This window comes from Nelumbo nucifera, chromosome 3 (genome assembly GCF_055504915.1).
Source record: "Nelumbo nucifera cultivar China Antique chromosome 3, China Antique-T2T, whole genome shotgun sequence".
Lineage (NCBI taxonomy): Eukaryota > Viridiplantae > Streptophyta > Magnoliopsida > Proteales > Nelumbonaceae > Nelumbo > Nelumbo nucifera.
In genome coordinates this window covers 503,175-575,263 of record NC_142651.1, presented here as the reverse complement: position 1 = coordinate 575,263, position 72,089 = coordinate 503,175, and the positions used below count along the sequence as shown (strand labels likewise).

General features: G+C 42.2%; 2 protein-coding genes and 1 pseudogene across 8 annotated transcripts; 2 read left to right on the top strand and 1 right to left on the bottom strand.

Moving 5' to 3' along the window:
- The first annotated feature begins 16,949 nt into the window (after window positions 1–16,949).
- LOC104592681 (forkhead-associated domain-containing protein / FHA domain-containing protein) lies at window positions 16,950–58,306 on the top strand. Of its 6 annotated transcripts, none has more exons than XM_019196937.2 (12): window positions 16,951–18,959; window positions 29,968–30,102; window positions 30,212–30,359; window positions 37,398–37,565; window positions 37,980–38,241; window positions 38,498–38,664; window positions 39,540–39,650; window positions 39,918–39,969; window positions 40,056–40,165; window positions 40,271–40,399; window positions 57,041–57,130; window positions 57,547–58,306. In XM_019196937.2, the coding sequence occupies exons 1-12, from the start codon at window positions 17,581–17,583 to the stop codon at window positions 58,087–58,089; spliced, it is 3,294 nt and encodes a 1,097-aa protein (XP_019052482.1). In that variant the 5' UTR covers window positions 16,951–17,580; the 3' UTR covers window positions 58,090–58,306. The 6 variants fall into 6 exon arrangements, with proteins under 6 accessions (XP_019052481.1, XP_019052482.1, XP_019052480.1 ...); XM_019196935.2 differs by having other exon boundaries at window positions 37,266–37,565; XM_010252123.3 differs by having other exon boundaries at window positions 16,952–18,959; window positions 37,266–37,565; window positions 37,983–38,241.
- A 147-nt stretch (window positions 58,307–58,453) lies between these two features.
- Window positions 58,454–61,713, top strand: LOC104592680 (pentatricopeptide repeat-containing protein At3g12770 pseudogene; annotated as a pseudogene). The gene has a single exon (XR_016084063.1). The product of XR_016084063.1 is annotated as a pentatricopeptide repeat-containing protein At3g12770 pseudogene (transcript).
- A 5,141-nt stretch (window positions 61,714–66,854) lies between these two features.
- On the bottom strand, window positions 66,855–68,289 carry LOC104592679 (WD repeat-containing protein LWD1). The gene has a single exon (XM_010252121.3). It carries the CDS (start codon window positions 68,062–68,064, stop codon window positions 67,030–67,032), a length of 1,035 nt encoding a protein of 344 aa, XP_010250423.1. The 5' UTR covers window positions 68,065–68,289; the 3' UTR covers window positions 66,855–67,029.
- Window positions 68,290–72,089: the final 3,800 nt, after the last annotated feature.

The following is a 72,089-nucleotide window of genomic DNA, read 5'->3' as shown; positions in this document are numbered from 1 at the left end:
TTTTAGAAGCAAAACATAATATGATTTCAGTAGTCAGTACCAATATTCTTGACCCAAATTCACTGATGATTGACATTGTTGTAGTTCTGTAGATTGCATTGAACCCCATACCATACTACTTTCATATATCACATTGTGTCGTTTGAATAACAAATCAAAAGTTATTATGCCCTTCGAAGTTTTAAGTCATTCTTTTAATTGCAGCCCATCTTGAGCTTTGACTAGCTAGTTTTTCTTTTTCTTTTTAAGTTCACTAGCTATGATCTTTGTAACCTTGAAGACCTGCGTGGCCAATAAACCTCCCGAAATGCTAGAAAAAATAAGAGCTTGAACTTCACTAATTATCAATGATTAAAAGGTACTATAGAGGTTGTTCAGAAAGATGAAATTATTGATGATGAAAATGAAATACATAGTCTAAAACTAACCAAAAATGAAATTATTTTTCTATTTTGGCCAAAGATCAATAGTTCAACTTTTGGGTCAAATGTATCAATTTTTAATGTCATAATTAAATAATAAAAATATAAACATATAAAAATACAAAAATAAAAAATACATGAATTTTACCAAAAAATATTTGAGAACATGTATAATATCATATATTTGTCATATCAAACAAAAAAATAAGAATACATAACAGAATTATTTTTACAGACATACAAATAAAAAAAAATTATAGAAAATTTAAGAATATTTATAATTTCATATTAACACTACCATTAAAAATATGAATAAGATTGTGGAACTTTCTTTTGACTAAAATACATATTTTTTTAATTTAATCTTTATCTAATTGTGAGGTTTAAAATGTAATTTGCACTACTACTTTTTACATCATTCAAGTCCCTCTCTTTAAATATATCTTGCATTTTTTATAAGTGAACAAAAAAAAATATAGTAAGAAGATAAATTATTATGTCATTACCAAAAGAAGAGCCCAGTTAAGTAGGTAAGCCTATCAATGATACCCAAAATTTTGTAGCCCAATATGAGATGTTTAAATAATCAAAATTGGATTTTGCAATGTATATCTGGTTAATATTGAAAAACAAAAATATAAAAAAAAAACATGAATTTTATAGAAAATTTTGGATACATTATTACTATTATTATCATCATCTAAAACTGCCATGTGTAAAGCACGTACCCATTTACTAGTTTTTAATACAAATCTTTTTTATTAAGGCTTAGTTTGTAAAGCACAAATATAAATATCTAGAGTGCAAAATCTTGTAATTTGTGTTATTTTGTATGTATTTACACCGTACATATTTTAAATATTTTTAAAAATTTTAAATCAATTCCCATTTGACGTTTGTATATTTAAGTCGAGTAGGGCCACCCTACAAGGACAAGGTACGTTTAAGTTGATTTGAAAATTTCATGGTATAATTAAGTCTTTTTTTACCCTATGAAATATTGTTTAGCTGCATCGATGTTAACACATGGTGTAATATTTGTCGTGGGTTACATATTGCAAAAGTGCAAGTTTCATTCAAAATTATAACACTAAGATTTCCTCAAATTGTTCATGTAGTTTTTGTTTCGTCTTTAAGAGAGTAATCAAGCATAGCATGCCATCTAAAGGGAAGCTAGGTTCCAAGTGTAGCTAGCTGATGTGTAGCAATATGAATGGAAGAGCATACTAGCGTGCACCAAGATGAGTGTAGGAGATTTAGGTGCCTCCAATACACGACACGCATTGTAATCACACTACTAGTAATAGTAAGGTAAATTTAGTATATATTAACTTGTTCAAAGAAAACAAAGATTTTGATTGTACTTGAAGAGGATAAAAACAAATATATTTAGATTTTATAATGCTAATTCGGTATTTTTAAAGACAAAAAATTTACATGACCAAGCTTCAAAATATTAGAATGTATCAAGCTGCATGGTTGATATATATCGTTCCAGCAAGATCCCATTATATGGAATGCATCGAAAAAGGTGAGTTTCAAATTTTTTTTCTTTCTTGTTTCGGACATGTATCGTGCTCTATCAGTCCTATGTCGACAGTATCTATATCGTATCGGTGTTGTATTGATTGATATAGTACGAATAATAGGAAAACAGAAAATTGATTGATGAAGGATGATATGACCCGACTTATGAAATGGCGACACGTAGACACTGATTCAGCGTAAGCGACAACTCAACATTGTGTTCCGGTACGGTTAAGTGATAAGCTCATAAAGCAGCCCACTACGCTGTCATAAGTAACTCCTTCGTCGCGCCATCAAGCACCTACAGTAAACCATCCGAGTGCCAACCGCGTGCCTTCATGGTGTCAACATGTGTGTCATGGGTGGGCTTTGCTTGTATTTTGTAAGAGGGACCGCTAATGGCGTTATTGTAATTACTTAGTATGCTTTTCCATCATTTTGATGTTTCCTATTGTCACTCCCCCAAAAGCTTAACGTACTCTTTGAGGGGAGGTAGGTAGTCGAGTGAGCTCATAAGCATGTAAAGGTTAAGCACGAGATCCCCTCGACACTGTACCGTGTGCTTGTGCTTACCACTGATTAATGCAATACAAATAGCCTTTTGCTAATTCGTGTGCCATCTTGTTGCCTTTGTGTGTATGTTTGCTTTGTTTTGTAGGCTTACTCGCCCATTTCGAGTGCCGCACGGGGCCCCAACGATTACCCCCGTGACAGTTGGTATCAGAGCAGGTGCTCCTACAAACAGTCTGGACCTTGTCTTCGTCCCTACATCAACCCAATGAAGAACAATCAGGGCATTTCCGATGACACACCACATGGGCGGATTCAAGCCCACGACACTAATGAAGCTCCACTTGACGAACCTACCAAGACACAAGCCCCAAAGGGGCGTACAACCAAAGCTAGCAAGCACGACAAATCAGTCGACCAACTAGCTACCGTGGACATGCGCCTCCTACGTTGCGAGCTGACAGTGGGAGAAACCCGAGATCGGGTTGATGAACTCCACCTCAACCTAGAGACGGTTGAGAATGCAGTGGTGGAACTAGAAGGACGTTTCAATGGCGCCTTCAGAGACATGCACACCACCATACAGAATTCGGGAGTTGGGCCTTCCCAAAGCAGCCTACAGGGCTTGCTAGACAGATTCCAAGCGCAATTGGATGAGATGAGAGATGAGATGACTCTCCTAAAGAGGGCAGTGGCCAACACACCAATCACTCCCTCCACCCTAGCTTCCATGAACATCAAGATCCGAGAGCCAACACCTTACTCGGGTGCTCGGGATGCTAGGGAGCTTGACAACTTCTTGTGGCAATTGGAGCAATATTTCTCTGCCACTGGCATCATTGACAACCAAACTCAGGTACGTACAGCTGCTATGTATTTGACTGATATCGCAATGTTATGGTGGCGTAGGTGTTGCCAAGACATTGAACGTGGAACCCGTACCATCGACACTTGGGTTGGATTCAAGCGTGAGATCAAGCGGTAGTTCTACCCAGAAAATGTGGAGTACTTGGCGCGCCGAAGAATGAAGAATCTCAGACATCAAGAATCACTACATGACTATGTCAAGGAGTTTTCGGCCTTGACGCTGGAAATCACTGACATATCAGACAAGGATCTTCTATTCAATTTTATGGACGATCTTAGGCCATGGGCTGAGCTCGAACTCCAGTGACGTGGGGTTGAGGACCTCGCCACCGCCATGGCCATAGCTGAACAGCTTGTTGATCTGAGAATACCTAAGGAAGATGTGCAAAGACCATCCAGCCCAGGTACCATGAGTTTGAGTGGGGGAGATCCACAATCAACCCCTACAAAGGAGAAGCCAGTGCCCGCGGACAAGCCCTACAATTACCAACAAGGGAAAAAGCCACAAGGAGGCCCAAGCTACCAGGGCCACCAATCCACTAGGAGACCTCCTCCTGCGCCGTGTTACCTTTGCAACGGGAAGCATTGGACGAGTGACTGTCCAACCCGAAAGAAAATAACTGCCCTCATCGTCAAACTCAGCGATAATGAAGAGAGCGATGAGGAGAAACCCACAGCGACGCCAAGAGTAGGCGCCCTCCAACTCATCAATGCCATGGTCAAGAAAGAGGCCACATCAAAGCGGCCCACCAAAGCCCACAAGGGGCTGAGTTATGTAGACATCACCCTCGACGGGAGGCCGACCCAAGCCTTGGTGGACACTGGGGCCACCCACAACTTCATTTTGCTTGCGGAGGCAAAGCGACTCGGCTTGACCACCACCAAACAAACTGGGTGGGTCAAGGCTGTCAACTTCGGGGCCAAAGCAGTAGAGGGCACGGCCCGTGGAGTAGAACTCCGAGTTGGACCATGGAAAGGACCCATCAATCTATCTGTGGTTCCCTTGGATGATTTTCAGGTGGTTCTTGGAGTGGAGTTCCTAAAGCAGGCGGAAGCAGCACTTATGCCACACATCAACAGTTTGCTTATTCTGGACGAACACTCCCCTTGCATGGTTCATGTCTCATCAGCCTTGCAGATACTTGGGAAGCAGCTTTCAGCTTTGCAGTTGTACCAAGAAACTATCAACCATGAAGACAGCTCTGCGTCAACAAGGAAGAACCCCTGTCAAGTACCTCACATCGACACTGGAACTGGTTGGGAAGTCGTCACCAGGAAGAAGTTACCCCCAAGACAGTTCCATTTTCAGCGCCAACACCAATGCCAGCGCCCAAGTCAACACCAGCAGCAGCATCAGCTTCAACGCCAACTACATCAGTAGAAGTCGACTTCGCAGCAGAAGCCGCAAGTGCCCGCAACTGGTGGGCCCAACAGAAGAAGACCCAAGGCCGTGCCAAACTTTGCCCACATCTACTACCACAACCACCGGGGAGAGCGAGTGCCACCCAAGCCATCTAGGGACCACATTCACATCATCCCTAAGGCTAGTTCCCGTAGTAGCCCTGTGAGTTACCCTTGGGGAAAAATGCATGGGAATCCACACCTTAATAATCCAAAACACCATTTTGATCCTTACCTGGCCCAAACCTACCCCTTAGCCAAACAGAACCAGCCACTAACATACCTTGAGGCTGCCAGGAAAGGACTTAGCCATAGGAAACCCCAACAGAATGAGCCAACCCGACCATGCCACCAAAATATACACCTTGGCCTTGGACGACAGCTGGTTTGAGGAGCAGCAGAAGAACCCTCCTTCCGCAACAGTGACTCTAAGGGACCAGCCGAAGCCGATCTCCGAGGACGTAGATTGAATTGAGTGGGGGAGAATGTCACAAGTGACTCCTTCGTCGCGCCATCAAGCACCTACAGTGAGCCATCCGAGTGCCAACCGCATGCCTTCATGGTGTCAACATGTGTGTCATGGGTGGGCTTTGTTTGTATTTTGTAAGGGGGACCGCCAATGGCGTTATTGTAATTACTTAGTATGCTTTTCCATCATTTTGATGTTTCCTATTGTCACTCCCCCAAAAGCTTAACGTACTCTTTGAGGGGAGGTAGGTAGTCGAGTGAGCTCATAAGCGTGTAAAGGTTAAGCACGAGATCCCCTCGACACTGTACTATGTGCTTGTGCTTACCACTGATTAATGCAATACAAATAGCCTTTTGCAAATTTGTGTGCCATCTTGTTGCCTTTGTGTGTGTGTTTGCTTTGTTTCGTAGGCTTACTCGTCCATTTCGAGTGCCGCACGGGGCCCCAACGATTACCCCCGTGACAACGCGGTGGCAAGGTAAAGGAGAGGCTCGCTACAACGCGAGCTCCAGGTTCCCCGAGCTACCAATAAAGGAATACTCCAAGAATATTTCAGCTCGCGAGCTAGGGAAACCAGCTCGCTCTAGCACCTGGGCGGAGGACGGCCCCAAAGACCAACCTTGATGTGGGTCACCTCGAAATACCCCAAAGAGCTTACTACAAAGTAGCTCGCACCAAGGATAGCTCGCTACAAGGTAACTTGCGACTGAGTGATGTGACGCTCTCAGGAAACTTCCATCTGACAAGACCGTACCTAACAGACTGTGCTACGTCTCTCGACTGGCGACGCAGTCCTTGTTCTTTCAACAGTCTGTACCCACGTATCTCGACAGATGGAGGCGTGCCTGCCCCTTTGGGACGTGTCACTCAACCAAACGGATAGTACACTGTAACGATCACCTACGCAGACCTGGCAGGTAACGGCTGCGGCAGGAGCCCAGTGACGGTTACGCCCAATCTCGCAAGAACGCTCCTATAAAAGCCCCCAGGGTAGAGGAGAAAGTCTTTTTTGAGACCTCCAACCTCTCGAATATAGTGATAAGCGCGACCTCCACTCTTAGCTTTCATTTTGCCCTCTTTACTTCCATACACAGTACTAACTTAATCATCAGAGTATTCCCACTGGGCAAACCCCCGAGAATCTTTCCTTTCATCTTCTCAGGTGCTGCTCGTTGCCAGCAAGGAGCCTGTCTGCTGCCAGCTAGGAGTGCCTGGATCGCACCACATCATTTGGCGCCGTCTGTGGGAATCGCTTCAAAAAGCCTTTCCCTCCAAACCCTATCAGTTCCTTCTTCTTCCTTGAAACAATCCAACGCTCATGGCTTCTTCTAGCAACGTCGGACGAAGCACGGAAATTGATAACTCCAGGGAACAGCCCCAGTCTCCTATTGTCTGTATCGGACAGTTCACCGTCCCCCTCTCAGCGGACGAAATCCCCAGCTTGAACGTGCCTCTCACAATGGCACCTGTCATCGCCCCACTCCCCGCTACAGTCGAAACGATGTTCACCGAACCCTCGGTCGTGCCCCCAGCAGCCAGCCCGAACCAGCTGGAGGATCTAATGCAGTGCTTGAAGGCCATGCAGGCCCAAATGCAACAGTTCCAACAACTTCAGCTCTATCAACAAAACATGCTGCACCAGGTCTCACAGTACCAGTATCAGCAGCAGTTCCCTCAGCTGCCCCAACCCCAGCTTCAACAGCCTCAACACCTGGCCTCGCAGCAAGCCAAATCTCGCCGCCAGAGCGAGCACTCCGGCCGAGGAGTGGCCCCCCAAAATCTCCCAAAAAACCAGGCCTCCCCCCACGACAGATGGGAGAGACCGGCTACCCCGATCTCGCCGCGGGTGGACACGTCGGGAGGGCCCCGGCCCGGCAGGTCAACGTCGCCTCGACAGTCAAAGTTCGGAACCCCGATCCTTGAAAACCGGTTTGATATCCTGGCAACAAACTCCAAGCAGGTCCCTCCTGTTCGCAACCATCACCAGCAGACTGGGATATTCTCGGCCCTAACCATTCTAGACAGCGCGGAGGTGAGCAGCACGAACGCCGAGCCCACCAAGAAGCAGAGACGTCGCCGTCGAGCTCGCTGATCTGTCACCCGCGATTTGCCCGAGCCCATGGGAAAAGAAGAGGTAGGCTCGGCCGAAGCTAAGGCTCCCCTCCTCTCAGTTCCGTCCCCCCTGTCTTCCGAACTCTTGGCAGTCCCGATGCCCAAGGATTTCAAGCTTCCCCCTCTTGACAAGTATGACGGGTCATTCGATCCGAATGATCATGTAGATGCCTTTCAGTCATAGATGCACCTGGCGCAAGCCAGTGAGTCATGCATGTGTGTGGCCTTCTCCACTACTTTCAGGGGAGCGATCCGCACGTGGTACCGGAACTTGGCACCCGGGTCAATAAGAAGTTGGGCGCAGTTCGCGCAAGCCTCCATGTCCCACTTTGTCACCAGCAAACGGTGCCCACGAACCGAAAAAAGCATCTTCAACGTGGCATAAAGAGAGGGAGAGTCCATCCGGAGCTATATCAAGCGGTTCAACGACGCTTGTATGCAGATACCACGCCTGGACCCTGTCGTACGCCTAGCAGTAGCCAAGAAGGGTGTAAAGCACAAAGAGTTCAAGTGGCACATGGTCGTCAACCAACCCGCGACCATAACCGAGTTTCTAAAGCTCGTGGATAAGTTCATAGCCACTGAAGAGGAGATCAACCAGAGGGGTGAGGGCGCACCCGAAAAAAGAAAGAGAGAAGGGGAACCTTCCAGTCAAGAGAACACCCAAAGAAAAACGGAGATAGTTCGGGGAGCAAAGCCGGGTCAGTTGTTCCGAGGTCCCGCACCAGACCGAGCTGACTACACCCCACTGAACGCAAAGCGGGCCGAAATCCTAATGGCAATCAAGGACGCCCCGTACGTGAAGTGGTCGCCCCGTCTGAGGGGGAATCCCAGTGAAAGAAATAAGAGTATGTATTGCAATTTTCATAAAGACCACGGGCACAACACCGAGAGTTGTAAAAACCTCCGCGACGAGAAGGAAGAGCTCATCCGTCACGGATATTTGAGAAACTTTGTACAAAATAATAATAGTAATAGAACAGGTCGGCAAGGGGAGCACAACAAAGATGCTCCCGAGTCCAGCAGTAGGCTGGCTGAACAACCGCAGAGGCAGCCTCTAGAGGAGAGGCCAGTTCACGGAACCATCCACATGATAGTGGGAGGTTCGATCGTTGCAGGGTGCACCTCAGCAGTAGCTTGGACGTCGATTCGCGAGGTTGCCCGAGAGGAGCAGAACCCCCCCCCCCACAGAAGAAACTGTCGCGGTCCCGACCTCGACAGCAGACCCAGCTCGGATGCTCCAGATTGGCGCCTTCGTCCAGGAGCCCCTACGATCCGAATTGGTAAGTTTTTTACTTCAAAATTTAGATATTTTTGCATGGTCCACGGCAGAAATGCCCGGTATAGACCCCAAACTCATAACTCACAAGTTGAATATTGATCCTGTAGTTAGGCCCGTTAGACAGAAGAAACGCAACCTAGCTCGGAACGGTGGAAAGCGGTCGATGAGGAAGTCGAGAAGCTCCTCGCGGCGGACTTCATAAGAGAAGTCCACTACCCAAGCTGGGTAGCCAACCCCGTCCTGGTAAAGAAAGCCAATGGCAAGTGGCGCATGTGCGTCGACTACACCGACTTGAACCGGGCTTGCTCAAAAGACTGCTTCCCACTCCCCAGAATCGACCGTTTGGTTGACGCGACCTCAGGGCATGAGTTGCTAAGTTTCTTGGACGCCTATTCGAGCTATAACCAGATCAAGATGGACCCGGCGGATGAAGAAAAGACTGCCTTCATCACTGAATTCGGTTTGTACTGTTACAAGGTTATGCCCTTCGGGTTGAAAAACGCAGGGACAACCTTTCAAAGGCTTGTAAATAAATTGTTTGCGCCGTTAATTGGCAAAAAAGTAGAATGCTATGTACATGATATGGTCGTCAAAACCCAATTCTCACATGAATTAATACAAGACTTGCATTCTGTTTTTGGAATTTTGCGTAAGTTCAATATGAAGTTGAATCCAAACAAGTGTGTATTCGGTGTAACCTCGGGTAAGTTCCTAGGATACATCATTAACCGGCGAGGCATTGAAGCCAACCCGGATAAGGTTAAGACCATCTTAGACATGAAACTTCCCCGGAAGCCGAAGGAGGTTCAGAGGTTGAATGGTCGCATAGCCGCCCTAAGCCGTTTCATGTCTAAGTCGGCAGTCTGCTATTTGCCGTTCTTTAAGGCAATAAAGAGCAAAGGGTTCGAATGGACCCAAGATTGCCAGCTCATGTTCGATGAGCTCAAGGAATACCTTACTAGCATGCCGACCCTAACCCGGCCCGATGAGGGTGATGTTTTAGAACTCTACCTCTTGGCAAGCGATGAGGTGGTCAGTTTGGTACTAATAAAGGAAATAGATCGGGTCCAACGACCCATCTGTTATGTTAGTAAAGTATTGCAAGGAGCATAAACGAGATACCCAGAGATGGAAAAGCTGGCATACGCATTGATAATTGCAGCTCGGAAGCTCCGCCCGTACTTCCAAGCTCATACTGTTATCGTTCTTACCGACAAACCTCTAAGGCAAGTATTGCTTAAGCCCGAGGTCTCCGATCGGTTGACGAAGTGGGCCATTGAGCTCAGCGAGTACGACCTCCAGTACAAGCCACGAACTGCCATTAAGACCTAAGCCTTAGCAGATTTCATAGCCGAATGCACATTCAGCTCTGAAGTTTCCAGTCCAGTTGAGCGTGAGGCTCCCACCTCAGGTGAGCCTGATGCTCCTAGGTCGGTCGAGTCCGAACCCCGTGAAGTTGTAGCCAGTGTGGCACCTCTCCTAGCTCGGCCAGTCGCGAGCTGGGATGAGGAGCCCTGGATCCTTCATGTAGATGGCTCCTCGAACCAACAAGGCAGCGGTGCTGGAATAGTTCTGCACGGCCCGAGCGGCATGAAATTGGAATACGCACTACGCTTTGAGTTCGAGGTGTCTAACAATGAAGCAGAATACGAGGCATTGATAGCCGAACTAGCCTTAGCCAGAGAAGTAAAAGCCAAGCACATCGTTATCTGCAGCGACTCCCAGCTCGTGGTCAACCAAGTCACGGGCGAGTATGAAGCTCGCAAGCCGACCACGGTCGCCTATTTAGCCAAAGTCAAAGAGGCCCTGCTCAACTTCCAGTCACACTTCATCAGACAGATCCCTAGGTCGGAGAACGCCGAGGCCGATGCCTTGTCCAAGTTAGCCAGCACTAGCGACATCACCATGAGAACCGTGTACATAGAGGACCTATCTCGGCCTAGCATTCTCGGGGGGGCAGAGGAGGTCGCTCCCGTCGTTCAAGCAGAGCCGAGCTGGATTGACCCACTAATGAGCTTTTTGTTACACGGGACCCTCCCTACAGAGCGCAATGCAGCCAGAAGGGTGCAACGTCAAGCAGCTAAATACGTCATGATAGACGAGCGGCTATACAGGAGATCCTACACACTCCCCTACTTGCATTGCTTGTGACCTTCCGAAGTCGAACTTGTACTCCGCGACACCCATGAGGGTTTGTGTGGCGAACTCTTGGGGGGCAGGGCCCTTGGCCAGAAAAGCGCTTCGACAAGGGTACTATTGGCCAACGATGAAGGCAGATGCCATCGAACTCGTTAGAAAATGTGATAAATGCCAGAGACATGCCAATGTTCACCACCAACCCGCTACCGACCTCAAATATCTCACCAGTCCGTGACCCTTTGCATAGTGGGGCATTGATCTACTCGGACCATTCCCACCAGCAACGGGTGGAAGGAAGTTCTTAGTGGTAGCAGTGGACTATTTTACCAAGTGGGTAGAAGTCGAACCCCTCGTAACAATAACAGCCCGAAATGTCCAAAACTTCTTTTGGAAGAGCATCGTATGCCACTTCGGATTACCTCAAGTATTGATCTCTGACAACGGCAAACAGTTCGAGGACATCAAATTTCAAGACTGGTGCCGAGACATGGGGATCCAACAAAACTTTACTTCAGTTGCGCACCCTCAAGCAAATGGCCATGCAGAAGTCACGAACAGAGCCATCCTTCGCGGACTAAAGGCACGGCTGGATCGAGTTAAAGAATTGTGGACAGATGAACTACCCAGAGTCCTATGGGCCTACCAGACCACGGAGAAAACTGCCACGGGAGAATCACCCTTCAATCTCACCTACGGCACCGAAGCAGTGATCCCTGCAGAGATCGAAGTACCTACGTTGCGCCTAGAAACATACAGTGATCAAACAAACGAGGATGAGCTACGCACCAACCTCGACCTACTCGACGAAGTAAGGGATCTCGCGTACATTAGGACTGTAGCCTACCAGCAGAGAGTAGCTCGGTACTACAACGCCAGGGTCAAGAAGCGGAACTTCCGCGTTGGTGACTTGGCCCTTCGTAAAGTTATGGTACCTGAACCCGGCACTGGCAAACTCGGGTCCAATTGGGAAGGTCCTTACCGAGTGAAACGAGTGCTCAGGGAAGGAACATACGAGCTCGAGACCCTCGAAGGGAAACAAGTACCTCGAGCATGGAATATTGTCAATTTGAGGCAATATTATCTGTAAGAAGCGAGTAGGCCATGAGCTACTCCCAAAGCCTAAGGGCCAGAATACCGAGCTAACATGACCTCGGCGCAAGAAGACCCCAATCGCCACTTTGGCTTGGGAGAATCCAAGAGTGGACTACGGGTCCCTCTCGAAGCCTAAGGGCCAGAATACCGAGCTAACATGACTTCGGCGCAAGAAGACCCCAATCGCCACTTCGGCTTGGGAGAATCCAAGAGCGGACTATGGGTCCTCCCTAAGCCTAAGGGCCAAAACACCAAGCTAACAAAGACCCCGGCGTGAAGAAAGACAGCTACCTTAATAGCGAAGGCAAAGTATGAAATATTAAAGGCGTAAGCAGCTCGGGTTTAAACCCCCCGAAGCATAGCTCGTCTCGATACGTCGGTCGACCTAAGGGATAACCAACCAATGCTTAGCTCGGGCGTATGTAGTAATCACTTTGTGGTATACCACAGGGGCCTTAAACGTGACAAATCGGGATAACGCCTACCGAAGAGCCCTACTTCGAGTATGTAACTTTAACAGCTCAAATGATGAGATTGCTTTAGTAAAAATAAAAGGAGTTCATCATACTCAAAAGAAGGAAGAAACTTTCATCGTCGAAAAAAAAACAATAAAGAAAATAACAAGTGCAGTAACCGAGCTAAACAGCTCGGGAAAGGTTTGATCATCATAGGGCACAACCGCTCAACCGAAAACTTGTGAAAGACCGGGTTTACGTCACCCGGAAGCCACAGAAGCCCAGAGAAACGCCACCTCAAGGATCCGCCTCCTCATCCTCCAGAGAATCAGGCTCCTCCTCATCTGCTTGGTCTGCTGTCTCAGGGGACAGACCCTTCATAGTAATGCCGTCGAGGTTGAGCCCGGAGAACTTCTTCCGAACCAGCCATTGACAGAGCTTAAACCCTGAGCGGTACAAACCCGAACCATACTCCGCCTGGAGGTCATGAAATTCCTGGGAGTCCTTAAAATCCCAGACGGCTCTCTCTCGCTCAGCCTCCACCATCTGGTCAAAGTTTCGGGTCCGGTTCAGAAGAGTGGACTCCAGGTCCCGCACCTGTTGCCTGAGGAGCTCCCTCTCCCCCGCCATCCTCGACGATTCCTCCCTATAGCGTGCGCTCTCTTCAGTACGCCGAGCGATTTGAGCCTCCTGATTGTGGACGAGCAGCTCCTGAGACTCGCTCCCCTTGCAGGTGTGATGGAGCTCGACCTGGAGCTTCTGGTTGGCAGCACGCTGATCGAGGGCGTCAACGTGATGGATGCACGTCTAGAGAGCCATGACATGGATGGCAGAATTTACCTATCGGCGAAAAAGAAAGATCAGAAGACAGCGGAAAAGGGCAAAACAAGAGAGGAAGAGGGAAAAGGGTCACTCACCACCATGCAGTGGGCAGAAGTGAATGCAAAGAGATCCCCGGGCTCCATGTTTCCCCACTGGGCTATCTTGTCATTACTGATCACCTTCCAACTCCTCCGGTGAGCTACCAGATAATCGTTTACCCCTTCCCAGTTTCCCACTGGGAACCGGGGGTAAGAACGGGGCTGAAGGGGGTTAAAGGGGGCCTCCCCCAGCAGAGAGGGCTCGCTTCCCCCAGGGTTGACCCCATTAGTCCCCTCAGAAGGGGGTATCGGAACCTCAGGCAGAGGAGGGGGCATCGGAACCTCGGGCGGAGGAGAGGGCAGGACCGACTCGGCAGACCCGAACTTAGTGCTTCCCGAAGGAGGGGTCAGGTCGGGGCGCGTCCTCTTCACCTGGCGTCTTTGGCTACCCGAAAGAAGGCGGCGCGAATCGGCACTAGACATGATGGCTGCCAAAAGACCACAAGATATCAGTCCAACAGGAAGCAAAATGCATGTGTACACAAGTCACAAGACACTACACGACCTAAAAGGCCAACCTACCCGGGCTCAAGCCTGCTTACACGAGCTTCTCCTTGGCCAAGTAGTCCGAGCAAAGGAAGCCTACCGATGCCCAGGACAACATCGTTTTCCGAGTCTCAGGGTCCAGCTTGGCCCCGGGGTCCTGGATGGCGCCCTCCAAGCGGTGGGAAAGGGCCACCCCTCAGGGTTACAGACCACAAAGTAGTCCCGCTTCCAGGCAGGGATCCTATTCGACAGCTTGTACAAGAGCTTGTAGCCGCGACGGGGAGAGAGGTAGTAAAAGAGCCTCTCCGGAGGAACCCCAGGAGCAGCATTCTTTATACAAAGGATAGAGGCGAAAATGTCAAGGTCTAAAGGGAGGCAGTACTCGTGACATAAGGATATAGTCCCAACCATGTTTCGAACAGCGTTGGGGTGAAGCTGGTCTATAGTAACGTTGAAGTGGTTCAACACCTCCACTATCAAGGGGTGCAGGGGAAGACGCAGGCCAGCCTCGAGCTGTTCTTGAAAGATCACTATGTCATTGGGACCATGCTCCCAAGGGAAGTTGTCAGTAAGGAGGTTGTAAACCAAGTCCCCAAGAAGGCGAAAGTAGCGGATCAGAGACCTGAGCCTCTCCGCTGTCATCAAGGAAGGGCCAAAGGTATCAGGCTCCCTCCCCTAGAAGTGGACGCCATGTCACTAGAGGCCTCCCGAGCCTCCGGGATATGCTCCCAGGCTCCCCTCGAGCTCAAGGGAGCATCATCATCATCCTGACCATCGCCCCTGTGGTAGGTATGGCGTGGGTACCCAGACATGGCTGACGACGATTGGGACTCACCAGAGTAGACGAAACGGGGCGGACTGAGAAACTCAAGTAGACCAGGTGAAGTACACAACCACAGAATTCAAAGCAAGATGGCGTGGATGGAGGTAGGGCCGAGGGGGGCTCCCCATTTATAGCCCTCGCCCTCTCAAACTGACGGCCCGGATCGAAGCAGATCCAATGGCCCGCGGGCGCCCTGACCGCACGCCTTCTGAAAACCGAAGGCGATTGGCGGCACATCTTCCACGATTAAGGTAGTCACAGTCGCACGACATTCGGAATTAAAGGCCACCTCAGCACATTTTCGGAATCCGAGAAGTTGGAGAAGTCAGAAGATCTCTTGATTCCCGCCAATGCATTTATTATGGTCAATCAAGTTTGAATTTCGGTCAAATCAGTCCATCGCGCTTCATAAACTCCCCACGCTAAGGCGGCACTCTTAGCCCGAGGAGTGGGGGGCAATTGATGAAGGATGATTTGACCCAACCTATGAAACGACGACACGTAGACATTGACTCAGTGTAAGCGACAGCTCAACATTGTGTCCCAGCACGGCTAAGTGATAGGCTCATAAAGTAGCCCACTACGCGGTGGCAAGGTAAAGGAGAGGCTCGCTACAACGCGAGCTCCAGGTTCCCCGAGTTACCAATAAGGGAATACTCCAAGAATATTTCAGCTCGCGAGCTAGGGAAACCAGCTCGCTCTAGCACCTGGGCAGAGGACTGCCCCAAAGACCAACCTTGATGTGGATCACCTCGAAGTACCCCAAAGAGCTTACTACAAAGTAGCTCGCTACAAGGTAACTTGCGACTGAGTGATGTGATGCTCTGAGGAAGCTTCCATCTGACAAGACCGTACCGAACAGACTACGCTACGTCTCGACTGGCGGCACAGTCCTTGTTCTTTCGACAGTCTGTACCCACGTCTCTCGACAGATGGAGGCGTGCCTGCCCCTTTGGGACGTGTCACTCAACCAAACGGATAGTACACTGTAACAATCACCTGCGCAGACCTGGCAGGTAACAGCTGCAGCAGGAGCCCAGTGACAGTTACGCCCGATCTCGCAAGAACGCTCCTATAAAAGCCCCCAGGGCAGAGGAGAAAGTCTTTTTTGAGACCTCCAACCTCTTGAATATAGTGATAAGCGCGACCTCCACTCTTAGCTTTCATTTTGCCCTCTTTACTTTCATACACAGTACTAACTTAATCATCGGAGTATTCCCACCGGGCAAACCCCCGGGAATCCTTCGTTTCATCTTCTCAGGTGCCGCTCATTGCCTGCAAGGAGCCTGTCAGTCGCCAGCTAGGAGTGCCCGGATCGCGCCACATCAGATATGTATCGTGCTCTATCAGTCTTATGTCGACTATATCTATATCGTACCGGTGTTGTATTGATTGATATAGTACGAATAATAGGAAACAGAAAATTGATTTTTAAGATTTAGTGAAATATGACTTATACCCCTCTTTAGAAGCTTTCAACCAAAACTCAAAAATGTTTTCAACATAAACTTGCATTGTGCAAAAATTGTAAAAAATAGATATGTTTTTTTTTTTTTTTTCTAGTTCATCCATAATATGTACATTTTGTTTTTTTTTTTCTTTTTTACTTGAATGCATGAAATTGCTTAAATATATGTTGATTTTTTTGTATTGAAAATTCAATAATTTTTGTGCTATAAGTAAATCCATGTAGTGTTGTGGAAAAAATTGGGGAAAATATAAAATAATAGAAAAATTATATTTTTGGTATGATCTAATAATAAAGAATGATTATATTGTGAATATATGGATAAACAATCATATCCATACATCCATTAAAGTTTCTTGTTAAAAATTCATCTTTTTTTGAATTTTTATAATTTTTTGAATAAAAATATAGAAATAATCATTTTAAATAACAAAAATTATACATATCCACTTAAAAGTTGTATCAATGTGCCTTGGATGGTTGGATAGGATTATTGGACTCTTCTCCCTTGCAAGTTATTCATTTTCGAATATTTTATTATTTTAAAATTAAAATAAATACAAATTAATTACTTTAATACCAAAAGAATTACCAAATTGAAAGCTTAAGTTACAAGTTTGATGAATAATTTATCAACTTATAATTTTTTAGTTATATCTTTGTTAGAAAATATTCATTTGTTCCCATATATTAATTATGATATATTTTTTCATGAGACCATTAAAGTATATATACATCATTTAGTACTTATATTTAGTATTTTTGATGTGTTTTTATAATGTTTTTATGTGTATCCAAATATTCGGGGGGTGTGGGTTTGAAAGTTATCCCTTTTATCTTTTCGGGAGTAAAATAGTTTGTTTGTGCTACAGTTAGAGTTATAGGCCTTATGACTCGGTTTGGAAAGAGTATAAATGCAAATACATACAAAATAATAAAAAACATAAGGTTTTGCACTCTATATATTTGCATTTGTACTTCTTCCAAACTGAGCCTATGAAAATAGAAATGCAAATGTATACGGTTAGAGTTATAGGCCATTGCACTGTGCATATTTGCATGTGTACTCTTTCTAACCTGAGCTATAGAAATACAAATGCAAATGTGTAAAGTGATTTTGTATGTATTTGCACTGGACATAGTTTCAGCTCAAGAACGACAGTCTTGGTCTCTTCGGAGACATCCGATAAAAAAGGAGGACAGTCTTCAATATGTGGATTGTGGACCAAAGGAGGAAAACGTTGTGACCGGTGAGTGGTGACTTTTGCGAAAAGCAAATGGCGGGAGAGTTATACTCTTAAGTTTTAATAAAGCATTTCAGCATTTGCACACACACAGTAGCCAAGCAGTTCCAGTTCATACTCGCCAGGAATTTAGTTCAAAGTCTTCAAGAGAGGGATAGATACTGAGGAAATGGAGGGAGATGGGATTTTAGTTGGACAGATCCTTCCTGCCTTGCGCATTCGTCTCCCGTCTACGACCACTGAGGTCTGGTCTTATCATCCCAGCCTCGTTAAATTATTTCTCTCTCACACCTTCTATCGAATAGCTTAAGAATGTATTATTTATGGTCTCTCATTGAATGTCTATTGGATTAATTTCGATTCATGGAGGTTGACGATTGTAATAAGAGGGGAAGAGGGGATATGGTTCTTCGTCCCTCTCATTCTTTTCACAAGAAACAGAGAATCGTTGCAAATGCGGGCTTTTGCTATTTGAAATCCTTTGATGTTTCTCCAATTTTATCGAGCACAAGTTTTATTTATAATTCAATTTGTCTAAGGTCGGATTGGCTTTATACCATTGGTCGGAATAATCGATGCTGTGAAATTGTGTTTGAGGATGCTCGAATAAGCAAGCGGCATTGCCAGATTTTCTTTGATGGGTTGCTGCAAAAGATTTTTATTGTGGACGGTTTCTTCATGCCTTGTAGTCGTGATTTGGATGATATAAGGAGAAGATTTCGATGTTGTCTTGAAGGGAGAGAGACAAAGGAGGGGTTTAGTGTTAGGGGTTCTTTAAATGGGGTTTTCGTTAATGGCTTTAGGCTTGGCAAAGGATCTGTCATGGAGTTATCTGTTGGGGATGAAGTTTCCTTTGCTTGTAGAAACGAATTCAATTGCAGTCCGGGAATTAGGATTCGTTTTGTCGTTGAAAGGGTTATTTTCACAGAGGAGGTTCCCAGGTTAAATGGGATTACAGTAGATAGGCAGTTAATTGGGGAAGCAGAAACTATTGCAGGATGTTCTGTGGGACAAGCAGTACATGGAGAAGGAAGCGAAAATGTACTTGGTTTAGGGGAAAATGATGTAAGCAAGCACTTAGCTCTTTGTAGATCAGGATATGATGACGTTACTGGCAGAGCTGTTTTTCTTTTAAGTCAATGTAGGCAGATGTTAGACAGTCTGGATCCCATAAATTACATTCAAGGTTCTGTGTTTTTGAATAGTATACATAAAAATGGGAATCAGGCTATCAGTAGAGAAAAAAAATCTCAAGGTGTGACTTCAAATGACATTGTGAAAGTTAAATTGGTGAAAAATGGTAGGCCTGGTTTTGTGCGTGAACCAAGTCCTTGTTGTGTCTTGGATGCTGGAAGGCTTAGTGTGGTGAAGAGGAGCTTAGTTGGGGAGGCTGTGTTTGCTTCAGAAACAAACCCCTCTCCTGCATCTAACTGTGCTTTCGATGACAAAGAGAAACATGCTAATGAAACTTCTGTTGTAAAAGCTGTTTCCAGTGGTGAATTCAAGAGTCTGGTACCAAATTCTACCAGAAAAGGCCATCAAGATAACAGTGGTTTCAAATTAAAGAACAACAGGACATTTGATTGCTCATCATCAGGGGGGACATTCTGCCTGAACCGTCTTGAGTTTATGGAACACCGTTCACTAGCTCAGCATTCTGTGATTTCCTTGCCGGAGCTTCTTTATCCTATAGAAAGCCTTTTGCGCATATTTATTGCAACCTTTACTAGCGATATTTCATGGTACATCTAAGTTTTTTTCTTTTTTCTTTTTTTTTTTAAACTTGTGATATTATCATATCAATTGTGATTCTTCTATGCACTGCCATAGCTAGAAGACATGTACCTGTACATGCATAGAATTGGCATAACATTTATAGCAATACTTCTAGGTACTAGTGAATGCCCAATGATTCTTTCAAGATTTTATTTAACTGATATCCTATATTGTTATGATAGTTACTGTTAAATATGCCATCATGCTGCAGAATAATGGTTCTATATTTTCTGGTGGCCAATGATAAGATGGCATCATGAATGATGGAGTCAATGATGTTGCAAATGGCTTCATTGGGGAAATTCCAAATACAGCTTTAGTATTTTTTACAAAGCTTCTCGAGCACTGTTAACAGAATGCGATAAGCAAAAATGACCTGAGATATTCTGGCTCTAAATGATGGCAGAAAAGGTCAAAAGGAAAAAGAAAAGCAGTAGATACTTTGATGAATTAATAAAAAGTGTTTAACTACACTTTGGCTCAAAAATATATTCTGAATAAGACATCATTATGTACTCAGAGATATGTCTTTATTACGTCAAAACCATAAAAAGTTGATTATATCTCCATAAATATCTGAACAATTCTAAACAAAATATGCTAAAGTTAGTTTCTATTTTTTTTTCATTTTCCATGAAACAACCTTTACTAATCTGTTTGTTCTTCTAGGAAAGAGTGGATTGGGGTGGAAGAAAGCTAGTATTACATGTTAAAGAAAACCACTAAAGCAGGTTTATTTATAGACAAGAATGTCAACAATTCTTCTCTTTTTGTTGTTTGTCTAAAATTTTTAAATAAATTTCAAAAAGTTTTGGATTCAAATCATCTTTTGCTTTCTGAAAGAAAAGAAAACCAATAGTTTTAAAGACAGTTTTGAGAATTATAATTTATGAAACAATTCAGACTTACATTTTTTCCCCTGATGAGGACTCTGATAATGATAAGATCTTAGGGTCCGTTTGGTTCACAGAATCGGAATCAGAATCCTTCAGAATTGGAATCGGAATGGTCTATTCCCCTTGCCTGTTTGGTTCAAACTGGAATTGGAACTGGAATCAGTATTAGCTGGAATGGATTCTCATTCCCAAGGGAGGGGGAGGGAATGGCCATTCCCTCAAATGGGGGATGCCATTCAACCAGTGAATGAGAATGGGATTCTGGTTCTGCCCAACCAAACAGTTGGAATCAGAATGGACCATTCTGGTTCAGATTCTGGAACCCTATTCCTGCAAACCAAATGGACCCTTAGTGAACATGTAACTGTGAACAACTCATGGAATTCGTGAGTTTGTGAGGACTGGGCGATGGATGAGACTAGTGAAAATCAAAGCCAAAAGTTTGTTGTTTGAGAGATTCAGAACTCAAGGAAGGCTGCGCTGAAGGTGAGAGAGTTAAAAATGGTGACAGTGTTGCTGGTGGGTACTGGTGTAATAGAATGGTTTTGGAACTTTATAGAAGGTGCCATAAAATCGAGAAGAGATGCTATGTGGAAGAGCTCAAAATATGAGGAAGCCTGAGAAAAGCAGGTGGTTTGTTCCCAGAAGGCAGGAAAAGTGAAGGGTGGAAGGAGATACTTACAGTGTTACAAAATTTCTTGAATGAGAAAGAAGAAGAAGTTCAGGGTCTTCAGGCCACAATTCAGGAAGGAGAAGCTCAAGTAGCAGTAGTAAACAAACCACAAGATTGGAAGAAAAAGGTTTGAGCATAAAGAAATCAATTATGATCACCCCATTTGAAATGTGCAAGGCTTTAGTTGAAATGGTGGAAGATGAAATAGATGTATGATGTATCAGCATTGAATATCCAAACGGATTCTGCAGGTATAACAGTTTCAAAGTGGTGTCCTCTATCTAATGAAAAAGCAATTGGTGTTGAGAATGAAGTTATTGTTAGGATCCTTGGGTTTCCCTTTCATCTCTGGAAGGAAGGACTGTTTGAATCACTGGCATCACTACGCAGCACTCAATTTGATGGAATTCATCTTGGATCTGCACTCAGCAGCCATAATCTTGAGGGGGGTTAAACCAGAGGAAATCCCAGAAAAGTGGAAGTTTTTGAAGATGGGATGTCCTACTCTATGTGGTTGACAGCCTCCATGGAAGCTTCCCTGTGGAAGGATGCAAGAAGGGAGGAAGATGAAGTGGCAGAAAGAGAATGCTTACATGGAAGGCATTGGTTTGTTTGCCCAAAAGGGATGGGAAGTTGATAGCTTGAGACATGTGCAGGAAGTTTGTATTTTTGAATGGGAATTTGAACAACTTAGAAGAGGGACAAGGAGTGAACCAGACCATGGTGTTGATTTGGGTGACTCAAGCGAGTAAACAAAGTGGGCTAGTAATCAAATCCAAGCCCAATGATGGGGAGGCATGTGACAACTTAAGTCTTCCTCAGTTAAGGCATGATTCTTTGGCTTTGGAAGAGGAATTTCAACATTGAAATTGTTCCTCCTAGAAGGTAGTAGAGGATTCCTATGAGGAGGGCTCACAGGTGGTGGCTGCAAGTAATATTGGAGTGAAACAGGAGCTGATAGATCAAATAATAGCAAAATGAAGCCAATGATTGAGACAAAAACTAATATAGAGGTAAGTCCTATTGCTCCGATTAACTTGAGGTGGATCAGTCAACTAAGAAGAGTGAGGAGAGTTTTCAAGAGATGAGAGAAGGAACCAGAGGGCATTCTAGGGGGGGGGAGATATAGGCTCGTTTGGTAATTGAGCTGAGCTCAAGCCTAATTTTTTATATATACCATAGTAAATATTTTTTATTTGTATATTTTTTACATGTTTATTTCTTTTTTATTTTTTTAATATGAAATTTGGCTCACTATCGAGCTTGAACATATGAGCTTTTGTGTTGAGCTAAATTCGGTCTCATGTGTCTAGCTTGAATCGAGTTCAAGACTAAACTCGAACCTCATGTATTTCTACTGAGCCGAGCTCAAAAGTGAGATATTTGGATTGGCTTGGCTTGAATCCATCCCTAGGGAAGAAGCAGAGAAGGAGGAAATAGAGGGGACTCCGAGGTGGTGGTTGGGTGGCTGAACAAAGAAGATAGTGGTTTATGGAGTTATAGTAATTTGAAGAGGAAATTCAGATGGCTGGTTCGAGAAATGGAAGTTAAAATTAGTTGGGTAAAAAGATCAGCTAATTCTTTTGCTGATGGGTTAGCTAAGCAAGGGGTGGACAGGGATGTCATGTTCTGGGCAAAGATGTAATTTAATTTTCTTCTTTTTCTGTTCTTTCTTTCTCTCTTGTTTCCTCTCTTGGGGCTCTTGATGTAGTTGGAAGATAAGAAAGTTTGTCTTCCTCTCTGTAATTTATTGTGATAATTAATGAATTGTGTTATTGATCAAAAAAAAAAGGAGGAAGTAGAGGGGAGGAAGAAGAGGAAGACAATTCAGAAGAAGAAGAGATTACAATGGATGAAACCCATATTATTGAAACAAAGGTTGATTTGGAAAGATTGTGATTATAGAAGTTGAAGTGAGCAAGGTTTTGGGTATTAGTTGTTTGGGGGGAGATGATTATGCTAGAAAAAAAAATTCAGGGAATTAGAAGAGAAATACCCGATGTTTTTGAGGGAGGCTGATGGAGATCTTCAAGAAAAATTTTCAATGTCTGAAGATGGCCACAACATGTTATCAGATAGGCTTGAAGGAGTTGTCATAAAAAAAAGATGCGGAACTGGTTGGTGATTAGTTCTTTGAGAAAAGCACAATCTTGGACCTAGAAAGGATTAATGAGGAGCCTAATGTTTCGCTGGACTCAGGAAGGATACTCTAGCAGTTAGAAGATTCAGAAACGAGTGAAAGCAAGATATGGTTTCAGATGTCTTTTCTAGACTAAAAGGGCCTTTGAAGTGTGATTGCTTGAAGTTGTGGTAGGTTTCTGCCTACTTCAGGAGCTTCTTCAAGGGAGCTCATTCCTCCTACAGAAAGAAAGAGAAGGGAGGAATGGTTTGATGCTCAAAAAAGGTTATCCACTTTACTGCATTTTAATTATTTATAGCCCTTTACATCACATGGGGACTGAGTCAGTTGTAACTAACTAGATGACGTGGCCCTCTCACATAGGTATTCGGATAAGGCTGTATGGATATCATACTAGTGGGCGCAGCAGTGGTAGTGGGATGAGCTGTGTTCCTATCAAGTTGTTTTTGGGGGTTTGTTGGTTTGGGTAAATTGCTGGGCTATGGTTGTTGGGATGTGTTAGTTGGATAACTGGGTTCTTGGGATTTTGTGTTATCTTGTTTTGTCGAGATCTGTCTTTGGTTTGGAGGTTTCGATGGTAGTTGAAGTTGTTTCTCTTTTCTCTCTTGGGTGACTTTTGGTCACTTTCCTTGTTATTTCTCTCTCTTTTTCTTTTAATAATTTTTATTTTATTACCAAAAAACAACTCATGGAACAATTAACGAAGCTATTACATGTAACTCCTGCTTGGCTACATTATAACTGGAATGGAGTAAGAGACTGCCAAAGCTGTGGTCAACTATTAACGTTTATTAGTCTATCCATGGATAGTCAGATGCCCGTGATGTTGAATATATAAGCCTTGTCCCATTTTACCTAGAGTCTTCCAAAAGTAGCTGATGAGCGTTATTTTATATTTACTTATTGTGACAATCTTCAGAGTCTGATCAACTGCCACAAGGATGTAATTAAACCCTATCTGTGGCCTTGGTAATCTAAGCACAGCATTCATATCTCATGGGTTATAGTGTAAGCTAATATTTCATCATCTTAGCCTTGTCCCAACTATATGGGGTGTAAAGAGACTGGGCCGAATGGGTCCTAGTATCTTCTCTTGTAATATCTTTTCTTTTCTTATTGGATAATGGGCCTCTCTTAATGGGCCTGTTATTTCTTTTTGTTTAATCTCTTTATGTTACTGCCTAGCTGGCCGCCCACTTAAAGGGCATGCTTGTCATTACTCTAACATTAATTCTTAATAAAAAAGGATTAGAGGAGACAGGGAAGATAATTCAAACCTTTCTTCTTCTTCCTTCTCTTTTCGCCATCTTCTTCTCTTGTACTGCTGCTCTTACTTCTCTTCTTCATTTTTTCCTTATAATCTTCAAATTTACACCTAATATTTGAGGACTGATTTACATCTTGGTATTAGAGCAGGTCTATTTCTTCCTTTTTTTTCTTCTTCCTCTTTTCCCATACACCCTTAGATTAAGAGAGTGTATGGAGAGATAGGTTCTCTATAGTTCAGAGGATCTCTGGCCTAGTTGGTAGAGGGTTTGGAGAGTTTAAATCTGGCTGAATATTGCCAAGAAGTGGTGCTATTCTGTTGCTGCCCAAAGCCCTAGCCGATTAGAGATTTTCGAAGGTACAGGTAAAGGTGAAGCTTTGGGTGTGGCGCTCTGTGCTTGGGACCTTTTGACTCCTAAAGGAGAGGGCGGTTCAAGTTTGGAAGAGATTGGGAAGCTCTGGTAGGAGCAGTTGCATCTTCTCTCTCCCTCCCCAACAACTGGACGGAGTAAAACCCTAGTTTTCAAGCATCTGGGTTCTGGTTTGACTTCAAGTAAGTTTATATAGACAAAATTTGTGGTTCTTTGATTTTTGTTTGATTAATGGAGCCATAGGGAAGTGAGTTTAAGCAAGTGTCGGTTTCTGGCCTTGGCTCGGTAGATTCCGTTTTGACTGGTGTGACCACAATCAAGCTAGATGGGACAAATTATTTTGCTTGGGCACAGTCTATAAGAATTTATGTCTGTAGTATAGGAAAACTCGGGTATCTCACAGGTAGTAAAGTGAAACCCGAAGAGACAGACCCTGAATTTGAGAGATGGATGCAAGAGAACTATACTGTCATAGGATGGTTGGTCAATTTTATGCAACCTCATATAAGTCAGCATTATCTCTGAATGTCTTCGGCTAAGGAGATATGGGACAGTGTTACTGAGACCTATTCACAGAAGTTGAATGTAGCCAGAGTCTATAAGTTGAAAAGTGATGTGAAGAACCTAAGACAGGGGGAGAAGAGTGTAGCAACCTACTATTCTATACTGAAATCCCTATGGAAAGAAATTGATGTTATGGAGATTGTTGTATGGGAGAGTAAGAATGATGCTGAAATGTATAAGAAGTTGGTGGAGAGAAATAGGGTGTTTGAATTTCTCATTGGACTCAACCCTGAGTTTGACATCATTAGGCAAAATCCTAGCCAGAGATGAGGTTACTGTTTCCCAGGCATACGCTATGATAAGCAGTGAGGAGAGTAGGTGGCAGGTTCAGTTGCAGAGTCCACCTACAGAACACTTTGCACAGGCTGGAATAAAGCCAAAGGGTCCTATTGAGAAAAGGGAGTAAATATGTGAATATTGCAAGAAACCGAGGCATACAAAGGACACTTGCTGGAAGCTTCATTCTAAGCTTCTTCCTGATAGGTTTAAGAATAACAACAGCTCTAAGAAGGGCAGTCAGGTAGGAAAGCGTAAGACAACTAATGTTGCTATAGTACCTGAAGGAGGAAATAAGGGGAGTGAAGAAAAATCAACCATTGAGCAGTTGGCAGCAATGAAGGCGGGTTTTGAGAAGTATGGGAGGCTACTAAATCACTTGGAAGCTATTGTTTCTTCATCTCACTCTTCCAACAACAACACATCATCTTCATCTGCATTTGCTCACTCAGGTATTCGTGCTTCTGCAAATCATGCTTCAGTTTCAAGTAATCATAAAATCCCTTGGATTATTGATTCCGGTGCATCAGACCATATGACCAGCCTGTCTAATCTCTTATGCTCATACCACCTTCTCTCTGGAAAAGAGAAAATATCCCTTGCTGATGGGTCTCTTGCTCCCATCTCTGGTAAAGGGGATATAAAGACCTCTGACACCCTTTATTTATCCTCTGTCCTTCATGTTCCTAAACTTAACACAAACCTTTTATCTGTTAGCAGCTTAACTAAATCCATGAATTGTAGCATAACCTTTTTTCCCACTCATTGTGTTTTTTAGGACCTGCAATCTCAAAGGATGATTGGGAGTGGCCATGAGGTAAACGGAATATACTTGCTGGACACACCGGATAGAGCTTTTGAACCACCTCATGGAGTTGCCTTAGAGTCAGTTTTGTCAGTCTGTTAACAAAGTCTTGTTATGTCACTTTCGGTTTGGCCATTTGTCATTTTCTGCTTTGAGTAATTTGTTTCCAGATATGTTTAAGGGAGTGTCTATCGAGTCTTCATTGTGAATCGTGTGAACTGGCAAAGCATTGTAGACATTCTTATTCAGTAAGCAATAAAAGATCTCTTTCTCCTTTTCATATTGTTCACTCTGGCGTGTGGGGGCCATATCATTTGCCAACTATGGGGGGTTACAGGTACTTTATCCTTTTTATTGATGACTACTCTCGTTACACTTGGATTTATCTCATGAAATCCAGGGATGAAATACTAGCTATTGTGCAAAAATTTCATGAACTCATCCTCACCCAGTTTAACACTCAGATCAAAATATTCTGTTCTGATAATGCTAAGGAGTATTTTGAGAAAACCCTCTCCGCCTATCTTGAAATTTTTGGGGTTATTCGTCAAAGTTCTTGTTCTTACACTCCACAACAGAACGGGGTGGTGGAAAGGAAGAACAGACATGTGGTTGAAGTTGCCAGATCCCTCCTGTTTGCATCCCATGTTCCTATAAAATTTTGGGGAGATGTTGTTCTTACTGCTACTTTTTTTATCAACCGTATGCCCTCCCGGGTCCTTAACTTCAAAACCCCCTTTAGCCTTCTCTTCTCGGATGAGGATATTTTTTCTCTTCCTCTCCGTGTTTTTGGGTGCACTTGCTATGTGCATGTTCACAGTCATCAAAGGCACAAGTTTGAACCTAAGACTCATAAATGTGTTTTTTTGGGATATGCTTCCACACAGAAGGGATATTGCTGTTTTGATCCAGTTAGTGGCACCCGCTTTGTATATCGGGATGTCACATTTGCTGAGTTGACTCCTTTCTTTAGCATTTCTCCTGAGGGGGAGAAATATGAAGAGCCCTTTGCTATGTCTCCAGCTGTTCCTCTTCCCATTCCTCTTGAGTCCTATCATGAGGTGTCTACTTCTCCCATTGGACCTACCTCCGATATTCCTATTCCTCCTCCTCCTCCACCACATTCTCCTATAATTCCTCCTCATCATATTCTCCAAAGGTGGTACCAAAGGCACAGATTCAGACATGGGCAGGTTGTTTCTACTCCTACAGAAGAGTCTCTTGCTCCTCCCATCATTATTGAGGTAACAGGTCAGCCTTCTTCTGACCCATCTACATCTTTCCCAGACCTTGACCATCCTATTGCTCTCCGCAAGGGCAAGCGGAAGCGTACAGCCCATTGTATCTCCAAACACCTGTCTTATAGCCTTCTCTCTCCTTCCTACTACTCTTTTCTTGCTTCTGTTTCTTCTCATGTGATACCCAGGTCCATACCGGAAGCCTTATCTAAACCTTAATGGAGGGATGTTATGATGACTGAACTGGATGCTTTGCATAAGAACCATACCTGGGATATTGTTGACTTGCCTGAAGGGAAGGAACCAGTGGGTTGTAAATGGGTGTTTACCATTAAATATCACTCTGATGGATCTATTGAGAGGTTTAAGGCTAGGCTGGTTGCTAAGGGCTACACTCAGATGTAAGGTATTGACTATCTTGAGACATTTGCTCCTGTAGCTAAGATAACCTCAGCCAGGGTTTTGTTGTCTCTAGCCGCTACTTTTGATTGGCCCCTACACCAGTTTGATGTTAAAAATGCCTTCTTGAATGGAGACCTACATGAAGAGGTCTATATGTCTTTGCCTCAAGGGGTGTATGGGAAGGAAATGCAAGGCAAGGTGTGTAAACTGCATAAATCTATTTATGGTTTCAAACAGTCTCCTCGGGCTTGGTTTGAGAGGTTCAGGGCTGCTCTTGTCTCCTTTGGTTACACACAAACTCAATCTGATCATACCCTGTTCTTGAAGAGAAATGGCTCTCTGGTGACCTTGATAATTTATGTTGATGATATTGTGGTCACGGGTAATGACACTCAAGAGGTCAATAAACTAAAAAGATTTCTCAACTCTGAATTTGAGATCAAGGATTTGGGAGATCTTCGGTATTTTTTGGGCATTGAAGTTGCTAGATCTAAGGATGGTGTCTTCATTTCTCAGCGTAAGTATGTCTTTGACCTCCTTGCTGAGACTGGTAAACTTGGAGCTAAACCAATCTCCACTCCTATTGATGTCAATCATAAGCTTTTTGCTACAGATGGTGAGCTTTTATCTGATAAGGGGGTGTTTCAGAGACTGCTTGGGAAGTTGTTATATCTTTGCATGACTCGGTCAGATATTTCTGTTGAGTGGGCCAGTTTGTTTTGTTGAGTGGCCTGGTTTGTCTTTAGCTTGTTTTTATTTAATTAGGAAGTTGTTGGGCCTTTGGCCCATTAGTTTTTTATTTTTTAAAGTTGTGACTATTCAGTTTTAGTCGCCGCCCTACTAAGGGTATCCTTGTAATATCTTTAAGTTAAATATAAATCTAATGAGGGGCTGGTGGCTAGGGTTAACTTTTCTCATATCTCTAGTTGACCTCCTACTCTTTTCTTCTTCTCCTTCCTTCTCTACTGCTGAAATCTTCACCTTCCCCCTCTTTCTCTCACAAGAAGCTTGACTGAATCAGCAAATAGTGATTTCTACTATTTCCTATGCAGTAAGTGTTATTAGTCAATTTATGCATTCTCCTAGAGATTCGTTTAGCTGCTGCAGAAAGGGTTCTGTGTTACTTGAAAGGTACTCCAGGGAAAGGTATTCTATTTGCGAAACATGGACACATGAAGTTGGAAGCCTTTACTGATACTGATTGGGCAGGATGTATTGATGATAGGAGATCCACCTCAGGTTATTGTGCTCTAGTCGCCGGGAACATTGTGTCATGGGGGAGTAAGAAACAGTCTGTAATTGCTAGATCCTCAGCTGAAGCAGAATACAGGGCAATGGCACATGGTGTGTCAGAATTACTGTGGCTACGATCCCTTTTAGAAGAATTGGGGGTTGACTACGAGAAGCCAATGATGCTCTACTGTGACAACCAAGCAACTATCAACATTGCACATAATTCTGTTCAACATGACAGAACTAAGCACATTGAGGTTGATAGACATTTTATAAGGGAAAGAGTTTCCTCAGGAGAAGTTTGTTTGCCATTCATCACATCAGACGAACAATTGGCTGATATCTTGACCAAGGGAGTTCCAAGAGGGAAAATGACACACTATATAAGCAAGCTGGGCATGATTGACATCTATGCTCAGCTTGAGGGGGAGTGTAAAGAGACTGGGCCAAATGGGTCCTAGTATCTTCTCTTGTAATATCTTTTCTTTTCTTGTTGGCTAATGAGCCTCTCTTAATGGGCCTGTTATTTCTTTTTGTTTAATCTCTTTATGTTACTGCCTAGCTGGCCGCCCACTTAAGGGCATACTTGTCATTATTCTAACATTAATTCTTAATAAAAAAGGATTAGAGGAGAAAGGGAAGATAATTCGAACCTTTCTTCTTCTTCCTTCTCTTTTTGCCATCTTCTTCTCTTGTACTTCTGCTCTTACTTCTCTTCTTCCTTTTTTCCCTCTAATCTTCAAGCTTACACCTAATAGTTGAGGACTGATTTACATATTGGGGTCGTCTACATGATAAACTTAAATCATTTCTTATAAAGCAATATCTATCATTGAATTATAAGCACTTAAAATCATTTCTGGTAAAGCAATATCTATCATTGAATTATAAGCACTTAAATCATTTCTTGTAAAGCAAATGCTCTTCCATAATTAAAAGAAAATAAAAAATTATATGACCATCACCAGATTCTTCAATAATGACTCAAGGTATTTTATCTCTCTTTCTCTCTTATTATTAGGCTTCTGATTTTGAATTTTGAATACTTTTTCTTTTCTTTTTTCTTTTTATAATTTATGTACCCCAACGTAAGAGATTTTTGTTGCACAGGTTTTTATCATACTGCGAAGTCCCCAACCATCTTCCAATAACGATTGCATGCCATAATACTGAAAGATGTTGGAATTCTAATCCTGATAAAAGAATCTCAGTTCCGTATTCAGATTTTCCAAACTTGGTAGTAGTGTAAGTAACATCATTATCTTTGCTATTGGAAGCCATATATATATATATATCAAAAGTTGCAGTTTCTAATAATCAATAGCTTTCTAATATGTGTTGTTTCTCATTATAGTAATCCACCATTTCCTGAGGTTATAGCCTTTGGTAGAAATCAAGACAAGAGACAAGGCATTGGATGCCACCATCCAAAGCTGCTTGTTTTGCAAAGAGAAGACAGCATCCGTGTTGTTGTAACTTCAGCAAATTTAGTGTCAAAACAGGTGATTATTATTATTATTTTTTTGTGCAAGCCTATGAGTCACACATTATGAGATGTTTGTTTGCATAGTTCTTGTTCTTTTTATCAAAATAAAAATTCATATTTTCTTTATATTTAAATATTCATTTACATTGGTACCCATAAACCTCCTTTTCTTTTTATTTATTTATTTATTTTATTTTATTTTTTTTGGGGGGGGGGGAGGTGCACAACATAAACATTTCCTTTAAGTAAGGTTACTTTCATGTGATCCTTGATTATTGGGTTGATGAGATATTGAGTTAGGATCTTTGATCTATGGGTTATTGTCCACATAATGGTTGTGAAGAAATTCATGCAACAGTGGAAAGAAAGAGTTTCATCACCAGTCAGATACTGTCCTGCTTGTGTGCAATGACAAGATGTTCACCTATTTGTTGATTTGATCCCACAGGTTATTCCAGCCCTAAACGTATTTTTACTAAACCTTAAACTTCAAACTTTCTGAAGTATTTTTTCTCTTTGATCTATGGGTTGATGAGATATTGGGTTAGGGTCTTTGATCTATGGGTTTTTCCCACATCACGGTTGTGAAGAAATTCATGTAAGAGTGGAAGGAGTTTCATCACAAGTCAGATATTGTTCTGCTTGTGTACAAGGACAAGATGTTCACCTATTTGTTGATTTAACCCCACAGGTTATTCCAGCCATAAACATATTTTTACTAAACCTTAAATTTCAAACTTTTTGAAATATTTATTTTCTTAGTTGAATCAATATCAGGAAAAATACTTCGTCCCCTTCACATGCTATACAGATACCGCCATTAGTTGCAGCTATGAGGTTCAATCAATGTTTTGAAAAGCGAAATCATATTGTAAATCGTAAGTTTATTTCTATTTTTTATAAACTTGTCAAAAAATTAAATATAGATATATTAAAAGGCTAAATATTTATATAGGAAAGTGACTTTATCCTATTTTTAATCTATATATACCATATATGCACCTGAAATAATAGAATTTACCACTTATACAATAGAAGCCTGAGATGATATAATCAAGTTTGACTTGCAAGTCAAATCCACATATAGTGGCTCTTTAGCCTACATATGATGGAAACTATACTCAATTTTTAGTCTTAAATAACGTAAATAAATCATTTTCTAGTTAAGGGCTTTATAAAGAATCTCCCTTGACAAAACTAAATATAAGCAAAAACATAACAAAGTAAAGAACTAATTCTTAATTGAATTTATTTGAATTGTATAAATCATAAGATTTATGAATCAAATTGTAGGATTCAAACATAAATCATAAATTTTTTGCAGAAAAGGATTTGGACATAAGATTTGAATCAAAACCCTTGGGATTCATGATTCAGATTGTGAATTGTATCATAAATCGTAAGATTTTGACAACATTTGAAAGTTCTACTTTGAGATGTCTTCTGGAAAATTTTGAGGAGGTACTGAGCATGGTGGGACTACCATATTGTGATTGTTGACTTCTAGAAACGCTAACTAGTTGCACGCGGCTAACCTTTCTAGAACTAATTAAGATGAAAAGGCTAACCTTAATGGAGTAATCAAACCTCTTATGCAATTCAGTCCCAAACCTCACCCTATAATACTCCTTTCTATGCTTGAAGAAGGGAGAAAGAAGGACTTCGATCATCTCCTCTTTCTCCTCTCTAATCTTTTATTAATCTTACTAAGATTCCATAAATTACAAGTCTGCCCTTAAGTGGGCATCCACCTCATTAGCATACTTATAAAACATAAAGAGAATTAAAGGCCCATATAGAAAAGGCCCATTAAGAACAAATAACAAGAAGAACTAATCAATAAGATAGAAATGGGCTAAGGCCCATTCATCCCAGTCTCTTTAGGAACCGGCTTGCTTATATAGTGAACTGGCTTTCCTTTAGGAACACCTTTTGTCAAAACATTAACAAACTGTTCTTCAAAAGCAATAAATGGCAGGCAAACTTCTCCTGAAGCAACTCTCTCCCGTATAAAGTGCCTGTCAATTTCTATGTGTTTATTTCTGTCATGTTGAACAAGATTATGTGCAATGTTGATAGTGGCCTGGTTGTCAATATAATATCATTGGCTTCTCACAGTCTATACCCAATTCTTCTAAAAGTGATCTCAACCACAAAAGTTCTGAAACTCCATGTGCCATTGCCCTGTACTTTGCTTCAGTCGAGGATCTAGCCACTACAGACTGCTTCTTACTCCTCCATGATACAATGTTCCCTGCCACCATAGCATAGTAACCTGAAGTGAACCTCCTATCATCAATACATCCAACCCAGTTAGCATCAGTGAATGCTTCCAGCTTCATGTGTCCATGCTTAGCAAACAAGATACCTTTCCCTGGAGTCCCTTTTAGATAACATAGGACCCTCTTAGTAGCTGCTAAATGTGTATCTTTGGGAGAATGCATGAACTGACTAATTACACTAACTTCCTAACTAGTCTCTAGAACACTCCCGTATTAGTCAACAATTCACCATCAATAGTTAGTTTATGATTTAGGTCTATAGGAGTGGAAGTTGGTTGAGCACCTAGTTTGCCAGTCTCTGCAAGAAGATCAAGAACATACTTACGTTGAAAAATGAAGATACCATCCTTAGACCTGGCAACATCAATTCCCACCAGGGCAAAAGTCTCTAGGTAATCAATACCATACATCTGAGTGTATCTTTTAGCAACCAAACGGGCCTTAAATCTTTTAATAGTACCATCTAAATGATACTTGATAGTGAACACCCACTTACAGCCAACCAGTTGTTTTGCCTCGGGCAAATCCACAATTTCCTAGGTATTGTTCTTATGCAAAGCATCTAATTCAGTCATCATAGCATCCTTCCATTTTGGTTTGGATAAGGCTTTTGGGACAGATCTGGGAGTCACGTTTGTGGAAACAAAGGCAAAAAAGGAATAGTAGGAAGGGGAAAGAAGGCTGTAGGACAGGTGTTTGAAATGCAATGAGCTATACATTTTCGTTTGCCTTTGTGAAGAGAAATAGGGAGATCAAGGTCAGGGAAGGTATTAGAAGTGAATAAAAGGGGGCTGACCTGTTACCTCAGTAGTGATGGGAGATCAAGGTCAAGAAAAGCTCATTTGAAGGTGTGGAAACAACTTGCACATCCTTGAGTCTTTGTCTCTGGTACCACCTTTGAACAATAGGATGAGAAGAAAATGTGGGAGGATGAGTAGGAGGAGGGGATGCAGGAACATGAGAAGAATACCCAATAGAAGACTCAGTGAGAGGAAACTCAATGGGGATTGGAAGAGGGATAAATGGTGACATCGCAAACAACTCCTCTGAATGCTTCCCCTCAGGAGAAGTACCAAAGAAAGGAACAAGCTCAACAAATGTGACATCTCTAGAAACAAAGCGAGTGCCACGAATTGGATCAAAACAACTACCCCTTTTGTGTGGAAGCATATCCCAAGAAGACACACTTATGTGCTTTAGGCTCAAACTTATGTCTCTGATGATCGTGAATATGAACATAACAAGTGCACTCAAACACTCGGAGAGGAAGAGAGAAGAGATCCTCATTTGGAAATAGGAGGCTAAAGGGGGTTTTAAAACCCAAAACTTGGGAAGGCATCTAGTTTATCAAATATGTAGCTGTAAAGACAACATCCCCCCAAAACATAACAGGAACATTAGAAGCAAAAAGGAGGCACCTTGCAACCTTAACCACATGTTGGTTCTTCCTTTCCGCCACTCCATTTTGTTGTGGAGTGTAGGAACAAGAACTCTGATGAATAACTCCAAAGGTATCAAAGTAGGAGCAAAGGCTCTTTTCAAAATATTCCTTTACATTATTAGATTGGAATATTTTGATTCGAGTATTAAACTGGGTAAGAATAAGTTCATGAAATTTTTGTACAATATTTGGCACTTCACCCCAGGATCTCATAAGGTAAATCCAGGTGTAACGAGAGAAATAATCAATGAAAATGATGAAATACTTGTAACTCCCATAGCAGATAAATGATATGGCCCCCACACATTGGAGTACACAATATAGAAAGGAGAAACTAATATTTTATTACTCACTGAAAAGGATTGTCTACAATGTTTTGCAAATTCACATGACTCACAATGAAGAATCGATAGGGATATTCCCTTAAAACATTTCTGGAAACAAATGATTCAAAGTTGAAAAAGACAAATGACCAAATCTTAAATGACATAACATGACTCTATCAACTGACTCTGATGAGATAAGCTCCAAAGCTACTCCACTAGGTGGTCCGGGACTTCGATAAGAGATATCTAGCAAATATATTCCATTCGCCTTATGGCCACTCCCAATCATCCTCTGAGTTTTCAAGTTCTGAAAAATACAATGAATAGGAAAGAAGGTTACGTTGCAATTCATTGATTTAGTTAAGCTATTAACAGATAAAGGGTTAGTGTTAAGTTTGGGAACACGGAGGACATAGGACAATACAACGGAGTCAAAGGCTCTAATATTCCTTTTACCAGAGATGGGAGCAAGAGACCCATTGGCAAGGGAAATCTTCTCTCTACTAGAGAGGAGCTTGTATGAACAAAAAAGGTAAGATATGTTGGTCATATGGTTTGATACACCAGAATCTATAATCCAAGGAATTCTACGATTTCCTGAGGTTGTAACATAATTTGCAGAAGCACGAATACCTGAATGGGAAAATGCGGATGAAGAGATGTTGCCTAAGGAGGAAGCTACAACAATAGTCTCCAAGTGATTAATTAACCTCCCATATCTCTCAAATTCTGCCTTCACTACTGTTTGCTACTCCACAACAGATTTTTCTTCACTTTCTCTATTTCCACCTTCAGATGTTGTAGCAACATTTGCATTCTTGGGCTTTCTAGACTAACCACCTTTCTTAAAGTTGTTGTTGTTGTTCTGAAACCTATCTGGAAGAAGATTTGGATGAAGTTTCCAACAAGTATCCTTAGTATGTTTTGGTTTCTTGTAGTATTCACATATCACCTCTTTCTTCTCAGTTGGCCCCTTTGGTTTTATTTCAGTATGTGCAAAATGTTTTGGAGGTGGTGGACCCTGTAACTGTGCCTGTCGCTTGCTCTCTTCACTGCTCACTATAGAATATGCCTGAGCAAGTGTTACTTCATCCTTGGCCAAAATATTCTATCTCATAATATCAAATTCAGGGTTGAGTCCTGTAAGAAACTCAAACATTCTATTTCTTTCCACAAACTTTCTGGATGTCTCCGCATCCTTGGTGCTATCCCATACAACTGCTTCCATAACATCAATCTCCTGCCATAGTAACTTCAACATTGAGTAGTAGATAATTACACTCTTCTCCCCCTGTTTCAGTTTTTTCACATCATTCTTCAGTTTGTAGGCTCTTGCAACATTCAATTTCTAAGGATATGTTTCTGTAACACTATCCTAAATCTCCTTAGTTGAAGTCATCCAAAGATAATGTTGACTTGTGTGGGGCTGCATAGAATTTATGCAGGACAGTCTCTTCCGGTTCTCATATGTAGGACAGTCTCTTCCGGTTTCTCTTTACTGCCCGTGAGAAACCCTAGTTTATCTCTACTATAGACATGAATCTTTATAGATTATGCCCAAGCTAAATAATTTGTTCCATCAAGTTTGATTGTAGTCACTCCTGTCAAAATGGAATCTACGGGACCAACTCCCGTCACTAGGATCTGCTTCATCTCACTTTCAGATTGCTCCATTGATCAAGCGAAAATAAAAAAAACAAGGTTTTCAAGCTTTATAGACCTAACTGAGGTCAGTTCAGCACTTAAAAGTCCCAAAACTAGGGTTTCACTGTACCTGACATCCAGGGAGAAAGAGAGAAGCAGTCGCTCCTACCAGAGCTTCCCAAACCTCTTTCAACTGCAACCGCCCACTTTTGGAGATCAAAAGGAACCCTCCAAGCCTTGAGTGCCACACCCAAACAGTCTCTTTAACCTATAACTAGAAAATTAAAGGCCCATTAAGAACAAATAACAAGAAGAACTAATCAATAAGATAGAAATGGACTAGGGCCCATTTGGCCTAGTCTCTCTACAGCTTCATTGTCCATTTTCTTCCACCCATGTGTCCTTGCTTTCTCTAGCATTAGCTTGCATGTAGCCTCAATGATAGCCCTAGCATACAGTGGGACAGCTATATTAGATTTTATTTAATAATGAAAACCATGAAAATAAAAGCATTTTAAGAGAAAATGGAAGGAGATTCAAGAATGATGATTGAGTGGCTGCAAAATGGAGAGGAAACTCTTTGGTCATACAAAACGAAAAAAAAAGAACAGGTGGCAGACTAGAGATATGCGAGTGAAATAACAATGGGTACAAAGGACAGCAAACACCATGGCTGATGCCTTTGTTAAACAAGGGGTGGAGAGGGGTCATATTTTCTGAGACCAAGAGACCCGAAGGATGACTAAAGAGACCAAGAGACCAGTAGCATAATCAGTCTACAAGCAAGCCCAAAATAGCCCCCCCCCCCCCATTTACTCCTTGCTTAGCTAGAGCATCAGCCATTCCATTTGCTGACCTTCTTACCCAATTAAAACTGTACCATTAACTCCCTTGGTAAGTACGAAATTTCCCTTTTCTGTTGCCTGAAAGGCCATGCTCCTCCTAAACTTCTTGCAAGGTCCCTTTTGCTTTTTGTCTTATGAGGGGGAAGCATTGAAAGATTCTAGTGGACAAGCATCTCCTAAACACTTGTGATGTTGTACAAGGGAAGAGGATCTGAAGATGCTTTCAATGGTTTAGGTCTAAAGTTTTGGAGTTTGGGTTTGTGGGGATTGGTGAGGTCCATGGGTGGGCATATAACATTTCTTAGATTTTCTGACAAATTGAAATGAGTTATTTTCAGCTACATGTTGAGTGCTTGGACATCTGGGTTTTGTTTGCTTTTGCAGTGGAGTAGTGTAACCAATACTGTTTGGTGGCAAGATTTTCCGAGCAGAAATGCACCTGATTATTCATCTCTTTTTACACATCCTTCTGATGGTGAAACTCTTCAAGATTTAAATTCAGATTTTGCTTCTCAGCTGGCTGGATTTATGGCATCTCTTGTAGTTGATGCACCTAGTCAGGCATATTGGATCATAGAATTGACTAAGTATGACTTTGGAGGGGCTGTTGGACATTTGGTTGTTTCAATCCCAGGAATGCATCTTCAAAAGACTCATCCATCAGAATGCATGCATGTCTTATCTGTAAGTATGGTTTTCTTCTCTCTCTCTCTCTCTCTCTCTCTTTTGCATCTTTTGAAAACAGGAAATGAACTAATATGAATTTGTAACAGTTACCTGACACTTCTACTTAGTGCTTCCCCTTTGTATGCCTATGCATGCCTTCAAGTTTCTGGATATATAGCATGTTTCTTGTGCAATAGGTTGATCATAAGTTGCCAAAGATTAGTGCTTATACATGCATGGGATATTCAAATGTTAAAAACTACTATTTTGTCTTGGTTATTGTTTGATTGCTTCTAAGGAGTTAATTAACCAATACCCCACTGTCTGATATCTTAGGGCGAGCTTACTTGAACAACATGGTTTTTTCCTCCCATTTCAAAAGAATGTTGTATTGTAAAAGGAGTCCTTAACTCATACAGTTTACTAATAAAGCAGGCAATATGTGCTTCCCGGTCATCAGGCATGAAATTCTTTGGTTCTATTGAAACATCTGTAGTGGGTTTAAACCACCGGTTTCATACCGCAGCTGATTCAGAAGGTGTGCAGCTTAAAATGCTTGCTTCTTTTCTCTCAAAGTGCAGTGAAAATGCATACGGACTGTCTGAAGTTGTCTTAAGAAGAAACACTAATATACCTGCAGATGTAAATGCTATTAGTGTTCTCATTTCTGACTTGGATGAATTCTCTGAGGGAGGTAACTTCACAAAGATCTCCTATGCCTTATAGATATTTCTTTTCTCCCCTTGTTTAATTTTTTCTGCATTCCTCTATGGAGGTTTCATGAAATTTTGATTGGAATATCATGAAAATACCTAGACAAATGCTTTATTTTATCATTTACTCTATGTGATGTAGTTCCATCCTTGTTTTTCTTCTCATTTTATTTTGTTTTCATCTTTCCATATAAGAAATGTTCCTAGCTAATTATATTGTCATACCCTTTGGACCAGATTACATTCAACTTGGTTTTCTGCCTAGAGATGTGGCAAAGTGGGTAGCTCCTTTATGTGATGCTGGCCTTTTCAGTTTCTCTGCTTGTATTTGTCGTAAAGAAGCACTAAAAGCTGCATTAGAAGGAAGAAACGACAAAGTTCTGATGATATTGTATGTGTCACAGGCATGTCCTTTCTGTTACTCACATATTTGTTTTCTATGATACTCTTGTTGGGGAGGCTGCACCAAACCTTGATGGTTCATGCCATTGGCAAGCCTGTATGTGCATGGTCATGGAAGAGTTTGTGAAGGGGATGCAAAAGGGAAGTGTTAGGGCGCATATCCTGACACTAAAAAAGAAGCTACTTTTGGCACGTAGCACTAGTAGGCAAAAAGCTACTTTTGGCACAATTTGGAAGGTTTCTTTTGAGCCAAGGAGAGTGGGTAAAGGAGGGGAATATGCAGAGTACCCCCATTTTTATCCTATTATCCTGGGCCTGAAGATATCTCCTATAAAATGACCCCAACCAATGGGATAAGTGGCAAAACCAAGGGAATTAATGTTGGTACTCTGGATGTTGAAGTCGGTGTTTTAAAAGCAAGAAATACAACTAAAGTTCAAGGGGTTCCTAGAGCCTGAGGCACAAGGCAAGGTGTGCACCTGAATGAAGCACTAAAATAGTATCGTATGTAGCCTTGTATGTTATTCGTGCAGTGGAGTTTCTATTTTGTAGGTTAGGAAGAGGAGGTCACGCTTTTCTTTTTGGCTGATGTTGTCTATTGTCTTTTTCTGGTTGATGTGGTCATTGATTTTTAGGGTTTTGTGGTGTCTTAGGCTTATAAGGCTAGTTCTCTTCTCTTCTTTGGTGATTTCTTATAGATCTTGTATCTTCTTTTTTATTGTAATGAAAATTTTCCTTTATTATCAAAAAGTAAGGAAGTTGTTTCCCAAGTCAATCTGTTCCAAGTTTTTGGAGTCTGCTAAGTAGCAAATCCTGCAACCAATAAAATGTTTTCATTTTTGGTCTGTCATATGACATCTTTGATTTTAATGTGCAGGGACCTAACTTTTCAGAAATACAAAAGGTGATGAAACCTGAGCATGTTCCTGCAATATGTTCACTCGTTGCATCAGTTCAGAGGTGCTTTGGCCTCTGGCGATTACAAGAGGTAATGATTGTAGAGTCAACTAACTTTGGTCTGCTCATATTCCACTTTTTTTTTTTCCTTTTTCCATCTTTTAGAGTTGTAATTTAAATTTTTGAATCAACACTTTCCAATCATTGGAGATAGATATTCCTGCACATGTAATGTACTATTACTTTCACATTTGTTGGTTTTGCCATCTGCAAGCTCCTTGGGGACTGCTTCTTTCTAACCTGATTCTTATAGAACATTCACTTTTCCTTTACTCTTGGTTCTTTTGCTTCATACAAGGTACTGGGTCGATACAAGTGGCCTGAATCACTTGAAACTGATTTTGTTTATGGTGAGTGATTTGCATGGTTGTAGACTATTTTTAAAGCTATTGAGGAGCATCTGTCATGATTTTGCTTTGCTATTCTGTTTGTTAAGGTTCATCCTCAATTGGTACATCAGTCAATGCAAACTTTTTAGCTGCATTTTCGGCAGCTGCTGGAAAGAGGTCATTCCAATTCTCCGAGTCGGAGGAATCTGATCCAGAGGTAGCATACATTTTACAATCATCTGGTTCATTGTAAACAAACTCAAAAAGTTAAATTAGTGTAAATTTTCTAATGAGTTCAGTTATTCATCCATGCCTTTGACAGTGGGGCTGTTGGAATGCTAGTCAAGAATTAAGAAGTCCATCTATGAGAATAGTCTTCCCTACCATTGAAAGAGTGAAAGGTTCATCTTGTGGAATCTGGCCTTCTAGACATGTGCTGTGCTTTTCAGAGGTATGGATTTAGTTGCCTTTGTTTGCACTGTACATAAAAAGCCAATTTTGGATATGAGTTCTGGTGGACATCTATTCCAATGTTGGGCATTCAATATGCAAACTAGGGATGGAATTTTTTTTAACCCAACCCACTTATTTATTATGGGTTGGATTGAATGTTCTAATCAATGTTGTCAGACTCGGACCATTCAGAAAACTGGAAAGGCTATTGGATCACATGTCGAGTGGTCTGAGTACTTCGTTGATCTAGTGATCTGTGATGTCATATGTAATCATATAAAATATTGTGGTTAGATGACTCTTTTCATGGTTCCATACAGCAGAGAGATTGGGCCGAATAGGCCCTAGTGCTCTTTACTTTCTTGTCTTCTTTGTATTTATGCTAATGGGTCTTGTCCATATGTGCCTGTTAACTACTTTTTATTCCTTTTATGTTATGTTTATGATCTGGCTGCCCCATTAAGGCATCATTATGATCATGCCCAATGTGATTAAGTTAATAAAAGTAATTAGGAGAAAGGAGAGTGAATTGATCGAACTCTCTTCTCCTTCTCCCTTCTTCTCTCACCATCTTCTTCCTCTCCTGATTTCTTCTATCTCTTCCTCTTTTCTTCTACTTTCAGATTGAAAATTTTATTTTATCCTTTGGGTTGATTTTCTTCTTGGTATCAGAGTAACATTGTCTTCTTCTTTCCTTTTAATCCCATACACCCTTCAATTGGAAGAGTATATGGAGAGTTAGTGATGTAGTAGGGCTGGAACAAACTATCACAAGATAGAAAGACAGAGGAAGAGAGAGAGAGAGAGGAGAGGAGAAAGGGTAGAGGAAGAGAAAAGAGAGAGAAATCCCAAGGAATCACTCCAAGGGGTTCTAGAATCGCTCTAGGGTTTGTAGGAATCACTCCATACAGCAAACTTGCAAGAGAGCTCTAAAGAAATCTTCATTCATTCATTAGCTCGAGAATACATCTATTTATAGAGTGACTTGTGTGGCCCGAATACTGTTCACCATAATTACAAAAATGTCACTCCTTGTCTTGTGCATCAAGAAACACAATAGCTTTCTATCTACTAATGCAAATCAACTGAAAATTGAGAGACAAACACTACTAAGCTAGAGGAGCAAGATGCTATAGCCCAAATCCACATAGGACTGGTCAAAATGACAATAATACCCCTGACCAGATCAGTCCAAGTCCCAAGAGTCTTCCCCATGCCAAATCAGAACCTGTTTGTTGGCCTTCTTCTTATGAGAATAGGTCTTATAATGCTTGGACTGATTCCCACCAGTTAGATTGTTGATTTTTCTTAGTTGATTACTAATGTTGCCTAGTTTGAGAGAGGTTTAGAGACCTAAAATCTAGCTTTTGGGATGCCAAGAAGTTGCTGTTTTTCCTCTTGCCCAAAGCCCTAGTCGACTAGAGAGATTTACTATTAAGGGCTAAGGGAGCTGAGTTAGGCTAGTGCTCAGAGCTTGGTAGATATTATTTGACTTCTAGAGGAGATTGATTCCAATTGAGAAGGTTTCTAGAGTCCCTGCTTGGAGTGGCTGCAATTCTCTCATTTCTCCTAGGTTGTAGGGCTTGGTGAAACTCCAAAATCTTGTGTTTTCAGTGTTGGATTGACTACAAGTTAGTCTATCTAGGATAGTAATACCATATTTTTATTTCCATTTGATCAGTAGAAGAGTCGACAACTGAGACAAAGCAAAACCCAAAGCCCGGTGTTGGTCCGATAGGGTTCATAGAATCTTTGTTGAATGTTATGACTACAATCAATAGATGGAACAAATTACTTGGCTTTGGCACAATCTATATGAATTCATGTTTGTGGTAGAGGCAATACACTTCCTCTTTCCTTTTCGGAGTGCAATAGGGAAATCTAGGTCATCTACAATGAGGCATACCTGGATCTGTGTCAGTCGAACTTGGAATCTCCAATGAGCCAATAGGGAGTAACGTGGGTTCCTCTACTGTGGAATCAACCTCCCTGTGTTGTCGTGTAAACCACTGAGAAGTAGGACGCAATGGAGGTGGCAAAGCGGGTGGAGTAGGTGGGTCAAACATTGGAGTGGACAAAGGACTTGGAACAGGAAGTGGTATAGATTGTTCACTTCCTTCCCCAAAACACTCCCCCTGAGAAGATCCCCTCGAGAAAAAAAGGTGTGGACTCAAAAACGGTGATATCCATAGTAACATACTGGCTCCCAGAGACTGGATGATCATAACAACAATACCCCTTCTGATTTCCTGCATACCCAAGGAAGACAAACTTCTTTGCCTTAGGGTCCAACTTTAAGTGACGAGGATCAAGAACATGGACAAAGCATACACATCCAAAAAACCCTTGGAGGAATATGGAACATCTCCCCCTCAGGAAAAGGAAGGCTGAACAGAGTGCTATATCCAAGAACACGAGAAGGCACCTGATTAATCAAAAAGTTGTTGTAAGAACTGCATCACCCCAAAAACGAACCAAAACTATAGAACTCAACATCATGCTTCTTGCTACTTCTAGAATATGTTTGTTCTTCCTTTTTGCTAAACCATTCTGTTATGGAGTGTATATACAACTGCTCTGGTGGACTACTCCATGCTCCAGTAGGTATGGTGCCTGGTTTTTTTAAAGTATTCCTTGGCATTATCTGATCTAAACACTTTTACTCGTTCCTCAAATTGTGCCAACACCATCTGATGGAACTATTGAACCAAAGAAGGTACCTCATCACGGGATTTCATCAAATATATCCAAGAGTGTCGAGAATAATCATCCACAAAAAGAAGAAAATACTGATAGCCACCCATATAGGAAATACTGTATGGCCTCCACACATTAGTATAAACAATATTAAAAAAAGAAGAACATCTTTTATTGCTTGCTTTAAAGGAATGTCTACAATGCTTTCCAAGTTGGCAACCCTCACACTCCAAGCTAGACAAACTAACAGGCTCGAATAATTTTGGAAACGAAAAACGGAAAGAAGCAAAAGACAAATGCCCTAACCGATTATGCCAAAGCATAATCTGACCCATTGACTTTGACTCATTGTTCCCGTTGACATGATGACTCTGATGACTGGGAAGCTCATCAAGAAGATAGATTCCGTTCACCTCATGACCACTCCCAATCGTCCTCTTTGATTCTTTGTCAAGCTACTAACAGACAAAAGATTAGTGCTCAGTCTAGGAACTTGAAGGACAGAAGGTAGGGTAATGGTGTTGGTTATCTTGACAGACCCTTTTCTAGCAATGAGAACATGTGATCCATCAGCTGCGGAAGCTCTATCTATGCCAATGCAGAGGTGATATGAGGAGAAAATGGTAGAAATATTGGTCATATGTTTTTAGGCTTTAGAGTCTATAATCCAGAGAGGTCCCCCCTTACTTATGGTGGATACATAATTTGTAGTGGCATGTGAACTACCTGTATGTGCAAACAAAGTAGAATGGCTACCTCCTGATCCACTTGCACCTTGATGTCCACCTGATGTTGAGTCGGAATTGGCTGTATCCCTCTGATTCAAAAACTGCCCATATCTCTCTAATTTGGCCCTCATTGCAGTTGCTGCAACAGACACTAGAGAAGCTGTAGTAGGTGGTCCTGATAAATCACTAGTCATTGCCATATTCACATTTCCCTTCTTGTTTTTGAGCCAGCTCGGTATAAGGTGTGGGTAAAGCTTCCAACAGGTATCTCTAGTATGTTTGAGTTTCTTACAATATTCACAAATCGGATCTTTCTTGTCTTCCTTCCTCGGTTCATTTCCACCTTTATCCCCACTCGACTTAGGCTTCATTGTGCTAACCATAGCTGTCTGTTCAAGGCTTGGGTTCCTCATCATCACATTCCTCCTACTCTCCTACTCTCCTCATCATCACATTCCTCCTACTCTCCTACTCTCCTCATCATCACATTCCCACTCGACTTAAGTTCAAGGCCTAGGTTCCTCATCATTTCCACCTCAAATACCCTATTCTTCTCTACCAGCTTCTGATAAGTTGTTGCGTCTTTGCTACTTTCCTAAACCATAGTCTCCAAATGATCTATCTCTTGCCATAAGGTTTTGAGGGCTGAAAAATAAATTGCAAAAAACTTATCTCCCTGCCCAGTAGCAATCACCTAGTTTCTCAACTGGTAGGCTCTACCAACATTCTCATTTTGTGAATAGGTTTTTTCTACTCCATCTCAAATCTCCTTAGCTGTGTTAGCCCATAGAAAGTTTTTACTTATATGGGGTAACATGGAATTGCATAGCCAAGTCATCACCATGTAGTCCTCTTTTATAGTCTCAGGTTTATTTTCTTCACCGATGACATACCCCAATTTTCCACAAGCTCCAATAGCCATCTTTGTAGATTGTGACCATTCTAAGTAGTTTGCACCATCCAACTTGACTATAGTGATGGTCCCAACCCCGAAGAGATCACCAACATCTCCTCCACCTAGTCTTATTTCACCTGCAAATTTGTTTTCAACTCCACAACTCTCCATAATTCACAGAACAGATTAGGAAATCAATTTGAGATGAAAAGAAAGAGTTTTTTCTCCTTTAGAAACCTCAAACACCTTCCTAGTACCCTAGAAGCCCCTCCTTCCAAAGATTCCTTTCTCCGTAGGAGCAGGAGAAGAAAGAGAAGAGGCTGCTGCTCCCTCCAGAGGCCTCCAAAAAAGCTGGGACCTGAACCACCCTCTTCAGAAAACCTCAAAGAACCCTTAAAAACCAGAGCGCCACTTCTTAGGTCAAAATTGAAGAGTCCTACTAAATCAGGACTCTTCCCCTTTCTCCATTTCTTCCTGATTTTGGTGCTAAACCCTAGACCAGCTACAAGGGATTGCAAATCCACCAGAAAAATCCAAAAACTGGGCTTACCTGAAATCCTCAATCAACACTTTATCTCTAAATTTTCTTTGATACCAAGTAGAAAAGTGCAGATCTGTTTTGATATAAAATCTGTGTAAAAAAGGGAAAAAGAAAGAAAAGAGAAGGTTTGTGCAAAGAAGAAAAGAAGGGAGAGATTGAAGAGAGTGGGAGAAGCCAAAATTAGGTCCGGTCGCCCCTTTCATTAGCTTATATATTAACAAATATAAGCTGAATACAAAGACAAGTATGCCCTTAGTAAGTTGGCAACTTGTAAAAACTAAGTAAACACACTTAACTTAAATATAAACTAATGGGCCTTGGGCCCAATAACTCTCTAACTATGCTATGTAAATAAACACAAATGATATCAGTCCAAAACTCATCAAATAAGCAAGCTAGGCATGATTGACATCTATGCTTAACTTAAGGGGGAGTGTAGAGAGACTAGCCCAAATGGGCCTTATATGGTTCCTGTTAACTACTTTTTATTCCTTTTATGTTATTAAACTTCTCCTTCTCCCTTCTCTCACCATCTTCTTTTCCTCTTCTAATTTCTGCTATCTCTTCCTCTTTTCTTCTACTTTCAGATTTAAATATTTATTTATTTTTCTTATAACAGTAGCATGTTACACATTAAAGGAGAGGTTGCAGGTTTGTTATAATTCAGGTTTGCCTTAGAGTTCGGCCTGACTGAGTTCAGTGATATAGAAGAAGAACAAGTGATAAAGAAAAAGAGAAAGAGAGAAAGAGAGAAGAGAGAATTCTGGTTCGAACTGAAAGAGTCAACCTGACTTCTCCCAGTCGGCCAGTAAGTATTTATATTATTATTAAATATGACTGAAAAGACCTATGTGCCCTTACTTAAGTTAAGAGCACATGTTTCAACACAATATTACAGATCAGCAACATCAATCAAGGTATACAGACAGAAATACCCCTATGCTAACACTCCCCCTCAAGCTGGTGAGTATATGATTACATATGTAGTCCACTCTTCCCCGATTCAAGCCTTTTGTAAATAAGTCAGCCCACTGATTTCCTGTATTAACATGTGTAGTGTCTAGCTCTCCATTCAGCACCTTCTCCCTCACAAAGTGACAGTCAACCTCAATGTGCTTGGTTCTTTCATGAAACACCGGATTAGAGGAGATATAAACTGCAGCCTGATTATCACAATAGAGCTTCATTGGAGTGTTAATGTTGTACCCTACTTCCTGTAGAAGGTTCCTTAGCCACACTAATTCACAAGCGGTATGCGCCATAGCCCTATATTCTGCTTCTACACTGCTTCTTGCCACAACCGTCTGCTTCTTACTTTTCCATGTCACCAGGTTACCTCCCAGAAACGTGCAATAGCCTGTAGTAGACCGCCTATCAGACAGAACTGGCCCAATCAGCATCAGAATACCCTTCTATTTCAAGTTTTCCCCCAACTTGTATATCAGACTGCGACCCGGGGCCCCTTTTAGATACTTCACAATTCTCAGAACCACATTCCAATGAGGAATCAGAGGTTTTTGCATGAACTGGCTTACCACACTAACTGCAAATGAGATGTCTGGTCTGGTAATGGTTAGGTAGTTTAGTTTGCCCACAAGTCATCGGTATCTGCTAGGGTCTTCAAACACTTCACCCATATCACTGCTTAGCTTGGTATTTGTGTCCATGGGTGTTTCAGCTGGTTTGGCACCCAACAAGCCTGTTTCTTCCAGCAAATCAAGCACATACTTCCTCTGGCACAGGTTAATCCCATACTTGGATCTCGCTACCTCTATCCCCAAGAAGTATTTCAGTTTACCCAGATCCTTTGTCTGAAAGTGATCTTGTAGATAAGTCTTCAGCCTGTCAATACCAATGTTATCATTCCCAGTAATAACAATATCATCTACATACACCACCAATAGTATTTTTCCTCCTGGAGAGTCATGACTAAATACAGAATGGTCAACTTTGCACTGTTTCATGCCAAACTTCTTTACCACCTCATTGAACCTACCAAACCATGCTCGAGGAGACTGTTTAAGCCCATATATAGCCTTCCTTAGTCTGCACACCTTACCATCCTCCCCCTGAGCAACAAACCCTGGAGGTTGCTCCATGTAGACCTCCTCGAGTAAGTCACCATGCAAAAAGGCATTCTTGATATCAAGCTGATATAGTGGCCACTCATACATGGCTGCAAGAGAGATCACAACACGAACTGACCCTATCTTAGCAACCGGCGAGAAGGTCTCTGTGTAGTCAATGCCATAGGTTTGGGAGTACCCTTTTGCAACTAATCGCGCTTTCAGGCATTCAACACTACCATCAGGCAGATACTTAACTGTATAAACCTACTTACAACCAACAACTTGCTTCCTAGGAGGAAGAGCAGTGAGGTCCCAAGTATGATTATGATGAAGGGCTGAGAGTTCTTCTTCCATGGCACGGCACCACCCTGGAGAGGCAAGGGCTTCCTGGACATCTTTAGGAACAATAACTGATGATAACAAGGTAACAAACTGGCGATGGGAAGCGGAAAGGTGAGTAAGAGAAACATAATTAGAAATGGGATGAAGGGTGCAAGTACGTTTACCTTTCTGCAAAGCAATGGGTAGATCAATCTTAGATGCTAAGTGGGGGTCTGGTGCCGGATCCGTCGACGGAGATGTAGCCAGAGTAGTAGCTGGTGCACGTGGGCGATGTGTATACACATGACGGATAGGTGGGCGTTCAATAGGTGGTGGCACCGGAGGCAAGGATTTGGTTACGACTGGAACAAAGGGAGGAGGATCGACAACGGGATGTGGAAGAGGAGGAGGTGTGAGGAGGAAGAAGCATCACCAGACCCCAAAAAGAACGAAGTAGACTCGAAGAAACTGACATCAGCACACACAAAGGACCGTCGAGAACCAGGATGGTAACACCTATACCCTTTCTGGGTCCGAGAATAGGTAAGGAAGATGCACTTGAGAGAACGGGCATCAAACTTGTCGTTCCCGGGACCCTGATTATGGACAAAACAGACACACCCAAAAACTCTCGGCGTAAAAGGGAACGGAGACAAAGTGGGAAACAAGACCTGAAACAGAGACTGATCATCAAGGATGAACGTGGGCATCCGATTAATCAGAAAACAAGAGGTAAGCACTGCATCACTCCAAAAAGGTTTGGGAACATGCATGTGATGCATTAGGGATCTTACTGTTTCAAGGAGATGGCGATTCTTTCTCTCTGCCACCCCGTTTTGTTGTGGGGTGTAGGTACACGAGGTCTGATGTATAATGCCGTGTTGGTCCAGGTATTTCTGAAATGATGAGGATAAATATTCGCGGCCATTATCAGAACGAAAAACTTTGATGTGGGTACCAAATTGGTTACGAATTTCAGCATAAAATTTTTGAAAAATGGTAAACAATTCACTTCTTTTTTTCATTAATAGAGCCACGTCATCCTTGAAAAATCATCCACAAAAATGACAAAATATCTGTATCCATTATATGACATTACTTTACAAGGACCCCAAACATCTGAATGAACTAAAGAAAAAGGACTCGACACACGGTTATCAACCCTAGAACTAAAGGGAACACGATGGTGTTTCCCAAATTGACACGACTCACAATCCAAAACAGAAAGCTGACTCAATGACGAAACCAAGGACTTCAAGACTTTGAGCGACGGATGACCAAATCGGCAGTGCCACTGGAGAGGAGAAAGAGATGACTGGAGAGCTGTTGAAGTTCTACCACCACCACCGTCAAGATAATACAGTCCACCTGCTTCATGCCCTCCACCAATCTTCATCCCCATCTTGAGATCCTGAAAGACACACATAGAAGGATAAAAGGTAATGGAGCAGTTAAGTGATTTGGTCAGCTTACTAATAGACATAAGGTTAAAAGGCAATTTAGGAACATACAGAACTGATGAAAGGGATACAGGATCTAGGCCAACATTACCAACACCACAAATTGAGGATGTGGAACCATTAGCAAGGGTGACAGATTGTGATGTTGAGCAATGAGATAAGGAGGAAAACACACCTGGAGTTCTAGTCATGTGATCGGAGGCTCCAGAGTCAATGATCCAGGGATTGGGTGTAGATGCCAGACAAGCCATACCTGAGTGAGCAAAAGTTGCCGTGTTCTGTTGTGATTGGATAAACCTCTCATATTCATCACAGGGAACACTCACTGCCTCCTTCATGGGACCATCTGTGGATGTAGGAGGCAACTGGTCAGATGAATGATTCTCCTGTCTAAAGTTGGAACTTGAGTCACCGGTCGCGGCATGATTGGCGTAGGTTGAGGGAGGACCATGTAAATCATAACAATAGTTGATGGTATGTTCATCCATACCACAATGAGTGCACTTCCTTGGGCCTGAGCTACATCCTCTACCACGGGCTCCCCCTGAATCTCTGCTCCCAGTACGACTACCACCACGATTATAAGTAGACCCACCATTGCCACTTCGGCCATATGCAGAACCACTACCACCACCACGGCCAGACTGAGCTCCCTGAGCTCCACCTCTACCACCACGGCCTCTCGATGCAGCAAAGGCAGATCTATCTGAGATATTAGAGTTCTCAGTAGATCCAATAGAAATCCTCCGAAGTCGAGCAAATACCTCTTCTAGGGACGGAAGAGCTGATCCCCCTAATATCTGAGCCCGTACTGGTTCATATTCAGACTTTAGTCCCACCAAAAATCTAGTCACATCAAGCTGCTCTCTCTGTTGTTGCTGAATCTTGACATCAGAAGTGAGAGGATGATAGACATTCAACTCATTACGTATGTTCCTCATGTTGGTATAGTACTCCTCAAGACTCTGATTGCCCTGTTGCAGATTAAAGTACTCTTGATAAAGCTGATAAACTCTGGTTGTATTGTCCTGCCCCGAATACAATTTCTTCGCATGGTCCCACACATCTTTGGCAGTATCAAGGAACATGAAGTTCACACTAATCCTGGGTTCCATATTGTTCCACAACCATGTGATGATCTGAGCGTCCTCTTGCTCCCAGTCTTCATACTCGTGAGAGTCAGAGGAGGGTTTCTCCTCTCTGATGTGTTTTACCTTTTTCTTTGCCTTCAGAAAGACTTCAACGGATTTAGCCCAAGGCACATAATTCTCTCCATTTAACTTAATGGAGGTCATCTGAACATTCAGGTAATCTGTAGGCACCATCACACTAGGTTTATAATCATTGTTGTCTCCCATTATGTTATCACTGTTATGAACACACCACCCGGCAATGCACGGCGGCACAGCCATAGGCAGCAGCACACACAGCGGGCCGCCTAGCGGCACGCACCGCCCGGCAGCTCTGCATAGCAGGCTGGCAGCACGCGGCACATACCGCCCGACAGGGCGCTGCACGCACACGCCTGACACCACACGGCAGCGGCACCATGGCGCGCGACACGCACCGCCAGGCAGCAGCGCGCACTGCACGGCAGCACGCACCGCGCACACGCCGGCGCCGCAAGGCAGCGATACCATGAGCCGCGCGCACGCACTGCGCTGCAGCAGCACTGCGCGCCCACACGCGCGGCAGGGCACCATGAGCCGCGCGCATGCACCCGGTAGCAGCAGTAGGGCGGGGCCCACGCGACAGCTAATAGGGGTGGGCCCATCCTTATCTGAATATGCCAACTCGCCACCAGCTTACCTTATCCCTTATCTTTATCTAATCTTATCCTTATCTTATCTTAAGTAAGAGTGAGTTACCATTAGGAGTAGGTAATTAGGAGTTTGAGTTCAAATTGGAGTTTGAGTTTAATTAGGAATTTCCTTCTGTAATCTCCTATTTAAGGAGCTACGAATTGAAATAAAACATTATTCAGTTTTTCAGCCAAGAAAAGAGTGAGGAGAGTTTGGGTGGTCTCTTGGACAAATCACCCCAAGGGAGAGTTCGGGTGGTCTCTTGGACAAATCACCCATTCAGTTTCCGTAATCGGGTCTGCAAGCAAGGGAAGGCGCAAGGGGAAGCAGGGCTTTCGCACCGTGGACCGACCCGTGACGGGATCCTACGTGCGGGACCATAACAATTGGTATCAGAGCCTACCGTCATGGGGGAACAGGAGCCGCTGACTTCCAGGGTCCACGAGCTAGAGCATAGGCTCGCCGAAACCTGCTTGGAAGTGCGTGAGGTCAAGGATGATGTCCGGGAGCTGCGACGCCTTCTGGAAGCGTTTCTTTCCAACAACGAAAGAAGCGCGGAGGGAACCGGCACCACCATCAGCCATCGACCGGACAGGGCGGGGACGTCCAGCGAACAGCAGACCGCTGCCCCAACAGCCGCTGTTATTCCAAAGTACAGTCGGCTGGAATTTCCATCCTACAACGGTGCGGGAGACCCACTGGGATGGTTGCACCGCTGCGAACAGTTCTTCCGCAACCAGCGCACTGATGACAAGGACAAGGTCAGCTTGGCCGCGTTCCATCTGACCGAAGAAGCGCAGCTCTGGTTCTACCGAGTAGAGCAGGAGGAACCAGGTCTTAGTTGGGGACAGTTCAAGTCGTACTGCCTCCTTCGGTTCGGACCCCCACTAACAAACAACCCTTTGGGGGAACTCATTAATCTCAAGCAGACCAATACCGTAGCAGAGTATCAGCGGCAGTTCCAGACCCTTCTCGCCAGGGCCTCTTCAGTACGACCGGACCAGCAGGTTGATATGTTCACAGCTGGTCTAGCCGAACCCCTGAGAGTTGATGTAGAGATGCAGAGCCCGCCTAACCTGGTCACAGCAATGAATTTAGCCCGAGCCTTCGAACGCAAACTGCAGATCAGTCGAGGGCCGTTCAGCATGGGATGCCCAGCAGTGGCTTGGACCAACCCGAAGCCTACTGGAGGAGGGTCTTCACTAGCAGACAACAGGGAACCACTCGGAATGGCCTCATATCCAGCAGCCAGCCCAGAACGGAAGCCACAGACGAGCACCAATTCCATATCAACATCCAGTGTGGGGAGCAACGGCGGTACACCTCCTATCAAGCACTTGTCAAGGGCTGAGATGGCAGAACGCAGGGCGAGGGGGCAATGTTTTAATTGCGATGAACCCTACTCGGCAGGGCACAGGTGCAAGAGACTTTTCTGCCTCCTGGTGAAACAAGAGGAAGATGAGGATGAACCCCCTCCATGGGAACCCGATCCAGGAGGGCAAAGCCACCCAGGATTCCCTTGAGGGTGTTTCGACACCCAATTCGAGCTTGGGGACAAGCTCGTAGTCCGGGAGGGGTGTGATGTTATGAACACACCACCCGGCAATGCACGGCAGCATAGCCATAGGCAGCAGCACACACAGTGGGCCGCCTAGCGGCACGCATCGCCCGGCAGCGCCGCATAGCAGGCTGGCAGCACGCGGCACATACTGCCCGACAGGGCGCTTGCACGCACACGCCTGACACCACACGGCAGCGGCACCATGGCACGCGACACGCACCGCCAGGCAGCAGCGCGCACTGCACGGCAGCACGCACCGTGCACACGCCGGCGCCGCAAGGCAGCGATACCATGAGCCGCGCGCACGCACTGCGCTGCAGCAGCACTGCGCGCCCACACGCGCGGCAGGGCACCATGAGCCGCGCGCATGCACCCAGTAGCAGCAGTAGGGCGGGGCCCACGCGACAGCTAATAGGGGTGGGCCCATCCTTATCTGAATATGCCAACTCGCCACCAGCTTACCTTATCCCTTATCTTTATCTAATCTTATCCTTATCTTATCGTAAGTAAGAGTGAGTTACCATTAGGAGTAGGTAATTAGGAGTTTGAGTTCAAATTGGAGTTTGAGTTTAATTAGGAATTTCCTTCTGTAATCTCCTATTTAAGGAGCTACGAATTGAAATAAAACATTATTCAGTTTTTCAGCCAAGAAAAGAGTGAGGAGAGTTTGGGTGGTCTCTTGGACAAATCACCCCAAGGGAGAGTTCGGGTGGTCTCTTGGACAAATCACCCATTCAGTTTCCGTAATCGGGTCTGCAAGCAAGGGAAGGCGCAAGGGGAAGCAGGGCTTTCGCACCGTGGACCGACCCGTGACGGGATCCTACGTGCGGAACCATAACAATCACCAATTCTGCACACTTGTTGAATTCTATTATCACTGAGATCTGCACACTACACACCACTAGGTCACACCTGTCACACTGATTGCAGCACTAATTGTTGCTGGAATGTGTACTCTTTACACCACAAACCCTAGATCACACCTGTCACACTGATTTCAGCACTTGTTGTTGCTGAAAAGTGTGCTCACACCACAAACCCTACTCCTACAACTACCTGAAATCTCACCACTATATGATCATATCTCTTCCTTCAAAATGCATAAAGAAACCAGCATAAACCCTAGAACTTACTGGGCGAAACCCTAGCAAATGGTCTGAAACACACCTCCTATTTAATCCATAACAGATATCATGCACTGAAATCTCTTACCTTATCACTGAAGTAACACCCATGCGAGCAGGAGAGCAGTCCACACACAACAGCCACACACAACAATCACTGCCCACACAGTTCGGCCCTCTATTCTTCCTCTACTAGGAGAGGGCGATCTCAGAAATCACAGCAACCGACCACATACGACCTGACTGGAGGCATAAAGACCCCCAAGGGAAGAGGGCGACCACTCCTTTTCAGCCCTTTCCCTTATCTCCAATCGAACACAGGAAGAAAAGAGGAAAACCCTAAGTAGGGTGCGCAGAGAATGAACCCTAGGCAAGCAGAAACTAAGGCAGATTTAACCTAGCTCTGATACCATGTAATAATTCAGGTCTGCCTTAGAGTTCGGCCTGACTGAGTTCAGTGATGTAGAAGAAGAACAAGTGATAAAGAAAAAGAGAAAGAGAGAAGAGAGAATTCTGGTTCGAACTGAAAGAGTCAACCTGACTTCTCCCAGTCGGCCAGTAAGTATTTATATTATTATTAAACATGACTGAAAAGACCTATGTGCCCTTACTTAAGTTAAGAGCACATGTTTCAACACAACATTACAGATCAGCAACATCAATCAAGGTATAAAGACAGAAATACCCCTACGCTAACAAGGTTCAAATCCCACCATTGTCAATTTACGAGATGTGATAAAATAGTGACCTAGGCTGATTGTTGAAAACCGGTTGGGTTGCTGAAACCTGGATGGTTTTCAGTGGTTCTCATGAGTTCATAATAGGTCAACTGATAATAGGTTTTCAGAAATTTGAAAACCTGTGATCTAAAAAACTAGAAAGACAACCAACTCTTGATTCTGATGGTCAAGTTTGACAACATTGGTTCTATCCATGACCATAGATCATTTAAGATATTAATTGGTTAGAATTCCCATTGGATGTTTCATTATACACAGGTTGGGCTATGGGTTATCCATTGGACAACCTGTAAGGAATCTTGACAAGCTCCCTATCCAACAGCCTCTCTCTCTCTCTCTCTCTCTCACACACACACACAAATTTGTTGACTCTCCCCATTCAGATCTGGCCGGTTTGTCTTCTCTAAAACAATATGGAGGCAATTTCTCTTGCTCCTCTTTCTTCAGATATCTTGCATCTGCTAGCTCCCAAGGGGTGGTTCTCCCGGTGAAAGAAATATGGAGCAAGCCTATCCTGCCAAAAATTCAAGCTTTCTATTGAATTATTTTCCTTTGTAAGGTAAATACATGTGATTTTCTGCAGAAACGGAGGTCTTCCACCTGCCTCTCTCCTCGTGTGTTTTCTTTGTAGGGATAGCAGCGAGTCTCTCTCCCACTTATTGATCTCCTGCTCCTTTGTGCTTCGTATTTGGGAATTTTTTTCTCTTTTTGGCTGCAGGTGAGACCCTCCCCAAGAGGTGATGGACATTTCCGATCCTAACTTCTTAAGGCAACAAAAGGAGGGAGAATAATGTGGAGAGCTACTAAGGCAACTGTTGCTTGAGAGTGTGGGAGGAAAGAATTAACAGAATTTTTGCTGGAAAAAGTAGAACTTTGGAAGAGATAATTGACAACATAAAAGTGAGGGTTGCATTCTGGATAAAAACCTAGGAAATAGCACAGTCCTCTAGAGGAAGGAAACTCTAAGAGTTGAGTGGAAACCACCAAATGGTTAGCAAAGTAAAATTGAATTTTGATGGAAGTTCTATGAGCAACCTGGGATTGGCTCTATATTCAGGGCCAATTGGCATTACAAATTTAACAAAGGCAGAGTTATTGGCCTTACTACAGGGGCTCCGGTTGGCAAAACAATTGGGCTTTCAACAGGTGGAAGTGGAAAGGGATTCAAAAGTTGTTATATCTTGGGCAAGATGCAACATACATATCCCATGGACCCTTAAACATATCTTCAGGGAAGTAGATAGATTAGCAAAGGATATAAATGCTGAATTCAGGTGGATCAGGAGGAGTGAAAATGGGTTAGCAGATACTTTAACCAAACAAGGGGCTGAAGGCAACATCTATATTGGGCCTCTTTGTAATTTTGGTTATAGTTCTTGGGGATGACATTAGGGTCATCAGACTACTTATTCCCATATATTTTTATTAATGAACCAATCTTTATTGCTGATGAAAAAAAGGTTGAGATCATTGTATTCTTGTAGGCTTGGATGGCCAAGGTCTAGGGTTTTGTTTTTACATAATGTTAGGAAAAATTTTAGTTAACCATGAGTCCAAACAAAAGAGAACTTGTGGCATTGTTGCATGAGAAGTAACTATGTTAATGAATAGGGGATTATCCAGTTCACAGATGGTAGATATGGCTTTAGTCAAAACTGTAGCAGATAAAGATTAGCTAATTATAAGCAATCATAATTGCTAATTAGGTATTTAGGTGGGTGCTGGTTGGTGTGTTGGAGTTCATGAAGGGTGAATTTTTTTTACGTATCTAGGTAAAACTTGTCAATTGCCAGCCCTTATTACAATAGCAAACCAATACTTTACTGTCTTAAAAGGTGTACAGTAGTAACACCTTTAATTTAAAGGATATATGCCATTATGCCCTACCCCTAAATGCATTTCTGATGTTTGCTGATGACATATCATTAATTGATAGGGGTGCAACTTGGGCAGGACCAACCCGGGCCCGAACTGACCCAACCCGCAACTTTAGACGGTCTGGGCTTGGAATTTTGGTCCTCAGGCTTTTGAATTTTTCAAGCAGGGCTCAGGCCTAGCCCTTAGGTAGTTTGAACCCAGCCCGGTTATATACATGTTTATATGCATATATAGACATATTTCCATGCATATATGCAATTTTTTTAATAAACCATACATATACCCACCCATACATGCATGCATATACATATACATGTATATCAGCTTTTAGTATGAGCTGATTGACTAACCCAAGCCCAACCTGGGCCTGGGATCAACCCGAGTGCATCAAATATTAGTGTGAGCTAGGCTCGGGTTGGATAGTCTGGGCTTGACCTCTGACTCGGGCTTTAAGCCCAAATTTTAAGGTCGGGTCTTAGTTGAGCTAAAACTCAACCCAGCCCACCCAACTTGCACCCCTATTAAAATGTACGAGTAATCAATTAATAGGGGTACAAGTCACCAAGCACTGAACAGGGACGTAGGGCTATGTTCTCCCTCCATCCTCTCTTTTCTTCATCTTGGAACAAATGTTTTGGGCTCTAACTACCAGGGAAAGCTTGTAAGAAGCTTGAAATGTAAAAAGGACTTGTGGTGAGGACTAGACTAACACAAGTCCACATATCTTGTAAATAACGTTGATGATAACATACACAACTTATCTTAATAGGCTACCCTTTATCTATGATATGCATCACTTCAGTTTATTTCATTGTTTTCACAGAGAACATGGCAGAGGCTAAGAAATGTTGGCATATTTCATGATGCAATTCCTCACCCCAGTGAGAGAATAGGTTACCCAATGCACATCAAGGTAAAGTACATTTTCCCCTCATGTGGATGATTAGAATCACTAGATGTGAGTCAACAACGTATTTGTTTGTCCTATCTGCATGTGAATTTTGTGCATTATGGTATCTCATCATTCTTCTGGACATTTCGTATGCTATACTGCTATACATTTCGAATAGAAGCCAACAAAGAAGTTGGTTCCATAAAGTTGATCTTAACAAATACTTTACCCAATATTGGTCCCATTTACGTGGGGTCTGGGGGAGGGGTGAACTGGACTGGAGACCCAACTTCTTCTGAGCTTTCCTTGTTGTGCTTGGTTGCAATGATAATGGCCTGGCACCAACGTCCCTGAATATATAATTTATCCACCCAGTGCAGTGTTAATACTCTTTAGGTGTTTACAATATGAACTCCATCATAGTTGTATGGCAACAGGTGGCACGAAGGCGCTTTCAACGCACAACAGATGGGGCTTCTTTTGGATGGGTCTATTGTGGATCACATAATTTCAGCCCAGCTGCCTGGGGGCGCCCGATGTGCAATACTTCTGGTTTAAAAGCAGATGAAGCTGCAGGAGCCACCTGTGCCTTGGGTTCCAAACTTCATATTTGTAACTATGAGCTTGGGATCATATTTATCATACCCCCACTGGATAAAATAAATGGTACTAACCACAAAACTTCAAGTGTGGATGACATTATATTGCCTTTTATCATGCCTCCCCCAAAGTACCAGCCAGAAGATAGGCCAGCCACAGGTCAAGCCATGAAGGAGGCCTTACTTGAACTCGCTAAGCTGGAGAAGGAAAAATTGACTGCTAAAGTGAATATTGAAGATTTGATGGATGAAGAGTTTCCAGATGAAGAGGAAGAAGAAGGGAACACGGTAGAGGTGATGCATTATGTTGTCGAGGAGAAAGAAGAGGAGAATGCCTATGCACGGACGTTGTGGAGCCAAGTGGAATCAACCCAGAATTAAAACTTAAAGATAAATCTTAATTGCAAGTTTGTTCCATAAACCAGGGGTCTGGAAAGCAAATAATCGTTTGTATGCTTGTTTAAAAAAAATCATTTGTATGCTATTATTGATGTGGAGTTGTAGACAGAAAAGTACTGTAAATAACAAGTAACTTCCTATTGCAGCAATTAGTGAATTACTGTAATAAAAATTTCATGCCATTACTGGGATTTGAACCCACGTTGCCTGTATACGACTTGTTAGAATTGTATTTTTGTGCATTCTAATAACTCCACCATGTCCAACCAAACTGGTGGTGGTTCAGACGTTCAGTTAGTAGGAACTCGACTCGTTGTAGGGGAGGCCTGCGATCAAATCCCGTTGTCAGTTGTCACCAGGGTGGGGAAGGGGGTTTAGGTTAGGGGATGGGCTACCCGCCTATCCCTAGGCTACAACGAGTATCATATCCCGTTGAATACCATGTTCCGATGTTCGTGTGTATTGAAAGTAGCATGCATCTTATAATAGCCTCTCCTGTATACGCTTTGCAATAAAGTGAGATTGAAACGGGAGGGAGGTAAATCCCGAGTCCCGACACCGAGATACCAGAAGAGAGGACCGAGGACGTTGTCCACTTGTCCCCACCCCATATTAAATAAAGAAAACTTAGAAAGTTCCTTCCCTTCTATTTGGCTAACGTTAACGTTGCAAGTTCCTTCCCTTTTAACGTCAACAGCTGCCAGTTCACCGAAAGGGTGTATATATTAGAGAGAGAGAGAACCCCCTAAGAATTAAGAATGAAATGTCCATGTCGGTAGAAAGAGATGCTACAGAGGCCAAGTTCCCTCCAGGACCTCAAGGTACTATTCCGTTCATCTCACTTGTGTCACAGGTACCTTTCATCAAACACGTACTTCCCATGCAAACCCATAATGACTACCACCGCAACAAGAAGCACCGCTTTTGAATCCGGATGCTTATATAGTCATCTTCTACATTCTTGTAACACTCTCAACTCACTTAAACAGATTCACTCATCTCTATCCACAACCGGTTTAATCAAGCAAAACCCCCATTTGAGTGCCCAGATCATAATCAAATACTCCAAATTCGGGGACCCGGGTAGCGCCAGGTCCCTGTTTGATGTGATTCGTGGATCCAATTCCTTCCTTTGGAACACGATGATCCGAGCCTATGCACTTGGTAACCACTCCATAGAAACAATTGAACTGTATTTGCTTATGCGCAAGACAGGCGTTGGACCTAACAACTACACGTTCCCCTTTGTTCTCAATGCATACGCTTCGAGATCGTCGCTGTTTGAAGGGAAGATGGTTCATGGCGATGTTATAAGAACCGGGTTTGAGTCGGATATGTTTGTGGAGGCTGCTCTTGTTGACATGTATGCTAAGTGCGGGGATACGGATGATGGATGGAGGGTTTTTGACAAAATGTCAAAGAGGGACCTTGTCTCCTGGACTGCCATGATTACGGCGTATGAGCAGTCTGAGAAGGCTGAAGAGTCGTTGGTGTTGTTCCAAAAGATGCAGCAAGAGGGTTTTCTTGCAGATTCGGTTGCAATGGTCAGTGTCGCCTCGGCAGTTTCTCAGCTTGGAGATGTCAGGAGGGCTCAATCAGTTCATGGGTATATAATTCGGAATGGATTTCTTGAAGATGTGTTTGTTGGGAACTCAATCATAGCCATGTATGCAAAATGTGGCAATGTTGAAGGAGCACGTCTTATTTTCGATCTAATGAAGGAAAGAGACGGTATCTCCTGGAATTCTATGTTATCAGGTTATACTCAAAATGGTCAAGCAAGTGAAGCTCTTCTGCTTTTTGATCAAATGCAGGTCTTGGGAGTTAAACCCAGTCCAGTTACTGCATTGATTGTGGTTTCTTCCTGTGCATACTTGGGGTCTCTTCACCTTGGAAAGAAAATACACGGTTTCATCATCAATAGTAAAATGGGAGTTGATATAACATTATGGAATGCGATAATAGACATGTATGCAAAGTGTGGAGATTTGGATTCAGCCATTCAGATGTTCAACAACAGCCCACAAGGTGAACGAAATGTTATTTCTTGGAATGTGATGATCACAGCTTACGGTGTTCATGGCTGTGGACAAGAAGCACTTAAACTATATTCACAGATGCAAGAACAAGGCATAGAGCCAAACCACATCACTTTCACTTCCATTCTGTCTGCATGTAGCCATAATGGACTTGTTAGCGAGGGTAGGAAGATTTTTGAGGATATGAGAAAGCTCTCCGTGAAGCATGAGGTGAAACACTATGCATGCATGGTTGATATGCTTGGCAGAGCTGGATTTCTGGATGAAGCTCTTGATTTGATTATGGAAATGCCATCAGAACCTAGTGATGAGGTATGGGGAGCCTTGCTTTTGGCTTGTAGAATTCATGGGAAAACTGAGTTGGGGGAATTTGCAGCTAAGAATCTGTTTCACCTTGAGCCTGATCATACTGGATATTATGTGTTGATGTCAAATATATATGCTGCATCAAGCAGATGGCAAGACGTTGGGAAGCTGAGGCAAGATATGAAAAGCAAGGGACTAAAGAAACCCGCAGCCTTAAGTGTAATCGAGTTTGGTGGAGTAGTTCATGGTTTCCACACTGCAGATAATTCTCATCCACAATGTAGAGAAGTTTACAGAAAGGTAGAGAAAATGGTGGTCGAGATGAAGATGGCAGGCTATGTGCCAGACATATCCTGCGTTCTGCATGATATGGAAGAGGAAGACAAGGAACATATCCTCAACTACCACAGTGAGAAACTTGCTGTGGTTTTTGGAATTATGAAAATTGAACATGGCATGCCGATACAGGTAACCAAAAACCTTAGAATCTGCAATGATTGTCATTCAGCATTCAAACTAATTTCGTATATTTATCAAAGGAAGATTGTTGTGAGAGATGCAAACAGATTCCATCACTTTGAAGGTGGATCTTGCTCATGCAAAGATTACTGGTAAAACTGCTTCTAATTGACAGACTGCGTCTTGATGATTGCTGGATGAGAAGAAATTAATTATCGCTAAGAAACCTGCAGCGGACTGGTTAGCCAATTTAAGTCATCTAAACAATTTCGGTTCTCATAATGAAGTGCTGTGGATGATTGTAGCCTGTGATGTGTGGGGGAGATCTACCCGTCGGCTTGTTTTAAGTCTTAGGTTATTTTCTCTATCTAGCAAAAAGAAGAAGAAGAAGAAGAAGAAGAAGAAGAAGAAGAAATTTTCTGCAATACAAAGCCGTGCTCTTGAGTTGGTAGGGTCTGCTAACCGACTCCAACAGGTTGACAACTTGACATACAGAGCACAATGTCTCTACTCCATTAAATGGTTAGGGGGCTTCAGAACAAGGAGATATCTATCATCCACCTGGGAAAGGTGGTATTTCATTCAGAAGCCTTCCAAACCTATGGCTGATATTACCAAGTCTGAAAATGCAAACACGAAGGCAGATGAGTGATCTTCACAATAAAGGAATTCTTTTATGAAAATAGATGCCATGAGAAGTAAATACCAACGTTCTGATGATGTTCCTGGGAAGATAAAACCACATAGCTGCGTTATTTGCACTCTTTCAGTGCCAAATGGATTTTTCTCTAATGATTCCCTTCATTTTGCTATTTGGATTTTACGAGGGGGTGGTTATCAACTGCATGGAAAATGGGGGGTTGTACAAAAATGTTTGTTTTCTTAGAACAAAGTGAAAACATCAGTTTGATCCAAAGAAGGAAAAAACAAAACAAAACAAAACAAAAAGCAATTAAGTAACTATGCTTTTAAAACCAACAAAGAATGCTTTTATGTTTTCACTTCCTCAAGGATATGGGCTACTATTTGGTTTATGACTTTATGGGGAGCACATAAACCAAAATCTCCCATGTACGAGTCACATGGACTGCTTTAAAGCTTCTATGGATCATTACCGCCCCATACTTAAATGCATTTGGGTTTTGGGTCCAGAACACAAATATGATAAGAAAAGTGAGTTGATACACATTCGATCAGAATCGTTATCTCAATATTGTATGCAGTATGCTTTGTGAAGCATAGGAAAACATACAATCTAACTTAGATAGAAAATAAACCTTATTACGCCAAATTAATTTTTAAAACAAAAAGAAATTGCAAAAAAAAAAAAGAAATTAAGTCAAAACAAAAGCACGATATCAAGGAGTTAGAGGCCAATTTACACATCCAAAGGTGCAAGTCACAAACAATGTCGATAAAACAGATTACCACCCAAATCTTCATTTGAAAAAAGACCCCTGAACTTTTAGTTTTTAACACCCCCCCCCCTCTGTTAACATTTCATCAATTAACTTCTAAAAACTTCTCAAGTAATTATCACGTTCTTAACTCCCAAATGTCGATCCTTCGAAATGCATCACTCTAAATTCTAATTTAGGAATACAAACTTTAAACAGCTAGCACTCTAAGGGGGCGTATGCCACGTTCATTAAGAAGAAAAAAAAAGGTTAATTATTTATATATACCCTATATATTTAAAAAACTATTTATATACCCTAAACTTTTATAAATACCTTGTTGGCATTTCCAAGGTTAAGTCTATCAGATAAAATTTAAAAGACAAAAGTATCCTTGATCATTCATTAAATTTTCAAAATATGTCATTTTCTTTCTTCTTCTTCTTTTCTCTCTCTCTCCTATGAGTTTAATAGGGCTGTCAACTGTTTAGGTCTTGTTCAGGACAAGGTAAAACCATTCCGAACCGATTGTTAAATCAATAAACCCAGAACCAAATCAGACCCTAACGGTTCTGATTATCGGGACAATTGGATTTGGCCCAATAAGAACCGATTAAATTTAAAACTGTTAAAATCTGTAGTTTTTTGTAAACAAGGAACATATTATTCAACGACCTGTAAATAAAGAACATTTAAAAACTGTTAAAATCTATAATTTTTTATAAAAACTGTTACAATTATAGACATTAGTATAATACAAATTTCAAGAATGCCATGAAAGCTATGAGGATAATAGCATATACTTGTCTTATTATTGAATATTTAATCGGTTCAGGACAGCCAAAACGGGTCCCAAACAGATGATAATCGAGACACATAATAAAGAACCAGAGCCGACCTAATGGGATAGAATTCTGAACCAAAACCGACATAATTGATTTGGCCGGTTCGATTCTATCGGATAGACCCATATCCATTGACAGCCCTAGATTTGAAGGTCAACCTCATTTTTAACTATAGTCGGACAATCACCTTGATCAACAACCAAAGGAGAAGAATTTGAACTAAGTAGTGAATACCTGGTGTGATGTCCTGACAAGGGTTTCTACAGCCCCATTAATTATAGATAAAGACCAATATGCTCCTCACTTTCATTTGGTGCTTGGGGTTTTGCACTTGTTGCTGTAGACCACACTCATCCATCCGGAGAGGGATGTGGAATCATATCTAAGATGGAAAACACATTCACTTGAATAGTTGTATGTTTGGAGGCCAACGATTAGAGAAAAAAGCCAAGACCGAGCTCCAGGAAAAGCTACAAATAAGCACCGATTTGGATAACAGACCCAAATCTTCTTTCTTCTACTCTTTCTTGGTTCTGCCACTGGTTTTTGCTGAGAACCAAAATTTTGATATCTTCTTTAAACTTTAACACTACTTTTCGTTTTGTAAATAGGATTTTTAATGTACCAGCTAGGGGTGATCATTTCAGCCCGGCCCAGAAATTTTGGGTTTGGGCTTGCGTTTTGTATTCAGGCCCGGCCCAAGCCCGGGCCTACATCAGGCCCGCAAATTTTAGGGCCAGGCTTGGGCTTAATACTTCAAGCCCGTCCTGGTCCGCATATATTTAAACTTATTTTACATTAGATTATATATTTTATATATAAATATTATAGTATGACATGTATAATTTATATTATATGTAATATTTTATATTATATAATGTATAAAATAAGTTTATATGCATGTTATGTCATTTAATATAAAATATTATAGATATGTAATGTTTTATATATGAAAGACATTGGCCCAAACAGGTCCGACCCGGCCCAGCCTGGGCCTGTATAAACCTGGGCTAGGGCTTATGTTTATGGGGCCTAATGTATAGCCCTTATCATAAGTGCAAAGCCCGGCCCATGATCACACCCCTAGTACCAGCTCATAAAGTCTCCCAACAAGCTAAAACACATCCTTTGTCTTTTTTTTTGAATATTCTTTTTCAATAAAAAAAACATGTTTTTACTCCCAAAAAACTATATTTAAAAAAATAGCTAAAAAATGTATTTCCGTGTGTTTTTAAGTTTCAATGTCTCTGTATCGAAATTTTAAACCTTGGGCCGATGAACAAGGTATGTATGAATTATTTTTAGGTGTTTTTATAGTTGAACCCACCTTAGAAATCTGACCCCACCGGGTCAGATGAATCCTACCCATGGATTGATGCCAAATTCACGGGCATGATGCATTTTATAGGGGGGCTACTAGTAGACTAGGAGGGGGCTGTAATTTCAGATTTCTGAGGTGGCTTGCAGTCCACTTATCCCTTGTTTTTAAAAGGAAAAATTATTGATCAATACCCTGCACTTTAGGGGTTGTGTCAAGTCGGTCAACTTTAAAACGTGTCTCTGCAGTACCCTCAACTTTCAAATTGTGTCTAATAGGTCTCTACTATTAATTGACCATCAATCAATAATATTACCGCTATTGTACCAGACCCATTTCAATGCATAGCAGTATAATTCTTCGTCCAATTCCAATTGATCATTGAACAGGGAAACTTGAACATGGGAGCAGAAGCTTCAACAGTTGATCAATATCCAGTTTCATAACCCTTCTTCTCCTTTTCTTCTTTTAACACTCAACAAAATTTGTAAAATGGTAAAAAAAAACCATAAAATATAATTTTGTCATTTTAAAATTATATAATGCACACATGATGTCACGTGATGGTGTTGGCTGCCCATCAATTATCTGTAGGAACCTAATAGACACAATTTGAAAATTAATTTCAAGGTATATATACTACAAGTAGTTTCTCAAATATACGGAGTATATATAAATAATTAACCAAAAAAATATATGAATGTGATCCATTTTTTAATTAGAAGGGCATAAAGCCTAAATAGAAATAAAGATCATATTTAGAGCAGGGCTCAACAACCAGATAAGAACTTAGAAGACTCATCCCAACTGCGTTATCTTTTTATAATATTCAGAGAATTTCTTCACTGCTGTTGAGCCACCATCAATATATTGTAAAACAGACTTGGAAGCTCGGGGCTTTGGGCTTTTCTTCAAGGCATTCCATTGTGATTAGGTAGGAGATTAGGAGAATGTAATTGCCGCATGGGTTGCCTTGTTTTTGATCTCTTGGGATCACAAATAACCTGACGATTATCATTTATCAATCAAACCTTCATGGTGTATCTGTAGTACTGATAGCTAGCACCTGCTGACTGTCAAACGGATTAATCATCTCTTTTTAAATTAAAATTGATTTCACCTTGTTCATCATCCCTGCCCAACTGCCATCAAAACCCTTAAAAGATGAATAATTGACATTTCAAGCAAATTACTCCTCTATCCTTTTTTTTTCCTCAAAGAACAAACCAGCTAACATTCATTCTAAAAAAACATTACTCCTCTACTCCTGTTGGGTCTCGAAACAACAATCTCGAGCCAAGCCACATTAATTTTTAATATTACGACAAGGAAGAAGACAGAGAGGAGTAATCTGTAGCTGTAGATCATTAAACCCCGGTACACGACTACACGTATGTGCAGGCTATGGACAGGAGGTACACAAGGACCTGGTTATATTTTGTTATGAATCTGGAGCATCCAATGATCCAAAGTTACAATAATTAAAAAGAAAAAATGAAAAAAAAAAAAAAAAACTGCGATACCCAAGAAGGAAAAACCTACAACAAAGGCCATCTATTAGAAACCAGAAACCAAAATTTGCATTTCAAAACAAAAGCATCCAACTGAAATCTGAAAATTTGAGAAGAAATGACCACAAGGAAGTACGAACAATAAAGAGAAAAGGAAAACATCCATTGGCTAGGAAGGCATGAAAGCAACAGTTAGAAGAAGGCAACCAAGACCACCGAAGGGTAGATCCTTGCACTTAACAAAAAAAATAAAAAAAGAAACCATCAACAAGACAAAAACAGGTTGAAAAGTTAACTCAAATCACAAGCACATAGAATGGAAACATAAAAGAAAAAAGGGTAACAAGATCAAAGGGGCCAATTTGAAAGGAGAGGGACAAACAACATGAAAACACGAGGGGGAAAAACCTCAGCAACTCAACTGAACTTTGGTGAATTGATACTTTTAAACCGGATGGATTGGAATAGGCAAACTTGTCCAAATTTCAGAAGCACAGACGAAGAACCAAAGAAACTTCCAAATAAAATCAATAAAGAACTCAATTCAATTCAGATGTTATGATTAACGCATTTGAACACCATGTAAACCAGAAGCAGAATCAATTCTGTCACTGTAAATTGAGAAAGCTTCACCTAAATAATACACAGAACAACAAAATAAACGTCATCGTCCTACGAACTAACACAGAGTCAAACTTTATAGCAAAACCGCAGTCACTTAGAACGCCATTCAAAAGAGGTACAGAAACAAGAAGCCAATTTGACGAGGGAGGAACGTCACAACAGGTAGAGACGAAAGCAACGCACAGAAACTAATTAACTCCAGGGTGAAGTTTAATGAAAACTCTGAAACAAGTGGAAATCATCCCAAATTTTAGATGGAAAGCCTGAATGCAACTAGAGATATAACGCCAGAAATATTCAGAAACTCTAATATGTTCAGTGGAGAAACTTCTATATATAACAATAGAGAAACAAAAACCATCATCTTCAATCACATAAAAAACGTCCATCATTTCCAATTACAATGTAAATTAACAGAAGAACTCAAACCCTGAGTATCTGAAGCTTAGTCGAGAAAGCAATCGCTACCCAGTCCGGCTGAGTCGACGACCACTGCAGCTGCTCAATCTCCGCCCCGGCCGTATACGCCAGAATCGGGTCCAACCCACCTTCAACCGGCTGGCCCATCGAAGAAAGATCCCAAATCAGCGCCTGAGAATCATCACCAGCCGTGCATATGTGACAACTACTATGCGGCGCCCAAGCTATGGCGTTGACGCTCGCCTGGTGTCTCTGCAGCTCCACCACCGGCAGCGTCGGAAACCGGATATCTAGCACCACCACCTTGGCACTGTCCATGATTATGGTTGCCATGTACCTCGGGTCCTGCTTGTTCCACCCCAAGCGCACCAGAGGCGTATCGGGCTCCGAGCTCTCGTAGATGATGGTGGAGTGCTCCTTGTCCCTCAAATCAAAGACCCTGACAGACCCATCTGCGGAAACCGAAGCAAAGACTCCGACGCCGCCCCAGGCGATGTCGTAGACCTCTTTATCGTGGGCGATCAATTGGGTATCGACGGTTTCTCTCTCGATGTCCCAGATGGTGCACGTGGTGTCGATGCTTGACGTACCGATGCGTTTGGGCTCTGCTTCGTTCCAGTCGAAGGAAGTGAGTGGGCCGCAGAACTCGCTGTTCTTATTGCCGTTAAGGAGACTATTAAGCTCGACTCGGTCATCGGCGATTCGCCAGACGCGGAGGAAGTCGCCGGAGGTGGCGAGGAGATCGGGTTTCTGGCACTCCTTGTCGGGGATGAAGATGGTTTTGGTGGGTGGGTAGGGGTGCTCGAAGGAGAGGTTTGGGTCGGAGCGGATCTCGCCGGTGGAATCGTCAAGTTGGACGATCTCGACTCGGTTGGGGTACTGCTCGAGGAGGCTGGCGATGGCGAGTCGGTACTTCTTATCGCGGCGAACGCTCCAGTTCATGGCGTAGATGTGCCAGGGGGCCTCGTAGGTGTAGATCTCCGAGCGCTTTTGCTGCTCCTCTGACCCGTCCAGGGTCGGATCGCTAATCGTCCCCATCGAACTCGATCCTCCTCTCCGTCTCCGACTCTCTGTTGTGGATAAGACTTTTACAGAGAAGGAAAGGATTGGAGTATTAAAGAGAAAAGAAAGAAATACAAGAAAAACCTAAAAAACAAAGTCCACTCGCAAAGGAGCCAGCCGCAGCCGGAGGGGCCGACTGGAGTAGCGCTTTTTCTTCTCTCTGGGTCCTCGACTCCCGGTTTCCACTCTTCGAATCAGGTAAAATGAGATTTTTTTCCGGATAATTGGTAACCGGTATGAATTTCCGAGTTTGACATTTTAGTACGTTGAACTTTCATAAATATACATTTAAGGCCTCATTCGTTTCGGGATTTTAAAATCCACCCATCTATCCCTTTGCCATTAGGTAATTATCCGAACAAGTGTTTATTTTTTAAAAAAGTAAAAGAAATATATTAGTTAGGAGAGATATATACATACTTCTTTGCATCTGCGATCCCGCATATGGTTTTTAGAGCATCGATCACTTGCTGGGAATCTGAGTATATCTGGAGATGAAGATTTTGTAGCCGTGAAGTTTGTTAAATTTCCCGGAAAATGGCATATAATTCTGCTTTTTCAACTGTTTTGGGCAAAGATCAAAAGAAAGACAAATAGTTTCATAGGAGAAGGTTGTTTGGTTAATATTGCCTGCATCTGCGAATATAATACAATCAGTATTCTAATTTACTGTGTTATGCGGATATAGTTGTGTTGAAAATTGAGCCGTTGAAAACACTGTTAATTCTGGTTAAAATCGAACGAGGAGTTAGAAATCTGTCTTTGTAACACTTTTCATTGCAAGTAAATCAAATATAGTATAATGCAATGGATACTAGTTTAGAGTTTGGGTGATCAACATCTTATCTCGGAGAATTTTAGTAAGTTCTATTATGCAGTTTTGCCAAGAAGAGTGAAAAATAATATTTAAGTTGATATTCTAAGGCGCCGCAAAAAAAAAAAAAAAAAAAAAGCTCTAGTATTAGGACATTCCAAAAAGAGATGGTTTATAGATTTTGTATTATTTTGACACAAAACACAATCACCATGTTGAGAAATATCTAAAATCTTTTCCTTTGTAGGAAGATAGCCGAACAAATGCTTACTAGGCTTAATTGTTCGGATAGGTGAGGTTTCAATATTCTTGAATTGTCCGGATAAGTTATTAGGTAAATATAAAAGCAAGAGGGATAGCGTGTTCTAAGTGTGTGATGAGGGGTGATTTGGCCGACCAACCACGAAGAAACATGTGGCAAGTCTGAACTGTCTAATGATACTTTGGCACCACATGGAGCAAGTTGGGTAGAGCTGAGACGACCTAAACTGACCTTCTTGACTTACATCTTGACCTGGGAAAGGTTAGCAGATCATTTCCCAACAGGGCGGCACATATCACCTCAGGAGAAGAAGTCGAGGACCTCGAAGGCCGGCTTGACCTGGCTGACCTAGGTAGCCAAAGACTTCATTTGCCAACTGACTTCTAGGGTATCGAGCTACTGACCTACATGGCAGATCACCCTTATCTAGGGGTAGTGTGCCTTTCGGTTTCAAGTTAGGTAGCAACACATTACCTACTTGGCATGGATGACCCCAACTCTTGCACGGCTTGGAGAGATTGGATGAGGATCACTGCCTACATGGGATGAACGTGCCCCAAAGATAACAAACTGATAAGGCCCGGTGCTCCCAAATATCTTGGACATGGAACTCGAACCCCAACTCTTAGCTCTTGATTCTCCCTTGCTTTCTTGTAATCAGACATACTGATCCTGTCTCTCTTGCAAACTGGTCTGTCAACCTCAGCACTCGTCGTCCAATCTGTCCTCCAACAGGGAAGTAGATGATTTCGAGCGGCATTAGTGTGCAAGTAAGTTACTTACCCATCTTCCAGTAGGGTATTAGGTACCTAGGTAACTATTACTCTCCGGTATTTTGACATACCATGGGAACCCAATATAACATCATACGAATGTAGGGATTGTGGTCAATTGCTCGTTGACCGATTTAGCCCCCCGCTAAATACTAACAAACAAATAGAACCATAAATTCACTTGTTCGGGTAAGTGTTTCCTACGTAACACTCACACAAGTAGGTTCATTTACCCAGGTAAATAGCTTTCTAGTAAATAAACAGAGCCTAAGTCTACACCATTAAATTAAGATGAAAATTACTAAAATGCCCATATTCATATTCTCCTTTTTTATTTTTTTCCTCTTATGTTACCTTTGGACGCAATTCAGTGGCATCACAAAGAAACAAATATTCACATAATAATAAAGTAGTTAAAGTCTACACTAAATAAAAGTGTTTAGAAATAAGTAAGAGAATTCTCTAGTAAAGACTCTAGATGACAAGGATAGATGAATACTGAACAATGCTTATATATTGGATTTTATACAAGGATAGATGAATTATCCCTGCAAATAATATTGCTAACACTGTTTGGGTATGAAGATAGAAGAAGATGAAAAAGATAACCTGAACATAAGCACTTTTGTAATTTTATTCTTATTTTAAGGTCAATTTTAGCGGAATTGGGCTCAAGTATATACTTATAAAAATTTAACAGTTGAAAGTTACACTAACGTTGAAGTACAATATGTATCTATAGGGGTGAGAATTCTTCGGTTTTCGGTTTGTTTGGTTTGGTTATTTTGGTTTTCAATTTTTCTGATTCGGTTAATTCAATTTTATAAAATTACAGTTTTGATTTCGATTTTTTAGGATTAGAAATTTGGTTAATTGAATTGATCAAAATTTATAATATACAATATGTATGTATGTATGTGTATATATATGTTTTAACCAAAATAACTGAAAATTTTGATTTCAATTTTTTGGTTTTCCAGTAATTTGGCTTTGGTTTGATTTCAATTTTTTGGTTTTCCAGTAATTTGGCTTTGGTTTTCCAGTAAGTAGGGGTGAACTGAATGCTCACCCCTACTTATCTATAATATACGTCTTCTTTTTCACTAAATCCATATGTATTCTTGGAACCTAGATTTCCTGCACTCTATTTGGTGTAGGACTGGTACACTTCCAATGAAATTCAACCATGTCTTACTCCACATGCCTTTCCATCTTACATGTGCATATTAGGTTTGACGGTAAGGTTTGGGTGTTAGTCCCCAAATTCAATTTTTGATATCTGAAAAATAGGAAAAAGGTGGAGAAAAAATAAAAAATTTGACTATCCAGTCAAATTAGGGAAGTTGACGCTTCAACTTCGTCATCTTCCTGCTAAAATCTTGGCCCCTCTTCGTAATCTTTGTATAAAACTTCCTCTCAATTCTAGGGTTCTTTCTCCAGTAATCAAATTCGGAGTTTCATCGACGTTTCGAATCAGTTCGAGTATTTCCCCCCTGGTAAGCTTCCGTGCTCTGTTCCTTTTCTCATTCAATATTCGGTTTTCTCTGCAAAAGACTGATGCAAGCAAAACCCACTGAATCAACGAGTAGAAGCCATGTTTATTTTCTTTGTACAATATCATCTCCGAAATCGGTCTCAAACATCTCAAGCTCCTTCGGGGACCAACCTTCTTCCTTCACAGTCTCCTACCTCATGGAATCATGCGGCATGTCGTTAGAATCCGCTATTTCCACAGCAAACAAACTCCGCATTCAGAACAAAGAGAAAGAAGATTCGGTGATTGAGCTCTTAGGAACGCATGGCTTCACCCAAGCGGACATTGCGCACATTATCGCCAAGAACCCTAGACTGCTTCTATCAGACCGTGGGAGTCGCACCTGATGATGGAGTTAAGAGGTTGAAGTTCCGGGAGGAGAAGGCAAAGAAAGGTCCATTAACAGGGCATCAATCTTAGCCTTTTGCGGATAAAGATGAAGATGAGAAGCTTCCTAGCGACGTTCTTTTCTAGCATTTCGTCTATGAAAGCTGCTTATGCCCAGCTCCAGATTGCTCAGTCCCCTTATGATGCTAATGGTATTCAAACTGCGGATGCGGTTGTAGTGTCTGAGCTGAAGCATCTCTCCGAACTGAAACAGTGTTACTTGAAGAAGCA

Excerpts from the sequence above, each read along its gene's own strand:
- LOC104592681 (XM_019196935.2), top strand. The coding sequence starts at position 17,581 with ATGGAGGTTGACGATTGTAATAAGAGGGGAAGAGGGGATATGGTTCTT. Across the intron at positions 40,166-40,270 it reads CGGAGGAATCTGATCCAGAG|TGGGGCTGTTGGAATGCTAG; the intron begins GTAGCATACATT and ends TGCCTTTGACAG. Across the intron at positions 40,400-57,040 it reads ATGTGCTGTGCTTTTCAGAG|AGAACATGGCAGAGGCTAAG; the intron begins GTATGGATTTAG and ends TTGTTTTCACAG.
- LOC104592679 (XM_010252121.3), bottom strand. The coding sequence starts at position 68,064 with ATGGGGACGATTAGCGATCCGACCCTGGACGGGTCAGAGGAGCAGCAA.